The 72,089-nt window shown below is 39.5% G+C and overlaps 1 protein-coding gene across 1 annotated transcript; it reads right to left on the reverse strand.

Moving 5' to 3' along the window:
* Nucleotides 1-15,556: 15,556 nt before the first annotated feature.
* Nucleotides 15,557-34,999, reverse strand: POPDC3 (popeye domain containing 3). The gene is made up of 4 exons (XM_029224062.1): nt 34,872-34,999; nt 18,059-18,795; nt 17,026-17,134; nt 15,557-16,023 (listed from the first exon to the last, which is right to left on the reverse strand). The coding sequence occupies exons 2-4, from the start codon at nt 18,541-18,543 to the stop codon at nt 15,742-15,744; spliced, it is 876 nt and encodes a 291-aa protein (XP_029079895.1). The 5' UTR covers nt 18,544-18,795; nt 34,872-34,999; the 3' UTR covers nt 15,557-15,741.
* Nucleotides 35,000-72,089: the final 37,090 nt, after the last annotated feature.

Consider the following 72,089-nt stretch of genomic DNA (forward strand, 5'->3'; position numbering starts at 1 on the left):
CTGAGTGTATAGTCAAGATTTTTATTGAAAGTGAAGCCAGGGGAATGACTTTTAATCTGTATCTGATGAAAGCAAAACTTTCCATCATAGAGTTTCTACTGGCAAGTATCATTCTGTTATGTAATTAATCCTCAAAAAAGGCTGGTTTTGGAGGCCAACAATAGCCAGCCCAGTAATTGACATTGGCTAGAAACAAAAACCCGAAGCAATGCATTATAAAGATGGAAAAATAAAATAAAGTTGGGAATAATGGTGCTGCCATCTGGCATTAATTGATGCGCAAAAGCACTCAGAGTTCCCAGGAGAAAAGAATTATTTACATGCAAATTTTCATTATTACGACTACTTAAATTATTGTAATAAATTCATGAAAATAAGACACCTTGCTAGCTTAATGCATATATAAAACCTAATAAAATATTTATGGGCTACATACCAGCAGCTTTATCATTTGGCATAAAAAGTGATAAACAAGATGACATATTTCTTTAGTCCAAGATCAAACATATTTGGTAAAATTTAGGACCACATAAAATGATGATAATGATGTTTGGTTTGAAAACTGCAGAGACCCTCACACACTTTCATAGGAGAAAAAGAGGTCATGATGTGAAAAGATAGATTTTACAGTCATTGAGTCGCTTTAGCGTTTGGGAGGAATAGAACTACCTTGGTTAGCGCATTTTCCCACAGAACACCATTTTGGTTTATATGCCATATACAAAACTATTCGTATGCAGTTTTACTGTGTACTCCAACTTAGGGATTTCTTAATATTTTTTACATCAACTACACCACGTTAAATTATCCAAAGAAAAGTGTAATGAATATAAACTCAGAAAATGGCATCTAAAAGCAACAGAGCATTCCACCGTGAGTCAGGAAATCTTCCAGATGATGTCATATGACTATTTGATGAATAAATACAATTTCTAATACCTAGAAAATTGATGTTGAGTAGGAAAAAATCTAGTAGAAAATATTACTATTAATGGCCATTATAAGATGCCATATGATGAAATCATTAAAATGCCTTGGCATTTATTACTTACATAATTAATGGGTTAACATGTTGGCATGTGATTCCCACGTGTTTTAAAGGGATATTACAGAAGTGGATTCCCCAAAGCAGTTTGTCTCTATCTCTGTTACGGCTTTATTACTTGCTACCTTTTAAATAGTTATGTAAAAGCCTTACTTCTCCTTCTAGGTTGTAAGTTTATGGTGGGTAAGAAGTGTGTCTGATTTAACTTTCGTGTCTCCATGGTACCTAACACGTGATTAACATATATTTGGGACTCAGTAAATATTAGTTGATGGAATACTTGCATTTGCTTTTAAGTATTGTCCTCTGATAGAAGAAATATTAAATATTTTAAAAATGGTGTTTTACAACTTAAATTATTATGAATGGTGGATATAAAAGAAGAAATATATACCACCAACATATTAATAGAAATTGGGTTAGCATAGTGAAATCACTGTCTTCTTTTTTCTGTTCTAACTTGTTTATGATATGGTCATATTATCTTTCTAATAGAAGGAATAAATAATAACAAAATGATAATATTCTACTAGACTAAAAATCACTTTATTAGAATTATGGTGACCTCTCCACTATAATAGTGACCTTCCTCTCCCCTCCCCACCCTCATACTCCCCACCACCACCTTCCTTTCCCCCCACTTACCATCTAGGTGATTTATGATGGAACAGGAACAAGGTGGAAAAGATAGGTTTGGAAGGAGAGAGAAGAGGTGATGTTAACCCTGAGATGCTCATTCATTCATTTAGAAATACTGAGTGGTCTGAATGGTGGCAAATGCCTGGGGTCAGGAAGCAGCAGTGGGGGAGGAGTGCAGAGACCTCAATGCCACAGGCAACTGCAGGACACGGGGTGGGGGGGCCACCATCCCAGATGCCCAGAGACCAAGTGGCCAAACAACATTCAGTCAATCCAAGGAGGACTCACAGGACAGAGAGAGGCTGAAACACCTCTCCTGCTCTGCCGTGAGGCCTTGTAAATTTGTCCTGCACCTCCCAGAGCAAGGAGAGAAACACAGAAAGACTAATGGGTTCATTTTAAATGACTGTTTAAAACGGGAAGAAATTACTTTTAAGTGGTAGGATCAAGTGTATTCTGCCATCCCTGGGAAGAGGGGGTGAGAGCAGGATGAGATCAACTGACAGGTTAAAGGAAAGGTGTGTTTCGCATGTGTCTGATCAGTGTCTCCTCAATTTACACCTGCTATACATTTTATTCATTTCTTTTTCAAAAAAAATAACGAGCACTTGCTATATACAAATCACTAGACCAGGAGTGATTTTTTCACAGAAAAATATAATTATAATAAAAGTATGGAGACTGGCATTAGGTGAGGTCACTGGAGCTCCCGAACTATAAAGTTTTGAGAAAGATGAAATACAAGGACCAGTTATATTAGTTAATTTATCACTTTATTTTATTTTTTAAGGGTTTTTGTTTGTTTGTTTTAATTTATTTTGGCTGCGTCGGGTCTTAGTTGCGGCACGCGGGATCTCGTTGTATTTTGTGGGATCTTTTTAGTTGCGGCATGCAGACTTCTTAGGTGCGGCATGCGAGCATGTGAACTCTTAGTTGTGACATGCATGCGGGATCCAGTTCCCCAATGAGGGATCTAACCCGGGCCCCCTGCATTGGGAATGCAGAGTCCTACCCACTGGACCACCAGGGAAGTCCCTAATTTATCATTTTAAATGGAATTACTTAGAGGGAACACAGTAATCTGTTGCATGTTACCAGCACAAAATTCTCTAAGCTAAGTCAGCTTGCAGGTTTTCAACCCAAAGAATGATCTTGGAACCTGAAAACTAATCACTGTGCATTCTGAACAAGTGCTGTTTAACTCGCTTCAACAATATCGGGAAGAAAAACGGCTTTGAAAGTCATTTAAAGTAATAACAGCTCTGTATCATGCAGAAAAAAAAATGACGTAAAGAAAAAATGACATTATTACATGTCTTACATTTTATTTCATGATAAAACTGCCGATGGCATTGCATCACTGAAGTCAAATTGGGAGGGGGATTCAGTGTTGAAACTCAGATATGGATTCAAGAACAGGTGCAATTACTTTCCTTCTACTCAACAAATATTTACAAAGCAGCTGTCATATGCCAGGCACTGGTTCCCAAATGGTAAGCAAGATGTAGACTAGTAGGGGAGTTTAAAAACAGAATTCTTTTTCTCAGAAAAATAGACATTGTGCTTGTGCATTGGCTAAACTTTTATCTCAGATGAACCAAGTTATATCCCACTTCAGATATATTCCCTGTTCTTCAGAAACCACCAGTTACCTCACATCAAAAAATACCTTCTCTATCTTGGAAACCTTACCAGTTACTATGTGAAAAAGCTTCAGTTTACAAAGTTTCATTGTACATAAAATTTTATCCCATCTTAGAAAAGAGAGAGGGAGAGACCTTCAAGATGGCGGAGGAGTAAGACATGGAGATCACCTTCCTCCCCACAAATACACCAGAAATACATCTACATGGGGAACAACTCCTACAGAACACCTACTGAATGCTGGCAGAGGACCTCAGACCTCCCAAAAGACAAGAAATTCCCCACATACCTGGGTAGGGCAAAAGAGAAAAGAAAAAACAGAGACAAAAGAATAGGGATGGGACCTGTACCAGTAGGAGGGAGCTGTGAAGGAGGAAAAGTTTCCACACACTAGGAAGCCCCTTCACTAGCGGAGACAGGGGGAGGCAGGGGGGAAGCTTCAGAGCCACTGAGAATAGCGCAGCAACAGCAGTGCAGCGGAGAGATTCCTCCACAGAGGATCAGTGCCGACCAGCACTCACCAGGCCAAGAGGCTTGTCTGCTCACCCGCCAGGACAGGTGGGGGCAGGGAGCTGAGGCTCGGGCTTTGGAGGGCGGATCCCAGGGAGAGGACTGGGGGTGGCTGCGTGAACACAGCCTGAAGGGGGCTAGTGTGCCACAGCTAGCCAGAGGGAGCCCGGAAAAAGTCTGGACCTGCCTAAGAGTCAAGAGACCATTGTTTCGGGGTGCGCGAGGAGAGGGGATTCAGAACACCGCCTAAATGAGCTCCAGAGATGGGCGCGAGCCGCGGCTATCAGTGCGGAGCCCAGAGACGGGCATGAGACGCTAAGGCTGCTGCTGCAGCCAGCAAGAAACCTGTGTGCAAGCACAGGTCACTATCCACACCGCCCCTCCCAGGAGCCTGTGCAGCCCGCCACTGCCAGGGTCCTGTGATCCAGGGACAACTCACCCGGGAGAACGCACGCCTTAGGCTGTTGCAATCTCACACTGGCCTCTGCTGCCGCAGGCTCGCCCTGCATTCCGTACCCTTTCCTCCCCCCAGCCTGAGTGAGCCAGAGCCCCCTAATCAACTGCTTCTTTAACCCCGTCCTGTCTGAGCGAAGAACAGACGCCCTCAGGTGACCTACACGCAGAGGCGGGGCCAAGTCCAAAGCCGAACCCCAGGAGCTGTGCAAACAAAGAGGAGAAAGGGAAATCTCTCCCAGCAGCCTCAGAAGCAGCGGAGTAAATCTCCATAATCAACTTGATGTACCCTGCATCTGTGGAATACATGAATAGACAATGAATCATCCCAAAATCAAGGCGGTGGACTTTGGGAGCAACTGTAGACTTGGGGTTTGCTTTCTGCATCTAATTTGTTTCTGGTTTTATGTTTATCTTAGTTTAGTATTTAGAGTTTATTATCATTGGTAGATTTATTTACTGATTTGGTTGCTCTCTTCTGTTTTTTTTTGTATACAGATATATATATATTTCCTTTTCTCTTTTTGTGAGTGTGTATGTGTATGATTCTTTATGTGATTTAGTCTGTATAGCTTTGCTTTTACCATTTGTCCTAGGGTTCTGTCTCTCCTTTATTTTTTTGTTTGTTTGTTTTTTGTATAGTTTTTAGTGCTTGCTATCATTGGTGGATTTGTTTTTCGGTTTGGTTGCTCTCTTCTTTCTTTCTTATTTTTAATTTTTTAATTTTTAATAATTTTTTTATTTTTTATTTTAATAACTTTCCTTCCTTCCTTCCTTCCTCTGTTCCTTCCTCCCTTTTCTTCTGAGCCATGTGGCTGACAGGGTCTTGGTGTTCTCGCCGGGTGTCAGGCCTGTGCCTCTGAGGGGGGAGAGCCAAGTTCAAGACATTCGTCCACCAGAGACCTCCTGGATCCACGTAATATCAAAGGGCGAAAGCTCTCCCAGAGATCTCCATCTCAACGCTAAGACCCAGCTCCACTTAACAACCAGCAAACTACAGTGCTGGACACACTATACCAAACAACTAGCAAGACAGGAACAAAACCCCACTCATTAGCGGAGAGGCTGCCTAAAATCATAATAAGATCACAGACACCCCAAAACACACCATCGGATGCTGTCCCGCCCACCAGAAAGACAAATCGTATCAAGTATCTTTTCCAGCCACAGCGCTATGAGACTAGATATCAATTACAGGAAAAAAACTGTAAAAAATACAAACACATGGAGGCTAAACAATACACTACTAAATAACCAAGAGATCACTGAAGAAATCAAAGAGGAAATCAAAAAATACCTAGAAACAAATGACAATGAAAATACGACGACCCAAAACCTATGGGATGCAGCAAAAGCAGTTCTAAGAGGGAAGTTTATAGCAATACAATCCTACTTCAAGAAACAAGAAGAATCTCAAATAAACAACCTAAACTTACACCTAAAGCAATTAAAGAAAAAGAACAAAAAACTCCCAAAGTTAGCAGAAGGAAGAAATCATAAAGACCAGATCAGAAATAAATGAAAAAGAAATGAAGGAAACAACAGCAAAGATCAATAAAACTAAAAGCTGGTTCTTTGAGAAGATAAACAAAATTGATCAACAATTAGCCAGACTCATCAAGAAAAAAAGGGAGAAGACTCAAATTAATAGAATTAGAAATGAAAGAGAAGTAACAACTGACACTGGAGAAATACAAAGGATCATGAGAGATTACTACAAGCAACTATATGCCAATAAAATGGACAACCTGGAAGAAATGGACAACTTCTTAGAAAAGCACAACCTTCCAAAACTGAACCAGGAAGAAATAGAAAATATAAACAGACCAATCACAAGCACTGAAATTGAGACTCTGATTAAAAATCTTCCAACAAACAAAAGCCCAGGACCAGATGGCTTCACAGGCAAATTCTATCAAACATTTAGAGAAGAGCTAACACCTATCCTTCTCAAACTCTTCCAAAATATAGCAGAGGGAGGAACACTCCCAAACTCATTCTGCAAGGCCACCATCACCCTGATACCAAAACCAGACAAAGATGTCACAAAGAAAAAAAACTGCAGGCCAATATCTCTGATGAACATAGATGCAAAAATCCTTAAGAAAATACTAGCAAACAGAATCCAACAGCACATTAAAAGGATCATACACTGTGATCAAGTAGGGTTTATCCCAGCAATGCAAGGATTTTTCAATATATGCAAATCAATCAATGTGATACACCATATTAACAAATTGAAGGAGAAACCATATGATCATCTCAATAGATGCAGAAAAAGCTTTTGACAAAATTCAACACCCATTTATGATAAAAACCCTCCAGAAAGTAGGCACAGAGGGAACTTAACTCAACATAATAAAGGCCATATATGACAAACCCACAGCCAACATCATTCTCCATGGTGAAAAACTGAAACCATTTTCTCTAAGATCAGGAGCAACACAAGGTTGTCCAGTCTCACCACTATTATTCAACATCGTTTAGGAAGTTTTAGCCACAGCAATCAGAGAAGAAAAAGAAATAAAAGGAATCCAAATCAGAAGAGAAGAAGTAAAGCTGTCACTGTTTGCAGATGACATGATACTATACATAGAGAGTCCTAAAGATGCTAGCAGAAACGAATTTGGTAAAGTAGCAGGATACAAAATTAATGCACAGAAATCTCTTGCATTCCTATACACTAATGATGAAAAATCTGAAAGTGAAATTAAGGAAACACTCCCATTTACCATTGCAACAAAAAGAATAAAATACCTAGGAATAAACCTACCTAAGGAGACAAAAGACCTGTATGCAGAAAACTATAAGACACTGATGAAAGAAATTAAAGATGATACAAATAGATGGAGAGATATACCATGTTCTTGGATTGGAAGAATCAACATTGTGAAAATGACTATACTACCCAAAGCAATCTATAGATTCAATGCCATCCCTATCAAACCACCAATGGCATTTTTCACAGAACTAGAAGAAAAAATTTCACAATTTGTATGGAAACACAAAAGACCCCGAATAGCCAAAGCAATCTTGAGAATGAAAAATGGAGCTAGAGGAATCAGGCTCCTGGACTTCAGACTATACTACAAAGCTACAGTAATCAATACAGTATGGTACTGGCACAAAAACAGAAATATAGATCAATGGAACAGGAAAGAAAGCCCAGAGATAAACCGACGCACATATGGTCACCTTATTTTTGATAAAGGAGGCAAGAATATACAATGGAGAAAAGACAGTCTCTTCAATAATTGGTGCTGGGAAAACTGAACAGCTACATGTAAAAGAATGAAATTAGAACACTCCCTAACACCGTACACAAAAATAAACTCAAAATGGATTAAAGAATTAAATGTAAGACCAGACACTATAAAACCCTTATAGGAAAACATAGACAGAACACTCTGTGACATAAATCACAGCAAGATCCTTTTTGACCCACCTCCTAGAGAAATGGAAATAACAACAAAAATAAATAAATGGGACCTAATGAAACTAAAAACTTTTGCACAGCAAAGGAAAACATAAACAAAATGAAATGACAACCCTCAGAATGGGAGAAAATATTTGCAAATGAAGCAACTGACAAAGGATTAATCTCCAAAACTTACAAGCAGCTCACGCAGTTCAATATCAAAAAAACAACCCAATCCAAAATGGGCAGAGAAGCTAAATAGATATTTCTCCAAAGAAGATATACAGATTGCCAACAAACACATGAAAGGATGCTCAACATCACTAATCATTAGAGAAATGCAAATCAAAACTACAATGAGGTATCACCTCTCACCAGTCAGAATGGTCATCATCAAAAAATCTACAAACAAGAAATGCTGGAGAGGGTGTGGAGAAAAGGGAACCCTCTTGCACTGTTGGTGGGAATGTAAATTGATACACCGTGTTCTCCATAGTGTTCTCCACTATGGAGAACAGTATGGAGGTTCCTTAAAAAACTAAAAATGGGACTACCATATGACCCAGCAATCCCACTACTGGATATATACCCTGAGAAAACCATAATTCAAAAAGAGTCTTGTACCACAATGTTCATTGCAGCTCTATTTACAATAGCCAGGACATGGAAGCAACCTAAGTGTCCATCGACAGATGAATGGATAAAGAAGATGTGGTACCTATATACAATGGAATATTACTCAGCCATAAAAAGAAATGAAATTGAGTTATTTGTAGTGAGGTGGATGGACCTAGAGTCTGTCATACAGAGTGAAGTAAGTTAGGAAGAGAAAAACAAATACTGTATGCTAACACATATATATGGAGTCTAAAATAAAAAAAAAAAGGTTCTGAAGAACCTCGGGGCAGGACAGGAATAAAGACACAGACGTATAGAATGGACTTGAGGATATGGGGAGGGGTAAGGGTAAGCTGGGACAAAGTGAGAGAGTGGCATGGACATATATACGCTACCAAACGTAAAATAGATAGCTAGTGGGAAGCAGCCGCATAGCACAGGGAGATCAGCTCGGTGCTCTGTGACCACCTAGAGGGGAGGGATAGGGAGGGTGGGAGGGAGACGTAAGAGGGAGGTGATATGGGGATATATGTATACATATAGCTGATTCACTTTGTTGTAAAGCAGAAACTAACACACCATTGTAAAGCAATTATACTCCAATAAAGACGTTAAAAAAAAGAAAAAAAGAAAAGAGAGAAACAGCACTACAAGGAGCACTGAATTAGTTCACCTAGAATGTAAGTGGGGGAGGTGGCCTGTGATAAGATTTCTGGAGATATGAAAATATCTCAAATGAAATTGGACAGATCCAGAATTTAAAGAATTTAAACTGCATCAAAGAAGCTTGGCCATGCTTTCTTATTATATAAACTTATAGCCATTTTAATAGACTTACATTTAATTGCACATTTCAGTTGTAAAGCACATTTGAGCTCTAGGTAGTTGCTGATGATTTGGAAGAAGAAATGTTCGTGTTTGGAAGATGTTCCCCCACTGACAAACCCAGCAAATGTGCAATTAGCATTTTGACTTTGAGTTTTCTTTCAGTTCAGACTGGGGGCATTTTACTTCTCTTTGAGTCACTTGGTAGCACCATGGTCAATATAGCATGAAAAACACAAGGACACTGATTTGGAGGAACTGGCTTGAGTTGAGTGTCACCATTCACTGTGATTCAACCTCTCTAATCTTTTTGAGCCTACTTTTAAAATTCTTTTCCATTATGGTTTATTACAGGATATTGAATATAGCTACCTGTGCTATACAGTAGGATCTTGTTGTTTATTTATTTATTTATATATAATAGTTTGTATCTGCTAATCTCAAGCTCCTAATTTATCTCTCCCCTACCCCCCTTCCCCTCTGGTAACCATAAGTTGTTTTCTATGTCTGTGAGTCTGTTTCTGTTTCATAAATAAGTTCATTGGTATCATATTTTAGATTACACATATAAGTGATACCATGTGGTATTTTTCTTTTTGACTTACTTCACTTAGTATGATAATCTCTAGGTCTGTCTATGTTGCTGCAAATGGCATTATGTCATTCTTTATATGGCTGAGTAATATTCCATTGTATAAATGTATATACCACATTTTCTTTATCCAGTCATCTGTTGATGGACATTTAGGTTGCTTCCATGTCTTGACTATTGTGAATAGTGCTGCTATGAACATTGGGATGCATGTATCTTTTCAAATTAGTTTTCTCCAGATATATACCCAGGAGTGGGATTACTGGATCATATGGCAACTCTTTTTAGTTTTTTAAGAAACCTCCCTACTGTTCTTAGTAGTGGCTGTACCAATTTACATTCCCACCAACAGTGTAGGAGGGTTCCCTTCTCTCCACACCCTCTCCAGCATTTATTATTTGTAGACTTTTTGATGATGGCCATTCTGATCAGTGTGAGGTGATACCTCATTGTGGTTTTGATTTGCATTTATCTAATAATTAGCAATGTTGAGTATCTTTTCATGTATCTTTTATTGGCCATCTGTATATCTTCTTCGGAGAAATGTCTGTTTTTTTGATTGTGTTGTTTGTTTTTTTGTTACTGAGTTGTATGGGCTGTTTGTATATTTTGGAAATTCCGCCCTTGTCGGTCACATCATTTGAAAATACTTTTCCCTATTCTGTAGGTTGTCTTTTTGTTTTGTTTATGATTTCCTTTGCTCTGCAAAAGCTTATAAGTTTGATTACAACCTCTCTAATCTTTATCCATAAAATGGAATTCTTCCAAGGAACAAGCAGATGAAATCATGTGTAGACACATGCTTTGTAAACTATAAAGTATTAAATATACGTAAGATATTGTTTTGTAATTATATAACTTGGGAGATAAGTTTAGACTGAGTAAGAGTGGTAATCTCAAGTTAGATGACTCATAAAACATCTGGTGTTAAATCAAGTGAAGCTAAAAATCCTACTGTAAAATTACATAGAAACAAATATTTTTGGAATCCTATAAATAAAATTTAATTACATTTATTGAGATCAGCAAAGCTTGAATTGAAAGGGAGTAAAGGGAAGAATTATAGTTCAAGACACAAATGATCTGTTCTAAGGGATTGACATTCCCTGTCAATCTTGAATAGCTAGCAGGTTTTAAAACTAGTCAAATTTAGCATAATAATAAAACTTCATTATGTTGAAACCGTGCTAATATTGTATGCAAATGTACAATCCAGCATGAAAATGACGGAAATACTCATAGTGAGATGACTAAGAGCTAAAGGAACTAATTTTCATTCTTGCCACATCTTTTCATTACTGTAAGATTTTTGATCTTGAAATAATACATAGTTTTATCAAATTAAACCTGTATTATAATAGATGCATATGATACTGATATTTGTTATTGATTATGTATGTGTGAACTTTTAGTAGAACGAAGAAAAATAGTGGAATTAGGCCCATTGATTTCTCAAATTTGTATAAAAACTGTCTTTTACTAAAAAATAATATTAATTTGGGAATACCATTTCTGAAGATTAATTTCTTCTGTAACCGTATGCAACATAATGGAATGTGGAACCTAGTTTGAAAGTGCAATCCAATGCCACATATATATTTACGCCCTTGGTCAAACCAGGGGACTCAAGTACATAATGTTGTATAATATATTGCTCTTATAGTAATACATACTCTCTGCCTAGTACTGTCTGTTTTTCTTATGGCTCTTGCCAGCTTAGTTGAGGGATTTCGCTTTGTAACTGCTCTGTCAGATCAATTGTGTCCTTCTGGTTCTGTGCAGTGTAACAGTATGACATCCAGAGCTTATTCAGATGAGCAGAGAGCAAATGAACTTCCTTCTGCTCCTCTGTTGAAGGGAAGAGAAATTTCTTCGACCTGTAAATGTTGAGAGCGTCGTACTATCCTTTACAGTAGATGAATCTCAGCACCGTGAGTTCCTAAGGGTGCAGAGTCCAGGGCGAATCACACTGGTCCCTTTTTATATTTGCACAAAGGTCGGATCAGGTTCAAAGGACTAGCTCCCCTCCACATCCTGCCCCGAGGGGATAGGAAGCTTCCAAACATCCAGGTGAAATAAAGGTGTGTAAGAGGAGCCTGCAGCCTCTGGGAACTGGCCTTGGTGACTGGGGTGGGAGTGTTTATGGGTTCATTTTAAGACAAAGCCCCTCCCTTTCCTCCTCAGGCTACTTCTCAGCTCTTCCTGACGGCGAAATTTAGGACAGAAAAATCACAAAGCGATCACCCCAATTCCTTCAAGTCATAGGGATCATTCTTGGCCAGCACCAGCTGCGTGGGCCTGCGACTTACACAGTCACAGAGAGCCCCAGGCTTACAAGAGCCCCATGCTTGGCATAAATGCTCTACTGTCTCGGTCTTGAAATTCTTAATACTCTGTGGACAAGGCGCTCCATTTATTTTTGCATATACAGATTTTGTATATGAAGCCACAAAGCATTTTTAACACAAGAAAACAACTGGTTCCTCATCTTACTGCTCTCTTACCACAGATAGATGAATCAAAGGAATTTAGGGCTGGAAACAATTAGGGTAAGATTAAATTGAGCCCAATTTTTAATAGAGATTAAATTTAAATGCACTGTGATATTGCACTTCTGGGGTACTCTTTCAGGATTATCAGTGCTTTCTTCTTTCCATCTGGGTTGATTAGAGTATTTTGAGATAGTAAAATGTGGTTTGCTAGACATTTCAAAGCAAACATACAGAGTAGATACATAGAGGTCACTACAGGGTTTTTTATTTTTATTTTGTTAAGTGAGAAAAGCTGGGTGCAACCAAGGTGTTGGATAGTAACCGATCTGTTAATACTGAGGGACGGTGCCAGGCCTACACAAAAGTGTGAAGATGGAGAGGTTTCACAGCATCTCTTAGCTTCTCTTTATCCTGTTATGTTTGTACTCCTTCCTCCTTATCCTAAAAATGGTTCGATTTCTGGAAAACTTGTATTTATATTCTTCTCCTCCCTCTGCCACATGATTTGAGCCAAAAGTCTATATCCCATTTCTGTCTGGCTTTGTTCTCAGTTGACTTTCATGGTTAGAAAGCTATCTGATAATTAAACCTTGTTGTATTGTTAGCCGGAAGTAACTTAAGGTATGACTGCTACTTGGGGTACTCTGTGTTTTGATATCTCATACCACACAAAGTCTTACAGATGCAAAGAAATGAATTTCTCCCAGAGTCATTGTGAAGCCACTGACAAGCCCGTGGGTGCTTTCTGAAGGCCTCCAATGGCACCAGGCAGACAGCCGCCATTGTGTCTGCTCGTAAGTGCTGCCCATGATGGCCATGTGTGGCTGCGAGACAGAAGAACCTCCTGACTATTCGTTTAGTTCATGCTGAGTTTGAATAGCTCAGTAGCTCGTCTAGACTAATGATTCAGACCTTGTCACACTGTCCCTCTTACGGCAGATGCTAACATACAAAGTAATGGACTTTACATAACCCCACCCCTTCTTCCCCATCCTCCTTGCTGACTCTGCTTCCTAGGCCACTGAGAAAATAGAAGTAATTATGAGAGAACTTTCACAAGCTCCCGTCACATCTCTCATTTGCCAGCAACTACACTCCCATATACTCTGCCTTCTCTCCCTAACTAATGATTGTCTATTGACCTTGAGTCATCTGCTCAAGGTCATCACTCCAGCAATTCACCCTTCCCTTCTGGATCATTCCCATCAGTATACAAATATGCTGGTATTTCTCTTATCTAAAAAAAAAAAAACACCCAGCAAAAACATCCTCTCTCTTGATCCCACTTCCTGCTCAGGCTACCAACCATATCTGTTTCCCTTCACATCAAAACTTGATAAACATACTTACACTTGCTCTTCCAGCATCTTGCCTCACATTTCCCCTCAACCTCCTTCAGTCGAGTTTTTGTCCCCAGTCACTCCACTAAAACCTCTCCTGTCAAGTTCACCAGTGACCTCCATGCTGCTCAACCCAATGGTTTATTCTCAGACTTCCCATCACCTGACTGTCAGCTACATTTGAAGCAGCTCATCGCTCGCTTCTTGAAATGCTTTCTTCCCTTGGCTTCCAGGACTGCACACTCGTGGTTTTTTTCCTACGTCACTAGCTGCTCTTTCTTGCACCCTCTGCTGACTCTTTCCCACCTCCCTGTCCTCTTAACAAGGGACTGTCCCAAGGAAAGGTCCTCGGGCCATTTTTTCTTTTGAATCTACATTCACTCCCTTGGCCATTTCAACTAGTCTCATCGCCTTAAATATCACCTATAGGTGAAATACCCCCAAATCTTTATCTCCAGCCCAGACCTTTCTCTTGAACTCTAGACTCCTCCAACTATTTCCTCTACTTCAGAGTTGAATAAGCATCTCACACTGAACCCTGATCTCCCCTTCCAGGTCCACTCCTGTCCCCATCTCCCCCAGTCTATTCTCAGCAGACTAGCCAACGTGATTCTATTAAAACGTAGGGCAGATTACATCACTCTTCTATTTAAAACTCTCCAATGGCTTCTGGTCATTCTCAGAATAAAAGTCAAAGTTCTTGTCATGCTTATTAGGCCCCCATATTACCTCTTTGCCCTCTCTCCCGTGTGCTCATTCGGCTCTAATCATGCCGGCCTCCCAGCCGCTCCTGCTTTTGCCTAAAGACCTCATTTGCTCTCCTTCGGCCCAGATGGCTCCTTCCCCAGATAGCTGCATGCATCGTTCCTTTGCTTCTTTCAGGCCTTTGCTCAAACATTACCTTTCTCTCTCGGGCCTTCCTTGACCACTGTTAAAATTGCAATGCCCCTTTCTAGCCACCTTCCCTGATTTAGCTTTCTCCATGGTACTCTCTCTTTCTACCTCTAGGTGTTTCTGATTTATTTTATTATCTGTCTCCCTCACCTCCAGAATGTGAGCTCTATGAGGGATAGGATTTCTGTTACCTGAAATATTCCCAGTGCCCAGGTCAGCATTTGGAGCCACAGTAGGTGCTCAGTATACACTTGTTAAATGTAGGATGCTATTATCTTTCTACCAAAGAACATGGCCTGCTATATCTTTCTACCAAAGAACATGGCCTGCACGTGAGCTTCAGAAAACCAGTTTTTTCCAGGTAGGGATCAGATCTGTCTCTTTACAAAGCTGAAGGAATGGCTGGAAGGCAGACACCCATGCTTGCGGCGTGCTTGCGGTGGGTGGAGCTTTCAGTAGGAGGCCCTCACTGTCTAGCCAAACCACCCCCTCTTGCCCTTTCAGCCGAACGTGGAAAATTGAGATGCTGTGCTACATTTTTACTATTTATTCACAAGTATTCTTTTTACTCAGTAATTAGTATGCAGCTTTATTTTTCATGAAATGCCTCTTTTAAAATATGTTATTGTAATGATTAGGACTATTACTGTAATGTACTGTAATCATTACTGTAATGATTAAGCCGATGAATTATTTGTAGCAATAAAATAGTCTTCAAGATTGGCATACTGTTACCTCTTGCATTTATTCTGCTTTCTAGTCATAGTAAATAACTTCACATTTAAAATGAGTGATTGCTGCCCACCACAATAACACATGTTGCTTCCATCAGAGGTTGTAGCAAAAAGTGTATTCTGGAAACACTGGTGTGGACAGTAGCTACCCACTCTCCTGCTGAGAGTACTTACTGGCTGCTTCTTGAGAAGCAACACCTAACTAACTCAGTGGGGCAAGGCAGAAGATTTGAATAAGTCTGAGGACATATTTGAGAACGCAAAATTTCATTCTCCCAGTGTTGATGCAGAAAAGGACAAACTGCCCATAGTTACTCACCGCCCCCCCCATATATTCCAATGAGAAATACAGAAAAAAAGCTTGTAAAATTTCTTCACAATGCACACATTGAGATGAATGAAACAGCTGGCAGTGGCATCTCGCCTCTGAGTTGGATTTATAAAAATATTAGTGAGCTCAATTTTCTGTATTTTGCTATTTCATTCGGGGAGTGATGAAGAGAGTCTTTTATCATTATAAAACTCCAGGCTTCGGTGTCATTTATCACAACGTCGTCTGGAATTCTGAAAATGTTCTGTCAGGGTTGATCTGGACATTTCAGGACTTGACATTTGATAGAAGTTGGGTAACCGAATATCGTAATGGTATCTTTTTCCTATATATACCCTGTCATTCAAGGCATAGAGTTTATCTGCAATGTCACTGCCAATTAAAATTGAAAACAGGCGGGAGATGTAACGATGCTGAGCCAAGAGCAAGTATAATTTCTTTCTCCTCCAGGACACATATCGACAATCAGTTTCTGCTGTGAGCGTTACCTAAACAAACATAAGACCACACATAATCAGAGATTAGGAAGCAAGAAACATTCTGCCATGTGGTTTTTTTTTTTGGCCCCAAATTTTAAATGAATTTCTCGTGCTGATTTTAACTTTAAAAAAGCCTACCAACCCACAATATATTGTTAAAATAGAAACTACAAAACTTATTACTATCTATGTAATTTATAACATGAATAATCACAGTGTTGTGCCCATCTCCAGTTTATCTGTTTTCTAAGTTTGGGTATCTAGATTTTGCATTTCAGTGAAGTGAGAGTTACTTGATATTAAAACATAATAAAGTTGGCTAATGTTAGAGAAATATTTCCAAGTCAATCCTGAAGACTGTAAACATTTAACCCTAATGCAGTTTCTGCAGTACCGAATAGAATTAACCTACTCTGCATGTGTATATGAATTTGTATTACAAAGACTCACACATGGATACACACACATGTATGTTACATGTATCAACCAGAGGAAGTATACCATAATAGACAGAACCTACTGAAAGGATTATCTTTCAAAACTACCCGATATGGCAGCAGACTAGTGACAGTAAGTTTAGCATTTTGTTGCTAGAAAACAACTGAAATTCATCAGTATTTTGAATTTTAAAAGTCACTTGTTTTGTCATAAGGGCAGATTTTTTGTTCTTGGTGTTTTTCTAAACTGTGACAGGTGGCAGTGTTTAGAGTCAAATATCAATTAATTATATTTGAATTCCCATATACTCAGTTAAGCAAAGAAAAATTTAAGAATATTTATCACAGACTCCTTTCTGTCATAGGTAATACCCAATCTTCTCCTTGTTGCCGGACCTATAAAGTGACATTAATCAGCAAGACTCAAGCAGAACTGGGAAGACATGCGTGATACTAAGTACATTCCAAAGTTAAATATAAATTATTCCTATGTCATCTGCTGCTCTGTTTGCTTGTTTGCCTGTTTTTAAACAGGAAGAGGCAGTGTTCACAGTGTGGCCTAGTTATTCTTTACCTGAAAAATGCCCTCCTCTGTGGGTTTCAGTGAGTCCCATTCAGGAGAATCCAGGAACTGGAAGGGGAAGATGTAATGCAGAAATTCGCCATCAACTGTCACTCTGATCCTACAAAGGACATCAGTTATGAGGGAAGGAGAAAGAGAGCACTAAGTTGGGGACGAGGATACGGAACAGTATTTCCGATCTCTTATGTTTCTTATGGCTTTTAAAATCTTTAAGGGCAAAATATTAAATTCATACATTACAATAAGTGACAAAAATCCCCTTTAAGATTTATGTACCGCTGTTCCTCCCATGGTTAGGATTCTGGAACAGTGGGTAAGATTCATCAGAAAATTCATCAAACTGTACATTGATGATATGCACCCATTTCTGTGTATATAATATCTTGCAATTAAAAGTTTCAATGCACTCAGTCAGATTTTAAATTAAGCAGAAGAACACTGAAGAACGTAAAGAAGTACCACTGGAAATACCTCTGTAAACTAAATATTTAACCTTTTAAAAAACACGAATAATCACGTTAGTATTTCTTCCTCCAAACTTCTGTTTTCAAATTTTATATATAGTGCACGTCCCCTTCTAGCAAGTGGGCAATTGCTAGAATTTACTGAAAAAAATGATCATTATAAAATTTAAGTGTTCTTTATTATTTAAAAGAATGCCCTAGCAGAATCTGTTCAAAATACTTTGCGTGCTAACATAAGTATTCTATGAATTTAAGCTGGCATCATCCTCTTGACTCTCATGATTAGCTTGGAAACAAGTAGCATATCCAGACAAACCAATTCATACATTTGATTTCTGTGAAGAAATATTAAGACTCTAAATTATAACCTGCTTCAAGTAAATAATACCCTGTACTCTAAATGCCTATGTCCATGACTCATGTGTCAAGGGCTTTCTCATGCCTCAGCGTGCTAAATGCGGCCCAGGACTATGCTGTGTTGAGATGGAAAATGCAGCAGAAAGAAACACAAGCTAGTAAGGAATAAAGAGGAAAGACATGCAAGCGTCAAGAGTACAAACCTTCCTGAAACAAGCAGGGAGAGTTTGTCAATGGAGGTTTTCCCCTGCATGGCATAACAGTGCTCCTTTTCCAAAGTAACCACTTCTGAGCTCATAGCAATAGTTCTGAAGTCAGGCAAAGAGGTCCCCAGAGGCTGGAAGAGGGAGCTGTACAACAGCTGAAATTCTCGCGCAAAGGTTATGCTGCGAACTTGATAGGCGATGTGAACAAACCGCATGAAGCAGATGACAAACAATATAAAATTCCAGGAAAATATGTCAGCTGCACAGACATCTACCCAAGCCCAGATAGCAGAACAGAGAAAACCCAACCCCAGCAAACTGAAGACGTAAAGGAGCCCGAAGAATCCACTGCCACCCATGAAACCTACTACAAATAAAATACTGGCAAGATGATAGATGGCTCCTTCGGCCTCTTGCTTCCAGATGGTGCAGACTGGGTGTTCGTCTATTAGGTTCTTCCATAAACTTGAATTTCTCTCCATGGCTGTACTACCGTCTGGTTCACTTCTCAGTTGATGTTAAATGATATCGAAGCAAGTAATTAAGTCCTTTGCTTTTCCATCATCAGTGTTTTGCTCAGTCTTCACAAAACAAGAGAAAGCCCGGACACTGGAGTTGGGGTGATTAAGGGTTTGGTGTGTATGGATCTTGAAAAACTAAGAATCCCATGCTAGCATCCTTAAGTTCATCTGGGCTCCTGATTTAGATCTAGCCCAGAAATATTTTGTGGTTTCCTGTGTGAGAAAAAAACAGAAAGGATTCTAATTAAACAAGGAGAATTGAGAAGTATATTCAGTGAGCCATCAGCATTACTTATTCAAGTTGACATCCTATTTTCTATGAAGTTAAAACGTTTTCAGCACAAATACTGAAAGTGTTAAATTTCTAGGATATATAAATGCATATTTCAGAGTTAGGCTTATTAATAATAATAAATTATTTACAGAAATTTTAGTATTTGTTACAACTAACTAACTACATATTTTTCAAGAAAGCTAATGAGTGCTATAATCAGCTGGTCCCTAGAAGAGTAATTCAGTATACCGCAGAATCTCTTGGGACAGTGACTAAATATGCAGCTTCATAGACTGCTTCTGGATATACTGAGTCAGAATCTCTGAGGGTGGAGCCTAAGTGTTGGTATTTTGAACAAGCTCCCCACATGATTTTGATGCATCGATCCGTGGCCTTCCATGGCCCACCCTTTTAGAGATACTGTTTGACAATATGTTATTCACTCTTTATGGGTGAAGAATTCGAAGCTCAGAAAGGCCAAGTAATTTATCCAAGGCCACACAGTGGTTGGTGGCAGAGCAGAACTTCAGGACTTGAGCCTGTATGCTAAATCCAATCATGTGGTCTCCCATGAGAGATATTTTAAATTAGGCATTGTAAGGAGCCCTAATAAATCAATAAACATAAGAAACACACAGTTAGGAGTCAGAGTTTAAGGGCACATAGTAGACTGTGAAAATGTTTAATTAATTAGATCTAAATTATTTGAGAAATAAAAATTCAGTTCTCTTTCACTGTATTAGAGGCTATTTCAGGTTAAAGGTTGCATCCATATAACTAAATAAATAATAGTAAAATTCCTGCTACTTACACATTTATTTACCAGATGGTCAAAAATGTTAGCGACTTGTTCCTCTGCACATATATTCTCTACCCTTTCAGCCATATGGTATAAATGCTAATATGTGATCTGACTCAGGAGAGATTTAACCATGATGACAGAGCTGTAGGATATGTATCATTTATCACCAGGTTTCTTAACAATAAATGGTTTCAGTGTGAGGCATTCATTAGATTGACTTTTTTGAAACCAAAACAACATTCAAGAACCTTGAACTTGTGTGCTATATTTAGTGTTTTTATCTTGAGATGGATTTTTCCAGAATACCTGTTAATAAAATATCAGATATCATAGATCTTGTCTCATAGAAAAAAAGTACACAAACAGAGGTGAAAATGACTTAGCTGAAGTGAAAAAAGGAATAGTGTTGCTACCAACAGAACTAGAAATGAAAATAAAGAAGCTGCTGCTGAAGTTCCTGGTTTTCCATCTTGGACAGTGATTCTCTTCTCAGCAAGTAATGACATTAAGAACATCACCAGGGCTTCCCTGGTGGCGCAGTGGTTGAGAGTCCGCCTGCCGATGCAGGGGACACGGGTTCGTGCCCCGGTCCGGGAAGATCCCACATGCCGCAGAGCGGCTGGGCCCGTGAGCCATGGCCGCTGAGCCTGCGCGTCCGGAGCCTGTGCTCCGCAACGGGAGAGGCCACAAGTGTGAGAGGCCCGCATACCGCCAAAAAAAAAAAAGAGCATCACCAGGTGAATCATGAAAAAAAGAAACAACAACACAGACCTATAACTTACAACCATATTGTTATTTCTACTTATGCTGCTTTCAAATACATATTACACAGTCTGCATCCCTCTAATGATCACTCCACACATCTCTCTGTGAGAGATGAGATTCAAGGCAGACTGGCATGCTGAATATGTTTCATTTCTCCTCTTTAAACAAAACACAAAATTATATATTACTGCACATTCAAAACAAAGAAACGTTTTTAAAAAATACAATGAGTAGTGACAACTGTGAAACGCAGACTGCAAATGTCAGTCCCCCTGCTGTTTAACTTTTAAAACTTGGGTATTTTAAATTAATCAGTTCCTTAAGATGCCAGGCACAGCCATGAAGCCAATATTAAAAAGCACCACCAGTAGAGCTCTGAACTTGGGTTTGAACTTCCTGAAAAATTTATAATCCTCAACAAATTGTTAAAATGATGCTAACAGGGAGAGGCCATGTAAAATGTTTGTGGCAATTCAGAAGGGAGCTTATGGGAATCTTGTCCCCTTAAACTCTTGACTTGGGGGATATACTGGGCCACCTACATTCCTGGAGTGTGACCCATTATGATTATATGAGGAACCGTGTTTCCGGCCCTTCCCAGTCGGCTTCTGTTTCAGTAAGCTGCTCCCAAGCCATCTTCCTATCCTTGACACCGTCTCACTCAACAGGGAGTGCTGACTTGCCCTGATTAAATTACTCCACACCCAGCCTTTCTCTGCTTGGTGTGTTTTTATTCAGTCACCAAAACAGATGTACTTTATTAGAAGAGGAAGAACTGACAGGGGCAGGTGATGAGCCTGAGTGCTCCTCTGACATGTGCCAGCAGCACTATATGAATGCCGTACATGGTTCATCAACCAGCTGGCTGCTTGAAAAGCCTGTAGGCCTTAAGTCATGTTTTTGGGTAAATAAATGCTGAAACGCCAAAGGAGCACAATGGATTTCTTAAGCAATAAAGTGGGTGTTCCCTGCAAAAGAAGGTAACACATGGGGATACAAGTGACGGAGACAAAATAAAGGGCAAATAAACAAAATATTTCCAAGTTTGCTCTTTAAATTGTAAGACCCTGAGTTCTAGGGAATAAGGAAATGTAAAGGCAGGCACGAAGACGCTCAGTGAAATGTGATCTAAACTGGGTGGCAAACTGATGAAGATCAGCTCAGGAATGGCAGTTATCGGTTCAGAACGTGGCCATTTATTACCTCGCTGCATCACACTTACTGCCGTGAGGGAGGCAGTATCTCAGGCATCACGCTCAGCCTACAGATGAGCAAGGGGGGGCACCGGACAGGTTAGGTAACTTGCTTCAGGGAAAGGAGGCAGTAAGTCACAGGGTGGAAGTTCCAGTCCTCCACTCAGCTTCATGCCCTCCCCAGCAGGCAATGTGTCTTTCAAGGTTGTGAATCTGATGTAATGTGTTGGGAGACCGGTGGGATATTCTGCCAGGACAGCTTGGCAATAAAATAATAATCCCAACAGTGGATATTTGAGACCTGCTATATCTGCTTGTACTGCTCAATCCATAATGCTTAGAATACTGCCAGGGACACAGACATAGAAAGGCACTCATGAAGTAATCTGCTGTATTATTATTCAACATTGACTCACTTCCTCTTCTAGATTCCAGAGCTCTTAAGGGGCAGAGACAAATGTTTTTGTACTTCTGACCCTTGGCACTCAGTGAATGTGGATTGAAAACACTGGTATAGAGGTACAAGCCCACTCTGCCTTTTCCATTCCCACTCTCTATCCAATTCAACCCATGTTCTAACATCTTCTGTCACGTAAGGGAACAGAAGTGGAGGAGACCTTGACTGAGGGATTGGGACATCACTCATTTAAGATGTCTGGCACAACTCCAAATTCATAGGGGAATCCTTCTGTCTTTTTAGAACGTTCAGTTCCTTAAGAGCAGTTGAATTCCTGATCTGATTAAAACAACTCTAGTAGCATGTGGTATTGTGTTAGTTTGGGTTGCTAGGCAACGAAGAAGATCAAAATCCCATGAATATTCTACTCATTAATTGGAATCATATCCCAACTTTGGTGTGTGTTCCATATAGGAAATAATCATGAACTTAAAGCTAGTTTTTGCCCCCCAATATATATGATCATGCCCTAATCGCTGGAAGCTGTGAATGTAATCTTATTTGGAAAAAAGGTCTTTGTAGATATAACTAAGTTAAGGATCTCCGGATGAGAAGACCATCCTAGATTACTCGGATGGGCCAAATCCAATGGCAATTGTTCTTATAAGAGACACACAGAGGATGCAGATAGAAGAGGAGGATAGAAGAGGAGGAAGCAATGTGACCACAGAGGCAGAGACTGGAGTGATGCAGCCATAAATCAAGGAATGCTGACAGCCACCAGAAACTGGAAGAGGCAAGGAACAGAATCTCCCTTAGAGCTTCTGGAAGGAGTACACCTACCAATACCATGATTTCAGACTTCTGGCCTCCAGAACTACGAGAGAATAAATTTATGTTGTTTTGAAAAAAAAAAAAGCTAGTTTTCTCTGCTTTTTTTTTTTTTTTGCAGTACACGGGCCTCTCACTGCTGTGGCCTCTCCCGTTGCGGAGCACAGGCTCCGGACGCACAGGCTCAGCGGCCATGGCTCACAGGCCCATCCGCTCCGCGGCATGTGGGATCCTCCCGGACCGGGGCACAAACCCATGTCCCCTGCATCGGCAGGCGGACTTTCAACCACTGCGCCACCAGGGAAGCCCTCTCTGCTTATCTTTAAGGAGCTGCACTTATTCAGCAACTATGTGCCAGACATATTTGAAGAATTATCTCATTTAACCTGCACAACCCCATGAGGAAAGTACTATTATCTCCATCTCACAGATGAGAAAACTCAGGGAAGGCAAATAATCTGTTCAAGGTTACCACACTACTCATATTGGAACTAAGATTCCATCCAGGTCTGCCTGACTCTGAAACTCACAGTTTAAACTGCATCATTCTGCTTCCACAGTACCAGGATTTAGAAAATGTAGGCTTTAGTTTTCTCCCTGCTATGTAGATGAACCTAGACATATTTATTCATCAGTAAAGCAGAGGTAATATCACCTATTCTGTCCACTTTAAAGGGTGCTGGAAGATTCAGATGAGAAAATCTTTATTAAAAATTCTTAGCAAATTTTTAAATAACATAGAAATGCCATTGCTGTATTTGTTGCTTGTATGTTATAGAGCTGAGCCATTTGGAGAATATAGTTTTCAAAAGTTTTCTTTCCCTCAGAGGATTACAGTTGAAGACGAGCCATCCTTATACTGTAAATTCTAAATTTACTCATTTCTGCAGGAGTGATCTCTATCATTCTCCCCTATCTTGTGTCCTGGCCACCTACTGCTGGCAGGTATAGACCCAGAACCAACCCATCCTTAAGTCTTCACTTTCCAGTGGCCAAGAAGCCAGTCTCTGGAAGCCAACAACAATCTTGTTCCTTAGATTAGTGTTTAGTGCTTCCCAGCAGGTGTGCCCAGATCACTTCCATCAGAATCACCTGGCCACAGCCAACATCATCTTCAATGGTGAAAAACTGAAACCATTTCCACTAAGATCAAGACAAGGTTGCCTACTCTTACCACTATTATTCAACATAGTTTTGGAAGTTTTAGCCACAGCAATCACAGAAGAAAAAGAAATAAAAGGAATCCAAATCGGAAAAGAAGAAGTACAGCTGTCACTGTTTGCAGATGACATGATACTATACATACAGAATCCTAAAGATGCTACCAGAAAACTACCAGAGCTAATCAACGAATTTGGTAAAGTAGCAGGATACAAAATTAATGCACAGAAATCTCTTGCATTCCTATGCACTAATGATGAAAAATCTGAAAGTGAAATTAAGAAAACACTCCCATTTACCACTACAACAAACAGAATAAAATACCTAGGAATTAACCTACCTAAGGAGACAAAAGACCTGTATGCAGAAAATTATAAGACACTGATGAAAGAAATCAAAGATGATACAAGTAGATGGAGAGATATACCATGTTCTTGGATTGGAAGAATCAACATTGTGAAAACGACTATACTACCCAAAGCAATCTACAGATTCAACGCAATCCCTATCAAACTACCACTGGCATTTTTAACAGAACTAGAACAAAAAATTTCACAATTTGTATGGAAACACAAAAGACCCCGAATAGCCAAAGCAATCTTGAGAAAGAAAAACGGAGCTGGAGGAATCAGGCTCCCTGACTTCAGACTATACTACAAAGCTACAGTAATCAAGACAGTATGGTACTGGCACAAAAACAGAAATATAGATCAATGGTATAGGATAGAAAGCCCAGAGATAAACCCACACACATATGGTCAACTTATCTTTGATAAAGGAGGCAAGAATATAGAGTGGAGAAAAGACAGCCTCTTCAATAAGTGGTGCTGGGAAAACTGGACAGCTACATGTAAAAGAATGAAATTAGAACACTCCCTAACAACATACACAAAAATAAACTCAAAATGGATTAAAGACCTAAATGTAAGGCCAGACACTATCAAACTCTTAGAGGAAAACATAGGCAGAACACTCTATGACATAAATCACAGCAAGATCCTTTTTGACCCACCTCCTAGAGAAATGGAAATAACAACAAAAATAAATAAATGGGACCTAATGAAACTTAAAAGCTTTTGCACATCAAAGGAAACCATAAACAAGACGAAAAGACAACCCTCAGAATGGGAGAAAATATTTGCAAATGAAGCAACTGACAAAGGATTAATCTCCAAAATCTACAAGCAGCTCATGCAGCTCAATATCTAAAAAACAAACAACCCAATTCAAAAATGGGCAGAAGACCTAAATAGACATTTCTCCACAGAACATATACAGATTGCCAACAAACACATGAAAGACTGCTCAACATCATTAATCATTAGAGAAATGCAAATCAAAACTACAATGCGATATCATCTCACACTGGTCAGAATGGCCATCATCAAAAAATCTACAAAAAATAAATGCTGGAGAGGTTGTGGAGAAAAGGGAACTCTCATACACTGTTGATGGGAATGTAAATTGATACAGCCACTATGGAGAACATTATGGAGGTTCCTTAAAAAACTAAAAATAGAACTACCATATGACCCAGCAATCCCACTACTGGGCATATACCCTGAGAAAACCATAATTCAAAAAGAGACAATAGCCAGGATATGGAAGCTACCTAAGTGTTCATTGACAGATGAATGGATAAAGAAGATGTGGCACATATATACAATGGAATATCACTCAGCCATAAAAAGAAAAGAAATTGAGTTATTTGTAGTGAGGTGGATGGACCTAGAGTCTGTCATACAGAGTGAAGTAAGTCAGAAAGAGAAAAATAAATACCGTATGCTAACACATATATATGGAATCTAAAAAAAAAAAAAAAAAAGGTCATGAATAACCTAGGGACAGTACAGGAATAAAGACGCAGACCCAGTAGAGAATGGACTTGAGGACATGGGGAAGGGGAAGGGTAATCTGGGACAACGTGAGAGAGTGGCATGACTTACATACACTACCAAATGTAAAATAGATAGCTAGTGGGAATCAGCCGCATAGCACAGGGAGATCAGCTCGGTGCTTTGTGACCACCTAGAGGGGTGGGATAGGGAGGGTGGGAGGGAGACGCAAGAGGGAAGAGATATGGGGATATATGTATATGTATAGTTGATTCACTTTGTTATACAGCAGAAACTCACACCATTGTAAAGCAATTATACTCCAATAAAAACGTTAAAAAAATTTTAAAAAAACTTTATAATCTTAAAAAAAAAAAAAAAAAGAATCACCTCGGTGGCTTGTTAAAATGCTCCTTCCCTGGCCCCACCCCAGAACTACTGAGCCAGGAAGGGACCCAGAAAGATGCATTTGTGATAGGCTCCCAGTTGATTCTTATGCACACTAAAGTTTGAGAGCCATTATTTTATCTTGTTCCTGAAGGATCTTTGAATTATCCTTGCTTGCAGAGCCTCAGCTGTGTCCATTCCTGGCTGACCACTGGCTGTCCTCCCATGCTGGTTACTCCATGTAATGTTCCCTGATCCCTAGTTGTCTGTCCACGGCTGTAGTGCTGGTGTCCGTGCACCATTCTGCTATCTAGTCTGTCCAGTTGGCATTACAACTTAAGAGAAGAGTCCTAGTCTTAGCTGTGCCCCTAAACAGCGTGTGATTTTAAGCTTCCCAGACCTGTTTCCTCATTGATAAAATGAAAGAGTTGGACAAATAATGTACGGTTCCTTTTAGCTCTAAAATAACACAACTCTCCATGATATGAAATAGAACATTATTCCTAGCATAGGTCAAAATGTAGAGCTGAGGGGCAGAACTGAATTATGACTGCAGATCTTAACACCAGGTTTATGACTGGGGCCCAACTCTAGAGATTGTTTAATTATTTAAGAACTGTGGTAGGGCCCAGGCACTGGAATTTTTTCACAAATTTCCCAGGGATTTTGTTATGCAACCAGGGTTACAAACTTTTAGGGGGATAGGGTTGAGAGACACCAGAACATTCTGTAGAGTAAAGGGTCTGAATTTTAATCCTTATTATTTTTTAAAAATTTATTTTATTTATGGCTGTGTTGGGTCTTTGTTGCTGCGCACAGGCTTTCTCTAGTTGCGGTGAGCGAGGGCCACTCTTCGTTGCGGTGCACAGGCTTCTCACTGCAGTGGCTTCTTTTGTTGTGGAGCACGGGCTCCAGAGCGCAGGCTTAGTAGTCATGGCACAAGGGCTTAGTTGCTCTGCGGCATGTGGGATCTTCCCAGACCAGGGCTTGAACCCGTGTCCCCTGCATTGGCAGGCAGATTCTTAACCACTGAGCCACCAGGGAAGCCCTAATGCTTCTTTTTAAAGGGCTGGAAAGGCCCATTTTCTCCTGTGTCTTCATTTCCATGCTTTGCTCAGGTCAGGAGGCGTTTTTCTTCCTCACCACTCATCTCCAAGGGGGCTCAAGGTTTATGGATATTCTGCAGCAGCCTTTCCTTAACATGGTGGCTGAAGTGCACCTTCTAGGTGCTGAGTTTTTATGGCCTTTATTATCGGTCTACATGGCTTCCACTATATATTATATTGCCCATTATATATATTTTCCTTTTTAAAGTGTCATAATTTGCTTATTCTCTCAGTTGGGGTATATATTTAAGTATTTTTTATATAGCAGTGATAACAATGCTCAGGGAGAAAAGCAGTGTGTAGAATAGTTTTGGAACAAGCAGGTTAATAAGCCAGGAAGTCCAAGTGAGATTTGATCAATACCTGAATCAATGGCTTAGGTGTTGGACTAAAAAGAAAGGAAAGCATATATTAGACCATGAGGAAGAAATGAAAGGAAGATGTGTCTCTACTGAGACAGAGGAACAGAAAAAGGATGAAGATACTTTCATCTTCCTTTCATCCTTTTCTTTCCCGAAGCTCGGAAAGAAATCAGAGGAAAGGGGGACTCATTTTGAGTCATGTTTAACCTGATGCAGTTGGTCTAGCAACAGAGTTCACAACAGAAGATAAGGGGCAGGATGGAGGGGTATGTAACAGTTGTCTTGTAATAACACAGGACAATCCTGAGTAAGGACTGGAGCTGGCAAGACTATCTAGAAAGTGAGTACAAAGAGAAATGAGAGTTGAAATTAAATGCCCATGATCAGAGGCCTTAGAATTCTAGGGGTGTGCTGGCTACTGCAGGAGCCAGGAGCCACCTGTGGCTGTCGAGCCCCTGAAATATGGCTGGTCTGAAGTAAGATGTGCTGTGCACAAGGGATTGCGAAGACTTAGTACACAGATAAGGAATAAGTCGTGAATAATTTTTATATTGGTTACATGTTGAAATGATAATGTTTTGGAAATACTGGGTTAAATAAAACATGTTATTAAAGCTGATTTCACCCATTTCTTCTTATTTTTTCATGTTGCTACTAGAAAATTTTAAATTACATATGTGGCTTGCATGATATTTCTCTTGGACAGTGCTGGTCTAGAGCCTCTCAAGCAATAAAAGAGAGGAAATGAAAAGACTTGACGTGATGCTGTGCAAACAGTGCATATGTATAGCATATAAATGTATAAATATGGAAGAATTATCTAAGATTAAGAGCAAAGAGTTGATATCAATGTAAATGATATTGGCTACAATATTCATATGCTACAGTCAGATGTTATCCAAGGCATAGATGTGTCACCATCTGGTTTCTGCCTAAAAAGATGGCCAGCCCCACTACAGCTCTTGGCCTCTTTATCCTACGAAGGAAGGCACTACTTTTTCCTTTTCCCTTAGGAGAATTCTACTTTTCTAAGCAATTATATTACATGGTCTTGTTTTATCATTTCATCTTCTGATGATACCTCATGGTATACACTGGAAATCTCAGACAGACAATCTTATAAATTTTATGCTGGAGATTGGATTGTGGCCTTCTGGATTCCAGAAGGTCCACACCAGCCTTTGTTTGCACATAATGCCTAAGTCTCTTCATGTACCACTAGGCTTCTAGGCTGGAGTATGCCTTTGACTCTTCATACCATGCGCACAGGCTACGAAGGGCTTCTCTGATTCTCTTGTCTCAGCTAAGGTCACATTTGATTATCTTCAGCCATGTTTGCTTTCTCACTTTATCACATACGGTGGTAGGGAGAATTCTAAGCTTCCTGCCCTGCTTGTGTGCACGCCCTATAATCCCCTTCCCTTGAGTCTGGGCAAAACCTGTGAATGGCATGGGACAGATGCTCCCTTGATTAGTTAATATTATATGGCCAATGGTGCTGGAGTAGTCACCGCTGTGATTATGTTAAGTTATATAAGACTCCACTGTAGGACTCGAGAGGGATTGGAAATTAGACAAACATATTCTTACTGGCCTAGAAAAAAGCAGACACCATGCTGTGACATGCCTATGGGGGCCACAAGGCAAGGAACTGCAGGCAGTATCTGTGAGCTGAAAGAAGTACCCAACCAACAGATACCAGGATAATGGGGACCTCAGTCCTACAACCACAAGGAGCTGAATTCTGCCAGCACCCTAAGAAGCTTGGAAGAGGACCCTGGACTCCAAATGAGGGGTGCAGTGTGGCTGACACCTGGATTGCAAGCTTGTGAGGCCCTGAGCTGAGGATCCAGTTTAGCTGTGCCTGTGGACTTCTGACTCATAAAAAGTGTGAGATAATAAATTTATGTTGTTTTAAGCCACTAAGTTTGTGGTAATTTGTTACAAAGCAATAGAAAATGAATACACACACAGTATACACCAATACTAACTATACATGAGGCTTTTCATTAATCTAATAATCTACATTCTATGATGGACTTGGAATATAGGTCTGTGGAGCAGAAGACACTCAATCCTTGCTAGATTTAAATTAGGAAAATCAGGTGGTAACAGGTCTTCAGTCATATCTGGAAAACAAGAGGGCAGCAACGAAGACCCAACGCAGCCAAAAAAAGAGAAAAAAAAGAAATTACAATTTTTGGAGCAACAGAAGGATAGGTTGAGCCCTATGTTGAATCACGCAGTGCCCTATAATTCTTAATTTGAAGACACAGCAGTAAACCTCTCCTTCTCAAGCTCATCATTTGATTGCTTTAAACAAACAACCCCCATACTCTGCTTCAAGTTCTTCTGACTTCTCCATGTCCTGGAAATGGTTAAAGGCACAAGCAGGAAGCCATTCACTTTTGATCACCTGCTATCATGTCAAGCAGTAAGTTCACCTAAGATTCCTGATGAAAGATGCAAGAGAAGCTGGAATCATGAATGCATTAACAGTCTTTTGATATGAATCCAAGGTAGACACCTTCACTTACCTCTCCTCCAAGTGTCCTATATGCAGCAAATGAACTCACTTTTTCTATGTTTATTTACTTCAGGTTCTCATTTTCCTTCCTGGCAAACACACCTGTTAAGTTCATGTGTGCTAGCTAATTGGCTATAATCTTTCCTTTGTCATTTTTTCGGGCTTAATGAGCACGTGGATCACACACCAGGGTCAACGATGTTTGAAACCACCAAACCAGCCACTACTGGTGCTATCAGGAGCACTTCTGCAGGGAATGACCATTTCAAGTGTTCGTATATAGACAGGAGCTTTCTCTTTGGCTGTGAGAAAGATTGTTCACTGGTCCTCCATCCACGTGCTGAACGATCTTTCCATTTCTTTGATTTCTTTCAGCCTCGTTGTTATTGACTTTGTAGTACTTGAGCTTATTCCAGCCATAGATGTTTCTTTTTTGTGCATTTCCTGTCATGATCTGCAATGTGGATTATTCCCTTATTCCTGCTGCTCAGGAAATACTACATATTCTCTTGATTCTTTCAAAATATTTGATTATCTCAAGCTTCTCTTCAATATTGAAGCTTTCATTTTGCATGCACTATTTTTCTTTTTTGAATCAAGATGCTTAAACATTCTTGGGATGTTGAATGAGTGTGTTTTTATGTAGAAAAATTCCTAAGTGCAAAAGAATAGCAAAACACAATCTTGCAGGATACCACATGGTGAACCAAGGTAGCTGGTAGACGTTGAGGTCTCTGTGTGTTGGCATTTTGTGTATTCCTACAGGGCTCAGTTAGCTGGTTGCAGTTTACTGTGTTCACCTGGTGTTTCTGGCTGAGTAAATCATGTATAAGCAAGTGCAAAATTTGTGTTATGCTCAAATTGTTCCCTAATATTTCAATTGCATTGGAATGACGCTGGTTTTCAAAACAAGCATTATAGTATAATTGACTGCATCATGAACTTTCAAATGGCCGGGAAAATATTACTAATTAACATACGCAGTAATTCAATAAATTCCTGCCCTCATGGGGCTTGCATTTTAGTGAAATTCAAATGTTGACATAATTAAAACCCAGCTTCAAATTATGAGATCTAAAATCATCTAATAGTACATCTTATATGCAAAAAACTTACGCTACTTAAAACTCATTTAAAGTCAGTTGTTGCATATTGAATTTTAAAATAAATGCTACATTTTAAAAGACAGTCTAAAGTCTTGAAAATCAAAATGCAAACAAACTTGCTTTTTAGAACTTCCATCAAAGACCAAAAGCAAACAGACAAATAAACCCCCAAACATTATATGTGTCATTGGAGTACCACATTACACAGTAATGTGTCTGTATCCTTCTAGTTGTATAAATGCAAAGAAAGACATATGGAATGATCTTCACTTAATCTTAAGGGTGGTTATTCTTGTATGGTGGGACACTACTTTTTTCTTTGCACATATCTGTATTGTTTGCTTACTTTAGTTTTTATCTATTTATTTTTTTGCTTGCGTTGGGCCTTCATTGCTGCGCGAGGGCTTTCTCTAGTTGTGGTGAGCAGCGTGGCCTATTCTTCCTTGCAGTGCATGGGCTTCTCATTGCGGTGGCTTCTCGTTGCAGAGCACGGGCTCTGGGTGTGCAGGCTTCAGTAGTTGTGGCACGCAGACTCTAGGGCACAGGGCTTCAGTAGTTGAAGCACGTGGGCTCAGTAGTTGTGGCTTGTGGGCTCTAGAGTGCAGGCTTAGTAGTTGTGGTGCATGGGCTTAGTTGCTCCGCAGCATGTGGGATCTTCCTGGACGAGGGATCGAACCCATGTCCCCTGCACTGGCAGGTGGATTCTTAACCACTGCACCACCAGAGAAGTACCTGCTTCCTTTATAATAATCTTACAAAACCAAAAGGTGGTTTTATATTAATTCGAGAATTTTTAAATACAAAAATTTCAGAGAATAAAAATCCATGAATCCAACAACCAGAATTAACAAATATCATGTAATAGTTTTGGATCCTTTTAAAATAAAAAAAATTTTCACAAAAAATTGAAGATCACCACAGATTGCTCTCCAGTATCATTCCCCACCCATCCATTCACTCTATATAATTGTATTTTTCTTTCCTGTCCATATAGAATAATTTTTAAAATTCCAATTAAAAATGAAATGCTAGATTAGAAATATATCTTATAAGGTGGGTTTTTTTTCAGATTCACTCTTAAATTTTTGTTCTGATGAATAATTTTAAACATATTCCAAAACAGAGAAAATAATATATAATGAATTCCTATATACCCATTACCAAGATTCAACAATTGTCAAGATTTTGCCACATGGAGTTTCTGAAATCAAAAGCAAAAAATTGTGACCTACTGTTCAACCTACAGTTTGTTCAGTCAATAAACAAACACCTACTAAGGAAGACAGGGAGAACTAAGATGAGCTGTGCTCTTATTATGTGCCAGACACTGGCTCTTGCCTATGCTGACCCACTTAGGAGTCACAACAACTCTGCAACCCAAATAGTATTATCAGCATTGTTCAGAATGGAAAATGAGGCTCAGAGAGATGAAAGTTCTATAGGCTCAGCTGCTATAGACCATTTTCTAGACCATAAATCCCTCCTCCTCTGCCAATTTCAGAGTGCGTGTGTGACAGTCACTAGAGGTTATTCTGCTGAAAAGCACAAAATGAGAAGATCTCACTTTGGGTCTGTATGAATTGATCCCTGAATTCTCTGGGCTGGAGGAGGATCCAGCATTGTTACAGGAACTTTAAGTCAGCAACTTTTGGTTATTTATTTAATTTATAAAATAACCAGTTGTAAATTTCACTTTAAGACATTTTTGTCTAACTACTTAGATAAAAGAGAGAAGTATTTTCCCCTTTTCTTTAAAAAAAAATCACATTAATGACTCAATATACTCTTGTAAATTCTTACTTATTCTCTATAGCTCATAATCCCAGCTGACCAACACCCATAATTACAAAAAGAGATTTCAATCGCAATTTGCAGGCTTGCAAATCTATCCTGGATATTTTCCAAAACTGTTTCAAAACTTCTTGCCTGTCATGTCACTATGTGTTGTTATGCTCACATACTACAGCAAATGCTTCATAACCATTCTTGATCTTTCCTGGGGACTGTTTAAAAATAAGCAGACGTGAATGCTCCAGTGTGTCAACCCTATTAGTCAGTCTTGTGATAAGAAGCATGGGATTTGGGCTTCCCATGACACATTTTTATTTAATAACATAGAATATCACCATTTAGAAACCCAGGATGCACAATGATTCAGCTATTTTGAGAGACTGATGAGATTAAAGAAACTCAATTATCAAATGTCTCCCAGTTTATATGTATAAAATTTTAGAACAGATAACATCTTACTCTAGATTTCACTTAATATTTGTATCCCAAACTCTTCAAAAGACAAACCCAGTCTCCCAGAGAAGGAAAGAGGCTTAAAGATCATCTGGGATCAGCCAGACCTCTTCATTTTGCAAATGTGGAAGGAGATCCAATTTTTGTATTGTTTATATTTTGTTTCAGGTAGTTCTTGTTTGGTTTTCTCTTGCCATAAAGAACAATGCCAAGTTCCTGTACTGTCACACCAGGGATATGTTCATGCAACAGTCCTTGGTATTAAAAATGACAGAAAAGAAAATAGCCACCAAACTTTAGTATGAACAGAGACCAATAATTTTTTTAAGGCTGCCATAAAACTCAATTGCAGTGTGCAAGCTTGCAAATTGAAAATAACCACAAAAGTTGGAGTGAAACGTCAGGAAGGAAGGCTGTCACATTCTAGAAGTTTAGAAAATCAAATTCGGTTATGTAGAAAAGTGGGTTTCTAATTCTACCTTTCCATTTATTTACATATAGAACTTTTTGCAAAATATCTCCTGACTAAAACAATTTTTTTTTTGGCCATAGTCCTATTACTGTATTTGATTCTGTGCCTTTAATCTTTTCTTAAAATACAGACCCTCAAAATGTATCATACCTCTGTAACCGACCTTGGTGAGGAGGTAATTTAGTGGTTTTCAAACGTCTTTTTCTTTCCTTCCTTCCCTTTTTTTTTTCAGGGGCATTCCCCAAATAGAGTAAACAGGTCAGCGTGACCTTGGATGAGGTCGCTTTCTCGGTCCCCAACTCAGCGTGAAACCCTGCCCCTAGTCAGACCCTTTGCAGAAGGAAACTTCCCGCCGCTGCCCGACTTCCCCAAGGCCAACCTAAAGATATCAGGGCCCCCAGAAGCAGCTTTTCTCCCTCGAAAATCCGGCCTTTTGGGGGGACTCCAAGGTGCCCGGGGCAAGAGTGGGACCAACAGCAGAGGTGGGAGGAAGATTCACCTCTATGCGCGGACGAGCCGAGCGCCCAGGGCCCGCGCGCCGACCCGCAGCAGCGATCCCCCCACGCCCGCCAAGCTCGAGCGGCGGCGCGCGGACCCGGGGCTAGCCGCTGGCTCGAGCGGGGCTGGAGCCCGGCGGCGGAGCGGCGCGCGCAGTAGCACCGGCGGCGAAGCACCGGCGCTGCCGGGGGTCTGCGGCGAGCGGCCCCCACGCGGGGGCGGGGCCAGCACAGAGGCCTCGCCCGGCGAGCGGCCCCGGCGTTGACAGGTGTGAGGGTGCGGACGGGGGCGGGAGAGTGGCGGCCGAGGCGCCCCAGCTCCCTCCTTACCTGGCCTTCCCAGGCCCTGCGCTGAGCTCCGGCCTCGCGCCCGGAGAAGTTTCCCAGCCGAGCGCGCCGGGCCCTGGCAGCCGGCGCGAAGCCCCCGGCGCCCGGCTCGCGCTCTCCTGGCCGACCACGGGCAGGCGCCCGCATCCGCGCCCGGGCGCTCGGTGACCGCAGCCCGGCTCCGGAGCGGCGCGGCGGTGCAGGCGGGGACTGGTCACGGGCGCGCGCCCCGGGGGCAGCGGGGGTGGCGGCGGCCGCGGGCGCGCGGGGCCCGGGCAGCCCCAGCCTCCTGCGAGTCGCCGGACTGCTGATCAACTTAGCGATCGCGGCGGACCAAAGTTTGCGAAGATGGGTTTCCCGAAGTGAACACCAATCACAGTTATAAAATGAACCTTGTATTATTCGCTGTTATCCTAGGCAGTGAGACATGGGGTTGACTCCTGGGATGGAAAGCAACTGTACGTCTGCCCTCTCAGTACCTCACACCCAACCCCACCGCCCCGCACTGTAAACAAAAAGTGGTGAAATTACCTGAGAGGGGATGGGAATATTTGGGTGTATAGGACAGAGAATGTTTAATATCTTGATTCAAATCAATGAACGTCTGAATAAAGAAAATGTATAAAGAGCATGGACGATCATAGAAGGAAAAAAAATTAAACACAGATGATAAAAAATTTCAAATCAGTGATGAGCCAGTGCATGCAACTTAAGGCAAAAATCAAATGCATCTTTTCCTCCTATGAAGTTAGTGAAGTTTTCTTTGGTCAAACCCTATGGTGGTTGGTGAGGGAACAGTGAAATACAACTTACTCAAGGGTTTCCATCTCCTCCCCTCTCTCAGCACCCTCATTCGTGTTATATAACTGTGTTGGTGACAGTGATTCCGGGAACAAAATATTTACTGAGTAATCAGTGTCTCTTTTGGTCTCCAGAATAACAGTTAAAGTAATATAAATGGTAAAATTAACTTCCTTTAATTGTTACTGGGACTGAGGGACAAAAATTAACCATGTTCCTACAGCCCGTATGCGGCTAGAAGCCGCTTGTCTTCCAGGCGTTTGCTCTTACTCTTCATTCTAGGGATTGACTCAGAGATGTTGGAAATCCAGTTTAAACTGGATATGGCTGGGGAAGTGAGAAGGTCATGAGCTTTGACATCAGATGTATTCTGGGTTTAGATTTTACTTCTTATTTAGTGTTGTACATTACAATGTTTTTAAGGATTATATTCATGATCATTTTAAATTTAAAACCTCAGAAGCAGCAAAGATATGCTTGTGTGATAGATTGTAAGGTGGCTTCATGATTCCCACTGCCTCCTGGGTTTCATGCCTTTGTTGGATCCCCTCCCCTTGAGTACATTTGGGCCCTGTGACTTGCATGTAAACAATAAATACAGCACAGGTGATGGATGCCACTCCTGTAACTACATTACTCTACAGAAGACTTGGTCTTGGTAGCACACTCTCTCTAGAGACTGTCCATTTTGGCTTGATGAAGTAAGCGTCCATGCCGGGGAAGTCCACGGGGCATGGGGCTGTGGGTGGCCTCTAGGACCAGCCTCTCGCCAACAGCCAGCAAGGAGCCAGGGCCCTCGGGTTCTACAAGCACAGGGAAATGAATTCTGTCGACCATCTAAGTGACCTTAGAAATGTTCTTCCCCAGTCAAGCCTCCAGATGAGAATGCAGAGCAGGGGACACCTTAATTTTGGCTTAGTGAAACGCTAAGCAGAGGACCCAGTTAAGCCATGCCTGGACTCCTGACCCAGCAAAATTGTGAGGTAGTAATTGTGTGTTATTTTAAGCCATTAAGTTTGTAGTAACTAATACAACTTGTATGTGTGGTTCAGGTATTCAACATATTAGTACGTACAGTGTAGTTCCTTCTTTGATAAACTTTGTGTTAAATATTGCTGTCCTGATGCCTTCTGGTTTTTCTCTTTTACTCCTTCACATACATGTCCCTGCCTTGATCTTCACTGCAAAGTCTTCATGAGACAAAAACTAATGAAGTGGTGCCCTATGCATCAGCCACAGGTCGAGGGCTCTCTGGGACTTCCAACCGCATTACTGCATTTTTTTTTTTTTTTGTGGTACGCGGGCCTCTCACTGTTGTGGCCTCTCCCGTTGCGGAGCACAGGCTCCGGACGTGCAGGCTCAGCGGCCATGGCTCACGGTCCCAGCCGTGAGCAACATGTTTTCCCTCCACATGCAGAGCAACTAAGCCCTGAATGGTCAGGAGCATTATTCCTAATAGCCAAGAAGTGGAAACAACCCAAATGTCTGTCAGCTGATGAATGGGTAAACAAAATCTGGTAAATCCATACAGTGGAATATTGTTCAGCCATAAAAAGGAATGAAGTGCTGATACATGGAATAACATGGATGAAACTTGAAACCATTATGCTAAGAAGCCAAACACAAAAGGCCACATATTTGCCTTTCCTTTTTGGAGCAATGAAATGATCTGGAATTAGATAATGGTGATTCAACATTGTGAATATGGTAAAAAAAAACCCACTGACCTGTACGTTTTAGGAGGGTAAATGTTATGGTATGTGAACTATATCACAATAAAAAAGTAAAAATAAGTTAAAAAAAGAAAAAGTACATTACACAGTTTTAGGTCAAAGCACTTCTTAGAGTTGTCTAGACTCTACCTCCTTACTCTTCCTGCAATCTTCTCATGGAAAATCTTTGCGCTTCTCTTTTCTGTGCATGTGGCAGAATCAAAGCGGTCAGAACTGCTTCCAGAACTGAAAATGCCAGTGTTTTCTGGTGGATAGGATCCCAGCAGGCCTTAGGGCAGCAGGACCTGGGCTGGTGATTTGGCAGGGGAATTAGGAAACCTCTTGAGGTGCAGTCCAGCAGAGTACCTGTCTTGGCTAGATCTCCATCAGCACCCAGGAAAAACCTGTCATCTCTGTTGCTGTCTGCAATAAGTGCTATGTGGTGTGTCTAGGTTGTTCTTTAGTTTGTTTTTGGCTTTTTTCCTCTGCTTTCCCAAAGCTTTGTGGGTTGTCTCCATTTGAACATGCTCTTAGAGTCAGTCCCTTGAGAGATTGGAGAGCTCCCAGGTTTTAGGTGAAGGTCACATCTTGGGGAAGAAGTTTGCACATTTATCCACCCAGAAGACCTTAGTCTTTGTTTAACAGCAGGAATAGCTGCTTGGAGTAGATTGGGGGATCTCTGAGGCATTCAAAATCCTTATGAGTTTAGCGAACACTGATATTAGGAGAGCCTCTGGTTAGTTTAGAATTTCACTGCTTCTGAACATCCACCTTGAGATATTTCCCGAAAGATGGACCATGAACTTCTGTGTGAGGCCCAGACAGTTTTCAAAGTTTCAGTCCTCATCCCAGGATATATCCTTATATTACGTAGGGCAGAAGGCAGAAGATTTAGGTTAGGATAGAGTACTGAATGTTTTGGAAACAATAATACCTTAATTTTTACATCATCAAAAGTATAGCATCATTGTTCTTAAATAAATTTTGTTCTGAACAAGACCTAAATTCAAGAAATTCAGTATGTAGCTAAACAACAGTTATTTTTCAAATGGTAAATAAAGCTGATTGATATAAAAATTACAGTTAGATCTAGGCAATATCGTTATGGAGCTGATTAAAGAAAGGTAAACACTGATGTATAAACAAATGAGCAATAACTGACTATGAAATATTCCCATTCCACCTGATCAAATAAAAAAGTATTTGTAGTCAATTATATCTCAATAAAAAATTAATTGTAAAGTAAATAAAAATGGGGAAGATTACAAATGAAGAATAACCAATAATAAAGAAATTTATTTAAATATTCACTCATCAAAGATGCAATTCAAATATGCAAGTGTACAATTAAACTCTTTTTATAATATCAAGACCATTCAAAGAGAATATTCTTCTGTGCATCCTATAAAGAGGGTGTTGCCACATGAGTAGTTGTAACTGGAACACAAATCTTAATGTCTGGTCCATGTAAGCAGTTGTTCTCTCTTAGGAAATGGGATGGAGAGCTAACTGTTATCTAACAGCTACTTCTCTACTTTGTGTAAAAGAGGTTCTTAGAAAAAATATGAAGGTCAGCATTTGAGATCCAAGTCAGCATTTGTGAAGAGGCCTCACTCTGCTCCGTCAGAAAAACTCAGCCACAGCCAAGCTTTGAGGCCAAGAACCAAATGAGTGGGGTGACCCTGCCATTTATGGGACCTGGGAGGGGCTGAGGTTTTCTTGGCTTGGTTCATGGTAGGGGGCAGAGACCAGAGTTACCCTTTTCTCTCTCTGCTCCTCAAATCACTTCACTGGTTGCAAATTCATTCATTCAACAGATATTTATGAAGTGCCACCATGTGCCAGGCACAGTTAGTTCCGGGCACAAATGGGTGCAAAGCCTTCATTATGGCTCTATGGTACATAGCCATATGTACCGGGAAAATATACTCAGGAAAAAAGTAGATTACCCTTTAAATGTATTCTGCCTACATCTCATATTTTTAAATATGGGATTCAAGTGACTTGATATAGTTGCTTTAATGTATGGGATTAGTGAATAGGACATGTCTCATTTTCTGCCTAATAGGTAATAGTTGGAATTGAGGCACAATGCAAAGAGAAAAATATATTATGTAAAAGTATCTCACAATAGTAAGCCCTATGTTAGGGCTTGTTTTTGCTAAGATTTTAGTTAAGAAAGCACATTTTAAAATTCAGTAGCCTAAAAGGATTTTTATTTATTTATTTTCTTAATATTTATGTATGTATGTATTTATTATTGAGATAACATTGGTTTATAACATTATTTAAGTTTCACGTGTACGACATTATATTTCTACTTCTGCATACTCTACAGCTTGCTCATCACCATAGCTGACCCCCTTTACCCATTTCACCCTCCCCCTACCTCTTCCCCTCTGGTAACCATTACTCTGTTCCTTAGAGGATTTTTAAATCACAAATTATCTCTGGGTTCCAGAAGGGAGAATTAGTGTTCAGAGTTAGGAGAAAAATGGAAAGTTGCTGAAAAGTAGAAACACAAACCAACTAAAGTGAAGAGAAAACAAGAGGATAGAAGTGTGGATTCCTCTGTAAGGACTTTGCATTTTGTATTGACTATTTTTTAATATTATACTACATTCTAAACACAATTCTATTAAGAAATTGTAGGTGAGAACTTTATTGTTTAGATGTGTTGGTCTTTTAAAATTATGTCTTTCATAAAGCTTAGTAGAATGTTTATATCAGTATCATCTTTAATAAGTTAGAAGACTGAAAATTACAGAACTAAAAAGGTTAGTAGACCTTTACAGAAGGTCATCAAAATGAAGTGTGGCTTAAGCACAAACTCTAAGCAGTTCTAAAAGTAGACAGATAATTTTACCATTAGCCTGGTGATGAGGTGTGGTAGGCCATTGTTGAATTTTCAGATTAACAGAGCCCACAGGGGCCTTATAAATCTAGAGGCTTATCATTCATGTTAATTTTTGTAAGTTCTTCTTAGGTTTTAATATTAACCATACCTCTGGGACTGTAATCAAGATGATAAGATGATCTAGCTGAGGGACTTCCCTGGTGGTCCAGTTGTTAAGACTCCACGCTCCCAATGCAGGGGGGCCGGGTTTGTTCCCTGGTCAGGGAACTAGATCCTGCATGCTGCAACTAAAAGCCCACATGCCGCAACTAAAGACCCCTCGTGTCGCAACGAAGATCCTGCATGCCACAACTAAGACCCGGCACAACTAACTAACTAAATATTTAAAAAAGAAAAGATGATCTAGCTGATTTTGATGTTCCTGAATCATTAGATTTTTTAGCTTTTTTTTTTTTTTTTTTTAAAGAAAGCGAAAATAAAATATCTGACTCTTTAAAAGTACCATACTGGGGACTTCCCTGGTGGCGCAGTAGTTAAGAATCCACCTGCCAATGCAGGGGACACGGGTTTAAGCCCTGGTCCGGGAAGATCCCACATGCCGTGGAGCAACTAAGCCCATGCGCCGCAACTACTGAGCCTGCGCTCTAGAGCCCACGAGCCACAACTACTGAGTCCGCATGCCACAACTACTGAAGTCCGTGCACCTAGAGCCCATGCTTCACAACAAGAGAAGGCACCGCAATAAGAAGCCCACACATCTCAATGAAGAGTAGCCCCTGCTCGCCGCAACTAGAGAAAGCCCACGCACAGCAACGAAGACCCAACGCAGCCAAATAAATAAAATAAATATATAAATAAATTTTAAAATTTATAAAAAAAAAAGTGCCATACTGGATTGGACCTGGAGGAAGTGTCAAGTAATTCCTGTCCGGATTGCTTTCAATAAGTGAGATGATGCAAATTAAGTCCTTAGCACAGCATTTGGCACATAAGCTATCTCATTATTATTGTTACTATTATCCATATCATAGACTATTATATAGCTGAGTTTTATAAGGAAAAGATATACTATATAGTAAATACATGATCTTTTAAACATTTATTATTTATTTATGGCTGTGTCGGGTCTTAGTTGCGGCACGCAGGATCTTCATTGAGGCATGCGGGATCTTTCGTTGTGGCACGTGGGCTTCTCTAATTCTGGTGTGCAGGTTTTCTCTTCTCTAGTTGTGGCACGCAGACTCCAGGGTGCGTGGGCTCTGTAGTTTGCAGCACGCAGGCTCTCTAGTTGAGGCACGCGAGCTCAGTAGTTGTGGCCCGCAGGTCCAGCTGCCCTGCGGCATGTGGGATCCTAGTTCCCTGACCAGGGATCGAACCCGCGTCCCCTGCACCGTAAGGTGGATTCTTTACCACTGGACCACCAGGGAAATCCCTTCTTTTTTTTAAATTGAAGTATAGTTGATTTACAATGTTGTGTTAGTTTCTGGTGTACAGCAAAGTGATTCAGTTATACATACATATACATATTCTTTTTAATATTCTTTTCCATTATGGTGTATTACAGGATACTGAATATAGTTCCCCGTGCTATACAGCAGGACCTCGTTGTTTATCTGATCTTCTCTATATTGTTTATCTTATTTTATACACTTTTCGGTTTTTTCCTTTTCTGTATTAACTATATTGTATGTATAATCAGGAAAAAAAGCAATTACCAGAAAAAGAACCCTTTAGAAAGAGCAAGGCCACAAGAAAGGATCTGACTTTATTGTGGACCAGGGATTTGAGTAATTGTTCTCTTTCACAGGCCTGTTTATACAGAGGTATGGGCTGGTCTGGTGACCACAGGTATATGGCACCGGCCATCAGGAACATTCCCCTGATCACACCCTATTACACCCCAGCCCCCGGGCCCTGTGCGCTTCCTCTAGGCCAGGGGTAGGCATGGGTACTCACTGTTGGCCGTGGAGCCGGTGCCCTTGGGGCCGCCTCTCCAGCAAAAGTGCCTGTGGAGCCGTCACTTTTCCCGTGAATCTGGTGTCTGGGCCTCATTTCCCCATCGTTAAATGAGAAGACAGTAACGTCGGGTTCCTCTTTAGAGAAGCATTCTAGGAATCAGCTGAGTAGTATCTGTAACTAGCTGGTGGGCAAAATCTCTCTAGCTTTGCTCCATTTATTAGTGATGTCCGGGGTGGTTTCCTAGAACTGTGGATGGAAAGGACTCTTGGGAGGCCCCCATCCAGCCCCCCTTCAAGGAAGGCTGCAACCAAGCCACGCAGACTGCCAGGATGCTTCTTCCCTGGCTTCCCTGCATAATTTATTTATGGCTCTAAAACCCAGCAGAGTCAGTAATGTCCTATCTCTCTTTATATCTTTCCACTCTTAAACTGCATCCCTATTGGGACTATTTTCAAACGGGTTCCTTAGTCTTTGGACTTCCTCCAACTTCTCTGCATTCAATGCAAGAAGCTCTAAACTCAACCTTTCCTCTAATAGATGCTAAGCAGTCTTGCTTGAGCAGAGTAAAGGACAATTTGTATCCTTCAATGTCGTACAAAAGTTATTCTCGGCAGAGGGAGCATGTGGAGGGAAATTAGGGGCTTCGGTGAGCTGAGATCAAAATTCTGCTCCACAGCCCACCTGCCAGAGACCACAGGCGAGTCAGTTATTTGCTTTGCCTCAGTCCTTAGAAGGCGAGAAAGGAATACATACTAATACTTCATAAGGCCACTGTGAAGAGTAAATGAGGTAGTATATGTAAAGTGCTAGGTTTATGTTGTGCATGTTTTTTTCATACAAAACTGGCTTAAGTACAAGTCAGTTTCTTCATCTGGTGTTTAGCAGAAGAAATGTCATCTGCTCCAAAGCTGGAGAAAAAAGTGACAATAGTGGGGCTTCCCTGGTGGCGCAGTGGTTGAGAGTCCGCCTGCCGATGCAGGGGACACGGGTTCGTGCCCCGGTCTGGGAAGATCCCACATGCCATGGAGCGGCTGGGCCCGTGAGCCATGGCCGCTGAGCCTGTGCGTCCGGAGCCTGTGCTCCGCAACGGGAGAGGCCACAACAGTGAGAGGCCCGCGTACCGCAAAAAAAAAAAAAAAAAGAAAGAAAGAAAATAAAAAGTAACTATAGTGGATTTACTGACAAACAGAACTATTCTGTGCTCTAAGAGATGTTCAAGAGTAATTTTAACTATGTTCAATATTTGCCTTAAATGCTGATTTTAAAGCCAAGCTCTATGATAAGATCCAACTTCCTTGAGTAAGCGTTTACCTTACAATTTTATAGTTCTCAGCAGTTTACACTGCAGTTCCGACAACTCACTTTTTAAAGCTTAGTGATTTTGGAATCATTGGCCCAAAGATAGATAACCTAACACTCATAGTCCTCACGAAGGGATAGCTTAATTTTGAAATATCTCCTTTAATTCCCAGAAATCCCTGTGAAATAAGAGAAAAAAACATACATGAGCAGTGTTTGAAGTAGTCAGTGCATAAGAGATAAAAGGTATATCCCCAGCTTTGTAGGACAGAGTAAAAACTCTGTTGCAAATGAGACAAAATCCCACAGATTCAACAACAAATAAATGAAGAAAAAACCCCCAAACCTTAGCATGTTTCCCATATGTCCATCAAGATATATGCTTTTAATATAATAAATGAGACACTGTTCTAAGCAAATTGCATGTATTAGATATTTAACCCTCCTATGAATTTATGGACAAGTATTGTTTCCATCCTCACTTTCTAGGTAAGGAAGCTCAGGCATGGAGAGATTAAGTAATTTTTGCAGGTTTTACGGCACACGTGGCAGAGCTGGATTCAAATGCAGGCAGGGGGTTCCAAGAGGCCACACCTTCTGCCCCTGTACCACCTGCTTCTCTTGAGTGTCGCTGGCTGGGAACTGCTGACACAGCCCAGTCTTTATCCCTAATGGGGAAGCAGTTGTAGTACAGGACTTAAATGCACATATTTTGGTGTCTAAAAGATTCCTCTTTTAATCCTTGCTTCACCACTTAGTGGAGAAGCAGGAAGGGAAGTGATTGCCTTCCCTGCTCCCTCCATCTCAAACCCTCGCTGGTAAAGAAACTGAGATCTAAAGGATTTTGATATTTAAAATAGAAATCAGGTTCTATACCCAAACACTGAGTTGTTTTACCAACCTCTGAGTCAGCTTGCCATAGTCAAATCATCATGCAATCAGAAAGCTTCCTATATATCAGCTGTCTCAGATGCACTAAGTGGTGTTTGGTTGTCTTGTTGTTTTTAATAATCTGCTAAGTATACATAGATAAGGCAGTGTGAATTACGGAGGAAGTTAGTGTATTAACACTTTGAGTTAACATTAATTCAAGTAAGATAAATTGTTACTATTTTTCTCTGATTTGGTTCCTAAGCTTCATTATCACTTGAAGTGTAAGTATTACATTGATTTAATAGTTAAGCAGCTAGTAGGTATGGTTACCACTTGTTGAATACTTACTTTGCGCTGGGAGTTTTACTTAAATTATGTCATTCAATTTCTCAGTGAGGTTGGTAAGTATCTTTACCCCTCATTGTTGATGGGACATTGAGGTATAAAGCAGTCTCCAGCAATTAGCTTCAGTTCCTATTATAACCTAGAGTGATGGAGGCAGTGTTAAAACTGAATCATTCTGATGCCCTCGTGTGCATATTTACCACAATTTTCTACTGCTTCCCAAAGAATAAAGGCAAGGCTATGTTTATAGCTTCTGACTTGCTACACTACAGCTTTAAAGGTCAGTATCTATGGAATGTGTATTCTTTTTTAACATCTTTATTGGAGTATAATTGCTTTACAATGTTTTGTTAGTTTCTGCTGTATAACAAAGTGAATCAGCTCTACATATACATATATCCCAATATCTCCTCCCTCTTGCGTCTCCCTCCCACCCTCCCTATCCCACCCCCTAGGTGGTCACAAAGCACTGAGCTGATCTCCCTGTGCTATGCAGCTGCTTCCCACTAGCTATCTATTTTACATTTGGTAGTGTGTACATGTCCATGCCACTCTCTCACTTCGTCCCAGCTTACCCTTCCCTCTCTCTATGTCCTCAAGTCCATTCTCTACATCTGCGTCTTTATTCCTGTCCTGCCCCTAGGTTCTTAAGAACCAGTTTTTTTTTTTGATTCCATATATATGTGTTAGCATACGGTATTTGTTTTTCTCTTTCTGACTTACTTCACTCTGTATGACAGACTCTAGGTCCATCCACCTCACTACAAATAACTCAATTTCGTTTCTTTTTATGGCTGAGTAATATTCCATTGTATATATGTGTCACATCTTCTTTATCCATTCATCTGTCGATGGACACATAGGTTGCTTCCATGTCCTGGCTATTGTAAATAGTGTTGCAATGAACATTATGGTACATGACTCTTTTTGAATTATGGTTTTCTCAGGGTATATGCCCAATAGTGGGATTGCTCGGTCATAGTTCTATTTTTAGTTTTTTAAGGAACCTCCATACTGTTCTCTATAGCGGCTGTATCAATTTACATTCCCCCCTGCAGAGCAAGAGGGTTCCCTTTTCGCCACACCCTCTCCAGCATTTATTGTTAGTAGATTTTTTGATGATGGCTATTCTGACCAATGTGAGGTGGTACCTCATTGTAGTTTTCATTTGCATTTCTCTAATGATTAGTGATGTTGAGCATCCTTTCATGTGTTTGTTGGCAATCAGTATATCTTCTTTGGAGAAATGTCTATTTTGGTCTTCTGCCCTTTTTTTTTTTTTCTGCCCATTTTTGAATTGGGTTGTTTGGCTTTTTTGATTTGAGCTGCATGAGCTGCTTGTATATTTTGGAGATTAAACCTTTGTCAGTTGTTTCATTTGCAAATATTTTCTTCCATTCTGAGGGCCTTCTTTTCGTCTTTTTTATGGTTTCCTAGGCTGTGCAAAAGCTTTTAAGTTTCATTAGGTCCCATTTGTTTCTTTTTGTTTTTATTTCCATTTCTCTAGGAGGTGGGTCAAAATGGATCTTGCTGTGATTTATGTCATAGTGTGTTCTGCCTATGTTTTCCTCTAAGAGTTTTATAGTGTCTGGCCTTACATTTAGGTCTTTAATCCATTTTGAGTTTATTTTTGTGTATGGTGTTAGGGAATGTTCTAATTTCATTCCTTTACATGTAGCTGTCCACTTTACCCAGCACCACTTATTGAAGAGGCTGTCTTTTCTCCATTGTATATTCTTGCCTCCATTATCAAAAATAAGGTGATCAAAGATAATATATGTGTGTGGGTTTATCTGGGCTTTCTATCCTATACCATTGATCTATATTTCTCTTTTTGTGCCAGTACTATACTGTCTTGATTACTGTACCTTTGTAGTATTGTCTGAAGTCCAGGAGCCTGATTCCTCCAGCTCCATTTTTCATTCTCAAGATTGCTTTGGCTATTCGGGGTCTTTTGTGTTTCCATACAAATTGTGAAATTTTTTGTTCTAGTTCTGTGAAAACTGCCATTGGTAGTTTGATAGGGATTGCATTGAATCTGTAGATTGCTTTGGGTAGTATAGTCATTTTCACAATGTTGATTCTTCCAATCCAAGAACATGGTATATCTCTCCATCTGTTTGTATCGTGTTTAATTTCTTTCATCAGTGTCTTATAGTTTTCTGCATACAGGTCTTTTGTCTCCTTAGGTAGGTTTATTCCTAGATATTTTATTCTTTTTGTTGCAATGGTAAATGGGAGTGTTTTCTTGATTTCACTTTCAGATTTTTCATCATTAGTGTATAGGAATGCAAGAGATTTCTGTGCATTAATTTTGTATCCTGCTACTTTACCAAATTCATTGATTAGCTCTAGTAGTTTTCTGGTAGCATCTTTAGGATTCTCTCTGTATAGTATCATGTCATCTGCAAACAGTGACAGCTTTACTTCTTCTTTTCCGAATTGGATTCCTTTTATTTCCTTTTCTTCTCTGATTGCTGTGGCTAAAGCTTCCAAAACTATGTTGAATGATAGTGGTGAGAGTGGGCAACCTTGTCTTGTTCCTGATCTTAGTGGAAATGCTTTCTGTTTTTCACCATTGAGGACGTTGTTGGCTGTGGGTTTGTCATATATGGCCTTTATTATGTTGAGGAGAGTTCCCTCTGTGCCTACTTTCTGGAGGGTTTTTATCATAAATGGGTGTTGAATTTTGTCGAAAGCTTTCTCTGCATCTATTGAGATGATCATATGGTTCTTCTCCTTCAATTTGTTAACATGGTGTATCACATTGATTGATTTGCGTATATTGAAGAATCCTTGCATTCCTGGAATAAACCCCACTTGATCATGGTGTATGATCCATTTCATGTGCTGTTGGATTCTGTTTGCTAGTATTTTGTTGAGGAATTTTGCATCTATGTTCATCAGTGATATTGGCCTGTAGTTTTCTTTCTTTGTGACATCCTTGTCTGGTTTTGGTGTCTGGGTGATGGTGGCCTCGTAGAATGAGTTTGGGAGTGTTCCTCCCTCTGCTATATTTTGGAAAAGTTTGAGAAGGATAGGTGTTAGCTCTTCTCTAAATGTTTGACAGAATTCGCCTGCGAATCCATCTGGTCCTGGGCTTTTGGTTGTTGGAAGATTTTAATCACAGTTTCAATTTCAGTGCTTGTGATTGGTCTGTTCATATTTTCTATTTCTTCCTGATTCAGTCTTGGCAGGTTGTGCATTTCTAAGAATTTGTCCATTTCTTCCAGGTTGTCCGTTTTATTGGCATACAGTTGCTTGTAGTAATCTCTCATGGTCCATTGTATTTCTGCAGTGTCAGCTGTAACTTCTCCTTTTTCATTTCTAATTCTTTGATTTGAGTCTTCTCCCTTTTTTTCTTGGTGAGTCTGGCTAATGTTTTATCAATATTGTTTATCTTCCTAAGGACCAGCTTTTAGTTTTATTGGTCTTTACTATTGTTTCCTTCACTTCTTTTTCATTTACTTCTGATCTGGTTTTATGATTTCTCTCCTTCTGCTAACTTTGGGTTTTTTGTTCTTCTTTCTCTAATTGCTTAAGGTGTAAGTTTAGGTTGTTTATTTGAGATTTTTCTTGTTTATTGAGGTAGGATTGTATTGCTATAAACTTCCCTCTTAGAACTGCTTCTGATGCATCCGATAGGTTTTGGGTCATCATGTTTTCATTGTAATTTTTTGTAAGTATTTTTTGATTCCCTCTTTGATTTCTTCAGTGATCTCTTGGTTATTTAACAGTGTATTGTTTAGCCTCCATGTGTTTGTATTTTTTACAGTTTTTTTCCTGTAATTGATATCTAGTTTCATAATGTTGTGGTCAGAAAAGACACTTGATACGATTTCAATTTCTGAAGTTTACCAAGGCTTGATTCTGACCTAAGATATAATCTATCCTGGAGAATGTTCCATGAGCAAATGTGAAGAAAGTGTATTCTGTTGTTTTTGGATGGAATGTCCTATAAATATCAGTTAGGTCATGTGTCATTTAAAGCTTGCGTTTCCTTATTTATTTTCATTTTGGATGATCTGTCCATTGGTGAAAGTGGGGTGTTAAAGTCCCCTACTCTGATTGTGTTACTGTCGATTTCCCCTTTTATGGCTGTTAGCATTTGCCTTATGTATTGAGGTGCTCCTATGTTGGGTGCATTAATATTTACAATTGTTATATCTTCTTCTTGGATTGATCCCTTGATCATTATGTAGTGTCCTTCTTTGTCTCTTGTAATAGCCTTTATTTTAAAGTCTATTTTGTCTGATATGAGAATTGCTACTCCAGCTTTCTTTTGATTTCCATTTGCATGGAATATCTTTTTCCATCCCCTCACTTTCAGTCTGTATGTGTTCCTAAGTCTGAAGTGGGTTTCTTGTAGACAGCATATATATGGGTCTTCCTTCTGTATCCATTCAGCCTGTCTATATCTTTTGGTTGGAGCATTTAATCCATTTACATTTAAGGTAATTATCAATATGTATGTTCCTATTACCATTTTCTTAATTGTTTTTGGTTTGTTATTGTAGGTCTTTTACTTCTCTTGTGTTTTCTGCCTAGAGAAGTTCCTTTAGCATTTGTTGTAAAGCTGGCTTGGTGGTGCTGAATTCTCTTAGCTTTTGCTTGTCTGTAAAGTTTGTAATTTCTCCATCATATCTGAATGAGATCCTTGCTGGGTAGAGTAATCTTGGTTGCAGGTTTTTTCCCTTTCATCACCTTAAATATGTCCTGCCACTCCCTTGTGGCTTGCAGAGTTTTTGCTGAAAGATCAGCTGTTAACCTTATGGGAATTCCCTTGTATGTTATTTGTTGCCTTTCCCTTGCTCCTTTTAATATGTTTTCTTTGTATTTAATCTTTGATAGTTTGATTAATATGTATCTTGGCGTGTTTCTCCTTGGATTTATCCTGTATGGGACTCTCTGTGCTTCCTGGATTGGATTGACTATTTCCTTTCCCATATTAGGGAAGTTTTCAACTATAATCTCTTCAAATATTTTCTCAGTCCCTTTCTTTTTTCTTCTTCTTCTGGGACTCCTATAATTCGTATGTTGGTGTTTTTAATGTTGTCCAAGAGGCCTCTGAGATTGTCCTCAATTCTTTTCATTCTTTTTCCTTTATTCTACTCTGTGGTAGTTACTTCCACTATTTTATCTTCCAGGTCACTTATCTGTTCTTCTGCCTCAGTTATTCTGCTATTGATTCCTTCTATAGAATTTTTAATTTCATTTATTGTCTTGTTCATCATTGTTTGTTTGCTCTTTAGTTCTTCTAGGTCCTTGTTAAATGTTTCTTATATTTTCTCTATTCTATTTCCAAGATTTTGGATCATCTTTACTATCATTACTCTGAATTCTTTTTCAGGTAGACTGCCTATTTCCTGTTCATTTGTTTAGTCTGGTGGTTTTTTACTTTACTCCTTCATCTGCTTTGTATTTCTCTGTCTTCTCATTTTGCTTAACTTACTGTGCTTGGGATCTCCTTTTCACCAGCTGCAGGTTTGTAGTTCCCGTTGTTTTTGGTGTCTGCCCGCAGTGGGTACAGTTGGTTCAGTAGGTTGTGTGTGCTCCCTGGTGGAGGGGACTGGTGCCTGTGTTCTGATGGATGAGGCTGGATCTTGTCTTTCTGGTGGGCAGGACCGTGTCCGGTGGTGTGTTTTGGGGGTGTCAGTGACCTTATTATGATTTTAGGCAGCCTCTCTGCTAATGCGTGGTGTTGTGTTCTTGTCTTGCTAGTTGTTTGGCATGGGGTGTCCAGCCCTGGAGCTGCTGGTTGTTGAGTGGAGCTGGGTTTTAGCATTGAGATGGAGATCTCTGGGAGAACTCTCGCCGATTGATACTACGTGGGGCTGGGACGTCTCTGGTGGTCCAATGTCCTGAGCTTGGCTCTCCCACCTCAGAGGCTCAGGCCTGACACCCGGCCGGAGCACTAAGGCCCTGTCAGCCAGACGGCTGGAGGATGGACAAGTCAGAAAGGAATCAGGTTTTCGGCTCTTGGATAGTGGCTGACTTGGGATTGGGGCTCCACAGCTCTGCCTCAGTGGTTGGCCTGGAATATGTATTTAATAACCACTTTTTTACAAAATGTGCACAGTTGTTGATCCCCTGCATCTCAAAATTTATCTCTAATCTGGTAATTCCATACTCTTATCCTCACTAAAAAATCTTCAAACTGAAAAAACAAAATGTCTCTCTCAAAAACTGTTATGCAGAAAGGAAGGAAAATCAACTGATGCTTTGTTCAAATGTGGACAAAATATTAGCTGTGATTAACTCAACCACTGGCTCTGAGTTGTTTCACAGTAGCAAGGACAAAAATTCTTGGCTCTGTTAGTGACATTCGGATGAAACATCAAGTTTTATAGAAATGATCCCCATATCGCTGCTTTTTTCTGGCACATTAATACAACTAATTCATCAGCAGAATGAGCAAGCCATTCTTGAAACAGACCAGAGCTTCCTTTGATGAAACAGAGCCATCACAAGCTGTTCTCCGGAACCTGGGAAAGGATTGTATTAGTCTGTGTTGTACATGTTTTGCTTTTGAATTCATTTGGCCACCAGTGAACATAATAGCTGTTCAAGGCAATAGGAAACCTAGTTACAGAACATTAGTGCCAGGTTCTTGCTGGTTTATTTTTCAAATATGCTATTTCTAAATTACCTAATTAACACACATTTACATACCATTTCAGGCCATATGAATTTCTTCATTGTGTGACCTGTTCACTAACCAAAATGGATGATTGAGAGAAGTAAGCACAAATGAGCCAATCCACAGTGGAAATGGGAATCAAAGCAACTGATCTGAACTTGGGAGGCTCCTATTTCCCCTCCATCTCAAAGGCACATACACACATGGGTCAGATCTGGTTGCCATGTGTGTAGACAGTGAACAGCAATTGTCTACCAGTACTGAGCTGACAAAGGAGACCCAGAGAGCAAAGGTGGTTGGTAAGGAGTGGTAAGAGTGCTGTCCCTCCCTCCAGTTTTTCAAGAAACACCAATTCCCTCTTGAGCAAAACAACAACAACAACAAGATAAACCAACCCCCCCACCCACCAGAACTTGTCACCATGTATATAGCTCTATGACACATTTCCTTTTAGGAATATCTCCTACAGCTAGGTAATAAAATATATATGGTGCATGATTTCCCTGATGAACTGGGCTTATTAGTTTAAAGAGTAAATTGATCTTTGGGACTATGTTGGAGAGGTCCTTTCTGGAAGCTGTAATAACATTTCTGAGCTATAAGGATTGGTTCCTATGGACTAGGGTTGACTAAATTGTACACTTGTGTTCTAGGAGGGATGGGAGAACTTGGCCAGAGTCACAACAGGAGGGTATGAGAAGCTGAGCTATTACAGTTGCAGGAAGGAAAGAGGTGGACCTAGGGACTTAAATATACTCAAATGTAAAATTGTCTTTCAGAGGGTCCTAGGTGTAAAATGCTTGAATTAATCCTACTTAAACGATGTAGAAAAACAAACATCTACCAGACAAAGGAAAAGTCATGAAAATTCATCTAAACAGCTAAAAAACAGAATGTGTAGACTCCCTCTCAATTGTGGCTGTTTTTAATCCACCCATGATGGCTGGCTATTCAGTTCCTTTGGCATTCATTCCAAAAACCTCTTTTGTTTCTTGATCCACAGAGAGAAGTCAATTTGCAATGACAAACTGACATGTTAAATGTTAAACACGAATCTCAAATTTAACTGAAATTATTTCATGCCGCCATGAAGCATAATAATCCATTATTTTGTTTTGTCTTGACTATGGAAGGGCAAAAGAAGCAGAACTTTAAATTAAAAAATATAAAAGCTCTTAAGCTCCTTTTACCTTGTCAAAGGCATAGGGAGGATGGAGGTTGAGTATTTCCATTTAGTGTCTGAGCTACTTGAGAAGATAAATTGGGTGAGACCACACAGAAAAATCCTCATTATTTTGTGCCCTTTGGACATGCTGTGGCTCCCTCCTAGGAGCTCACACCATGCCCCTTCTGAATTAACTGAAGTGACTGAGTTTATGCCAAAATATGCTCTGAGTAACATGTCCCCACAGAGACGGCTGTGCTGTGACTGGCAGCAAGCCAGGGTTTTGTCCTCCTTTGGCTCTAGCCTCTCCACCCCAGGCTGGGGAGGCCCAACTAGTGAGTGAAGAAACAAAGAAACACTCCGTTTGCTTGTGGAAGTGGAGTGAGCCAGGGAAGGAGCCTCCTCCTCCACTCAAAGAAGGCTCTTTCAAAAGATGAGAACTACCTGCTTTCTACCTGGGACAGAGCATCTGGTGCAATTAAACATTCAATTTATAAGGCTTTTACTTTCATCACTTTTAAGCCTCACCATAAGCTAGTGAGAGAGGTAGGAGTGGGTGAAATGCAATACATAACCCTGAAATTTGTTGAGTCTGAACCATGGACTAGGTACTCTGCTGGGATCATGCACACAAAGTAAATATAATGAGGTCCCTGTTCTGAAGGGAGCGACATGCATTCTAGTGGGAAATTGAGACTGCAAATTGTACATGAAATTGTTGTCAGTATTGGTATCCTAGGAAGAGGCTGTTTTGAACTCAAGGATTCAGTCTTGGCAAGAAGATTGCAGGGGTGGGTGGAGGGGTGTTTGTGATATTTCATACCAGTAAAATGATTTGCTATATGCTTTAGTAATCAGTATACATAATTTTTTTCTTCCTATCCATTTCATTCTAAAAAGTATTTGAGGGCTTCCCTGGTGGCGCAGTGGTTGAGAGTCCGCCTGCCGATGCAGGGGACATGGTTTCGTGCCCTGGTCCGGGAAGATCCCACATGCCGCGGAGCGGCTGGGCCCGTGAGCCATGGTCGCTGAGCCTGCACGTCCAGAACCTGTGCTCTGCAACGGGAGAGGCCACAACAGTGAGAGGCCCGCATATGGCAAAAAAAAAAAAAAAAAAAAAAAGTATTTGAAGAGTTCCTCCGAGATGACAGCATAAGAAGGCCCTGAACTCACCTCCCATGGACACACTGATTTTACATGTACATATGGAGCAGTTTCTCCTGAAGAAAAACTGAGGGCTGATTGAACAGCTTCTGCACAACTGACAATAGAGGTACCACACAGAGACAGGTAGGAGAGATGGAGACACGGTATCAATGGGACCTGTAGTAGGGACGTCACTGAGGTGCCCATGTGCCCTGGGGAAGAGCAAAAAAAAAACAAAAAAAAACCCAGCAGTTTAAAGGGCATTTAGACTGTACATGAGAGAAATCCACTTACAAACCCTAGAGCATCTGCCGAATGGGCAGGGAACTTCTGGGACTCTCTCCAGGGTAGGAGGTACCAGAGATTGCCATTTTTGGCAATCCCCCTCCACCTTGATAGTGTACAAGGGAACGTGGTCCACTCATCTAGCTGGCATACCAAGGCTGCCTGGTGCACCCCAGGTCCTTGGCCTACACCTCCAGCCATCCCTTCAAGGTGGCTCCAGCTTAGCACACCCTGGGCACCCCACCCACACCTGCCCCAGGAAAAAAGTGCAAAAACCACAAACACATGGAAGCTAAACAACATGTTACTAAACAACCAGTGGGTCACTGAAGAAATCAAAGAGGAAATAAAAAGATACCTGGAGACAGATGAAAATGGAAACACAACAATCCAAAATCTATGAGATGCAGCAAAAGCAGCTGAAAGAGGGAAGTTTATAGTGATACAAGCCTACCTCAGGAAACAAGAAAAGTCTCAAATAAACAACCTAACCTTACACCTAAAGGAACTAGAAAAACAAGAACAAACGAAACCGAAAGTTAATAGAAGGAGAGAAATCACAAAGATCAGAATAGAAATAAAAGAAATAGAGACTGAAAAACAATAGAAAAGATCAACGAAACTAAGAACTGGTTCTTTGAAAAGATAAACAAAATTGTTAAACATTTAGCCAGACTCATCAAGGAAAAAAAACAAAGAAGGCCCAAATAAATAAAATCAGAAAAGAAAGAGAAGTTACAACTGACACCATGTAAATACAAAGGATCATAAGAGATTACTATGAACAATTATACGCCAAAAGACAACCTAGAAGAAATGAATAAATTCCTAGACATGTACAATCACTTAACAGTGAGTCAAGAAGAAATAGAAAATATGAACAGACCGATTACCAATAATGATAGTGAATCAATAATCAAAAAACTCCCAACAAGCACAAGTCCAGGACCAGAGAGCTTCACAGGTGAATTCTACCAAACATTTAAAGAAGTGTTAATACCTATCCTTCTCAAACTATTCCAAAAATTGTAGAGGAAAGAATACTCGTTCTACAAGGCTAACATTACCCTGGTATCAAAACCAGACAGGACACAACAAAAAAAAAAAAAAGAAAAAGAAAATTATCAGCCAGTATCACTGATGAACATAGATGTGAAGATCCTCAAACATTAGCAAACCAGTTCAACAATACATTAAAAGGTTCATACACTATGATCAAGTGGGATTTATCTCAGGAATTCAAGGAAGTTTCAACATTTTCAAGTCCGTAAATGTGATACATCATATTAATAAACCAAAAATAAAAATCATATAGTCATCTTAATAGATACAAAAAAGCATTTGACAAAATTCAGTATCCATTTAAAGTAAAAACTCTCAACAAGGTAGATATAGAAGGAACATACCTCAACATATTAAATGCCATACAGGCATACCTTGTTTTATTGTATTTTGTTTCATTGTGCTTCAGAGATATTGCGTTTTTCACAAATTGAAGGTTTGTGGCAACCTGGTGTCAAGTAAGTTTATCTGTGCCATTTTCCAATAGCATTTGCTCACTTCATGTCTCTGTTTCACATTTTGGTAATTCTCACAATATTTCAAACTTTTTCATTATTATATTCGTTATGGTAACCTGTGATCAGTGATCTTTGATGTTACTATTACAAAAAGATTGTAACTTGCTGAAGGCTCAGATGATGGTTAGCCTTCTTTAGCAATAAAGTATTTTAAAATTAAGGTACGTACACTTTTTCAGACATAGTGCTATTACACACTTAATAGAGTACAGTATAGTATAAACAGAAATTTTATAAGCACTGGGAAACAAAAAAATTGTATGAGTCACTTTATTGTGATATTTGCTTTACTGCAGTGGTTTGGAACTGAACCTACAATATCTTTGAGGTATGCCTATGTATGACAAGCTCACAGCTAACATCATACTCAATGGTTCAGAGTTGAAATCTTTTCCTCTAGGATCAGGAGCAAGACAAGGATGCCCACTCTCACCACTTCTATTCAACATAGTATTGGTAGTCCTAGGCACAACAATCACACAAGAAAAAGAAATGAAATGCATCCAAATTGGAAGGAAAGAAGTAAAACTGTAACTCTTTGCAGACGACATTATGCTATATATAGAAAACCCTAAAGCAGCAACCACAAAACTATTAGAATAAATGAATTTAGTAAAGTTACAGGATACAAAATTAATATACAGAAATTTGTTGCAGTTAATAATGAACAATCACAAAGAGAAATTAATAAAATAACCCTATTTACAATTGCATCAAAAAGAATAAAATACCTAGTAATAAACTTAACCAAAGAGATGAAAGACCTGTACTCTGAAAACTGTAAGACATTGATGAAAGAAATTGAAGACAACACAAATAGATGGAAAGATATACCATGCTCATGAACTGGAAGAAATAATATTGTTTAAATGTCCATACTACCCAAAGCAATCTACAGATTCAATATAATCCCTTTCAAAATACCCATGGCGTTTGTCAGAGAACTAGAGTAAATAATACTAAAATCTGTGTGGAACCATAAAAGATGCCAAAGCAATCTTGAGAAAGAAGGAAAGCTGGAGGCGTCATACTCCTTTATTTCAATCTAAACTACAAAGCTATAGTAATCAACACAGCATGGTACTGCCACACAAACAGCACATAGATCAATGGAACAGAATAGAGAGCCCAGAAATAAACCCATGCTTATATGGTCAATTAATCCACAACAAAGGAGGTAAGAATAAACAATGGAGGATAAGACAGCTTCTTCAATAAACGGTGTTGGGAAAACTGGGCAACTACATGCAAAAGAATCAAACTAGACCACTTTCCTACACCATATAAAAAAATAAACTAAAAATGGATTATAGACTTAAATGGAAGACCTGAAATCATAAAAATCCTAGAAGAAAACATAGGCAGTATGCTCTTTGACATAGGTCTTAGCAATGTTTTAAAATATCTGTCTCCTTAGGCAAGAGCAACAGAAGCAAAAATAAACAAATGGCACTGCATCAAACTGAAAAGCTTTTGCACAGCAAAGGAAACCATCAACAAAACAAAAAGGCAACCTACTGAATGGGAGAAGATATTTGCAAATAATATGCCCTGTAAGGATTTCGTATTCAAAATATATAAAGAAGTCATACAGTTCAATATAAAAACCCAAATAATCCAATTTAAAAATGGGCAGAAGAGGACTTCCCTGGTGGCACAGTGGTTGAGAGTCTGCCTGCCAATGCAGGGGACACGGGTTCGTGCCCCGGTCCGGGAGGATCCCACATGCCGCAGAGCGGCTGGGCCCGTGAGCCATGGTCGCTGAGCCTGCACGTCTAGAGCCTGTGCTCCGCAATGGGAGAGGCCACAAGAGTGAGAGGCCCGCGTACCGCAAAAAAAAAAAAAAAAAAAAAGGGCAGAAGAGCTGAATAGACATTTTTCTAAAGAAGACATACAGATGGCCAACAGGCACATGAAAAGATGCTCAACATCACTAATCATAAGAAAAATGCAAATCAAAACCACAATGAGGTATCACCTCACACCTAATAGAATAGCTATTATCAAAAGAAAAGAAATCACAAATGTTGGCAAGATTGTGGAGAAAAGGGCACCCTCATGCATTGTTGGAGGGATATAAGTAGGTACAGCCACTATGAAAGGCAGTGTGGAGGTTTCTCAAAAAATTAAAAATAGAACTACCATATGATCCTGAAGTTTCAGTTCTGGGTATTTATCTGAAGAAAATGAAAACAGTGATTTGAAAAGTTATATGCACCCCCAATGTTCACTGCAGCATTATTTATTATATACAGTAGCCAAGATGTGAAAGAAACCTAGGTGTCCATAGATAGATGAATAAATAAAGAAGATGTGAGATATATATATATATATATATATATATATATATACACACAATGGAATATTACTCAGCCATAAAAAGAATGAAATCCTGCCATTGCAACAACATGGATAGACCTGGAGGATATTATGCTAAGTGAAATAAGTCAGAAAGAGAAAAACAAATACCATATGATTTCACTAATATATGGGGGAAGAACACAAAACAAACAAACAGAAAACATAAATAGACTCATAGATACAGGTAACAGGCTGGTGGTTTCCAGATTGAAGGGGGTAGAGGGTTGGGCAAAATAGATGAAGAGGATGAGAGGTACAGACTTCCAGCTATAAAATAAATAAGACCTGGGGATATAATATACAGCATAGGAAATACAGTCAATAATACTGTACTAACTTTGTATGGTGACAGATGATAACTAGACTTATCATGGTGATCATTTTGTAATGCATGAAAATATCGAATCACTATGCTATACACCTGAAACTAACATAATATTGTAAGTCATTTATACTTCAATAAAAAAATAAATAAAAATAAAAAGTACTTGAAGTGTCTGCAAAGATAAAAGATAGATATGAGAAGTATCTAAATTATCTAAGAAGTTGTATTAAATTTATGTTGGCAATGCTGAATTCACTTTTTAATTTTTTAATTAACTATGGAATACATCAAAAATATTTATAAAATATTTGTTATCCCTGAGAACTTAAAAAATCCTGTTATGAAATATACACAAAAATTAAGAGAAAGATGTGATGAAATCCTATACCTACCACCCAGCTCCATCAATTATCAACACATGGTCAGTCTTGTTTCATGTAATCCTTATGTACACCATTATTTCAAAGGAAGTTAGAGTTCATATCATTTCATCCATAAATATTTAAAAATGTACTTCTAAAAGATAAGGACTTGTTTTAAACTTAATACCAAGGTCATATCTAAAATTAATAATATTTCTTTAGTATCATTAAGTATTTACCTAGAGCCCTTTATAACAAATATAGTTGCTGCTGTGGTTATCTATTGCTGTGCAACAAACTACCCCAAAACCTAGAGGCTTTAAAGGAGAACCCATTATTCTCTCTCATGTAGGAAGGTTTTTAGTCATTAAGTCAATTCCTTTGGGAGGGTTCAGATATTTCATTTCTTCTTGAGTTAGTTTTGGTAAGTTTTAATTTTCTAGGAATTTGTCTATTTCATCTAAGTTTTAAAATTAACTCTCATAGAATTGTTCATATCTTTTTATAATGTCTGTAGTATCTGTAGTTATGTTTACTTTTTCATTTCTAATATTGTTTATTTGTACCTCTTCTCTGTTTTTCTTTATTAGTCTCATTAGAGGCCTGTCAATTTTATTAATCATCTCAAAGGACCAAATTTTGTTAATTTTCACTATTGTAAGTTTGTTTCCTGATTTTTAATTTCTGCTTTTATCTTTATTATTTCTTATCTCCATCTTTCTTTGGATTTTATTTTGCTGTTCTTTTCCTAATTTCTTAAACTGGAATTCTTTGTTCAATAACGTGTAGCCTTTTTTCACTCCTAATCTGTGCAACAAAAGCTGTATATCTCTCTAATTATTGTTTTAGCTGCATGCCAAAAGCTTTGATATGTAGAATTTTCATTATTGTTTAGTTCTAAATTTCTGATTTCTTAATTTCTGTTATAATTTCTTCTTTGAATAATTGATTATTTAGAAGTATAGTTCTTTATTTTCAACTATGGGATATTTCTGGTTATTATTTTGTTGTTGGTTTCTAAGCTATGTGGTCTGTCTAATACCATTCCTTTGAAATTTGTTGAGATTTATGGACTAGTATGGGGTTATTTTTTATTACACTTTTTTTTCTTCTTTCACGCATTGGCAATTGTCTTTGCCGTCCCCTGGGAGACAGGGGTTATTTTAGTTCATCCTTCCATTGAGGGTGTACACTTTGGGTCCTAGCTCTATTGTCTGTTCAGGCCCTGGGTTTTATCTCCTCTACCCCAGCCCCAGAAGGCTGTGCATATCAAAGCTCCTGTTCATCCAATTCAGTGCCTGCCCTCAAGATGGAAGCAACATCAGTGTTCTCTCCTCCCTGCATGCTCTGCTTTTTTTTTTTTTTTTTTTAATTGAAGCATGGTTGATTTACAATGTTGTGTTAATTTCTGCTGTACAGCAAAGTGAGTCAGTTATACATATATATACATTCTTCTTTATATTCTTTTCCATTATGGTTTATCACAGGACATTAAATATAGTTCGCTGTACTACACAGTAGGACCTTGTTGTCCATCTATTCTATTCCCTTTTAGTTTTTGACCTGAGTATTCCTTACAGTCTATTCTAACCAGTTTGTCAATGCATTTAAGAAGATTTTTAAAAAATAAATATTATCCATCACTTTTCATTGGTTGTGAACCTAGTCTGCATACATCCATCAGCAGACACCTATACTGACATCTTATTTGACTACTGTTGAATTCCTGTAACATGTAGTAAGTAACATGTTCAAAGAGGTCAAGGCTTGGACATTTCTTGACGCAATCACTAGAAATACTGTTAGGGAAAAATTTAACAGGATATGTAGAGCGAATGTTCACAAGTATTAACCAAACATCGAATAAAAAAATACACACTGAAAAGAGAAAAATGATATATTTTTAAGTTCCATTCAGAGTCCTCAAAACTACAGCCAATAAATCTGAATAATTCTGAAATGACCCTCATATGTTTGCTAAAAAGATACATAGGAGTGTTCATAGCAGCATCTCTCCTGTCAAAAATTGAAGAAAAAACAGCAAATACCTATCAATGGTAGGATAGATAAATAAGTTGTGGAATGCTTTATAGCAATGAGAATGAACAAACTACAGCCAAACTACTATACGAATTTCATAAATATAGTGTTGAGTGAGAGAAGCTCAATACAATAATATATAAATTTGTATGATTCTATTTATATAAAGTTCAAAAACAGACCAAACGAATTTATTGAGTTATAATTCAAGGTGGTTGTTACCTTTGAGAGAAAATTAGTGAAAGGGATGGGCACACGAGGACTTCTGAAGATCTAGTCGTGTTCAATTTCTTAATCTGAAAGCTTGTTACATAGGTGTGCTCATTTTGTGAAAATTAGTTGAAATGTACACTTTTAATGTATGCATTTTCTGTATATATACATCAATAAAATTTTACATTACGAAAAATCCAAAATGAGAGATAAAAGCCATGAATTTATTTAAGAAATGAAATATCCACCTGATGCTGCTCTTGATTTTTTACAAAAGGATTGTGCTAGTAAAGTGTTAACATAATGACATTGTAGCTGTTTAATGACTTCTGGAAAGCTGGGGACCTTGATCTTGAGAAGTAAGAATAGGAAAAATGGAGATATTTTTCTTCTAAGTGTAGGAAAACACTGCTTTCCCCAGACCGAGTTATACTGTAGAATTGTGCAGAGCTTTTCCTTTTTTTTTTTCCGTTAAAAATTTTTTTTATTGAAGTATAGTTAATCTTCAATGTTGTGTTAGTTTCAGGTGTACAGCAAAGTGATTCAGTTATTTATACATATATATATATATATATATATAAATACACACACATATCCATGTTCTTTTTCAGATTCTTTTCCATTATAGGTTATTACAAGATATTGACTATAGTTCCCTGTGCTATACAGTTTTAGAGTGGTTATGTTTACTGATCACCTGCAAAATTCTTGGAAATTTAAAAATCTGTTCTTGTGAGCTAGTACAGAAAGGCTCCAGCACAGAAATCCCTTTTCTACCCCTGAGCAGCTTTGTGTGACCTTAAAGAAATTACTTTACTTATGGAGCTTTAGTTTTCTCATCTCAAATATAGTGAGAACATATTAGGTTATTGAAAGGATAAAATATTTATGACCATGCCCAACAGATGGTTAGATCTCTTAGATGGTTAGATGGTTAGGGCTCTTCTTAGTACATCAGAGATCTGAGCCATGTATTAATCTTCTTCTTTGACAGTTGTCCTCATTCTACTCTAAGCCTGTTTCTTCAAGTGTAGAAAGAGAATACATGCCTACCACTCTGACACCTGGTAAGTAATCTTTTGATTATTAATAATATTATTAGAATATTGTCAAATAGCAAGTTTGGTTCTAGTTGTCTTTCTTAATTTCTGCAGTGACTTATCATCTGAGTGCAGTTATTTCTGTGGGAACCCTAAATTATTCCTCTGTGTCTACCACAAAGAAAAATCTAAGTGGCTTCCATTTTCTGCCCTTGCCCTCTCTGTAAGATCTTCTTTGCCACCAGTAAAGCATCATTATCTTACTAAGAAATGCAGTGGGACATTTCATTCTAGATCTATGGTTTGCCTTGAGCTAGAGAAATATTCCAAGTTCTCTAAGGAAGAATTTCAGCTCAGCTTACTTGCCAAAACTTGTCAGTAGATTCGTGGATTCTTTACGAGCAGAATCTTGGTTCCTCACTTTACTTTGTGCCCTAAATTTAAACATAGATTATCACTTATTCTGTTTGTCAGGATTCCTACATTTTTCATGTTACCCTCATTTTCTGCATTGTAGTTTTCCATTCTGAGATGGAGATAAATCATATTGTCCCAGCCTGTTTGTAGTGTATTGATCATCCAGTTCTCTTAAATGGGCTTTTCACATGGTTGCCCATTTTACATCTGTTCATTCCTTTCTTTTTTTTCGTTTTAATTTTTTTAACATCTTTATTGGAGTATAACTGCTTTACAATGGTTTAGTTTCTGCTTTATAACAAAGTGAATCAGTTATACATATACATATATCCCCATATCTCTTCCCTCTTGCATCTCCCTTCCTCCCGCCCTCCCTATCCCACCCCTCTAGGTCGTCACAAAGCACTGAGCTGATCTCCCTGTGCTATGCGGCTGATTCCCACTAGCTATCTATTTTACATTTGGTAGTGTATATATGTCCATGCCACTCTCTCACTTTGTCCCATCTTACCCTTCCCCCTCCCCATATCCTCAAGCCCTTTCTCTAGTAGGTCTGTGTCTTTATTCCCGTCTTGCCCCGAGGTTCTTCATGACCATTTTGTTTGTTTTTTAGATTCCATATATATGTGTTAGCATACGGTATTTGTCTTTCTCTTTCTGACTTACTTCACTCTGTATGTCAGACTCTAGGTCCATCCACCTCACTACAAATAACTCAATTTCGTTTCTTTTTATGGCTGAGTAATATTCCATTGTATATATGTGCCACATCTTTATCCATTCATCTGTCGATGGACACTTAGGTAGCTTCCATGTCCTGGCTATTGTAAATAGAGCTGCAATGAACATTGTGGTACATGACTCTTTTTGAATTATGGTTTTGTCAGGGTATATGACCAGTAGTGGGATTGCTGGGTCATATGGTAGTTTTATTTTTCGTTTTTTAAGGAACCTCCATACTGTTCTCCATAGTGGCTGTATCAATTTACATTCCTACCAACAGTGCAAGAGGGTTCCCTTTTCTCCACACCCTCTCCAGGATTTATTGTTTCTAGATTTTTTGATGATGGCCATTCTGACCAGTGTGAGATGATATCTCATTGTAGTTTTGATTTGCATTTCTCTAATGATTAATGATGTTGAGCAATCTTTCATGTGCTTCTTGGCCATCTGCATGTCTTCTTTGGAGAAATGTCTATTTAGGTCTTCTGCCTATTTTTGGATTGGGTTGTTTGTTTCTTTTTGATATTGAGCTGCATGAGCTGCTTGTAAATTTTGGAGATTAATCCTTTGTCAGTTGCTTCATTTGCAAATATTTTCTCCCATTCTGAGGGTTGTCTTTTCATCTTGTTTATGGTTTCCTTTGCTGTGCAAAAGCTTTGAAGTTTCATTAGGTCCCATTTGATTCTTTTTGTTTTTATTTCCATTTCTCTAGGAGGTGGGTCAGAAAGGATCTTGCTGTGATTTATGTCATAGAGTGTTCTGCCTATGTTTTTCTTTAAGAGTTTGATAGTGTCTGGCCTTACATTTAGGTCTTTAATCCATTTTGAGTTTATTTTTGTGTATGGTGTTAGGGAGTGTTCTAATTTCATTCTTTTACATGTACCTGTCCAGTTTTCCCAGCACCACTTATTAAAGAGGCTGTCTTTTCTCCACTCTATATTCTTGCCTCCTTTATCAAAGATAAGGTGACCGTATGTGTGTGGGTTTATCTCTGGGCTTTCTATCCTATACCATTGATCTATATTTCTGTTTTTGTGCCAGTGCCATACTGTCATGATTACTGTAGCTTTGTAGTATAGTCTGAAGTCCAGGAGCCTGATTCCTCCAGCTCCGTTTTTCTTTCTTAAGATTGCTTTGGCTATTCGGGGTCTTTTGTGTTTCCATACAAATTGTGAAATTTTTTGTTCTAGTTCTGTTAAAAATGCCAGTGGTAGTTTGATAGGGATTGCATTGAATCTGTAGATTGCTTTGGGTAGTATAGTCATTTTCACAATGTTGATTCTTCCAATCCAAGAACATGGTATATCTCTCCATCTATTTGTATCATCTTTAATTTCTTTCATCAGGTCTTTTGTCTCCTTAGGTAGGTTTGTTCCTAGGTAGTTTATTCTTTTTGTTGCAATGGTAAATGGGAGTGTTTTCTTAATTTGACTTTCAGATTCTTCATCATTAGTGTATAGGAATGCAAGAGATTTCTGTGCATTAATTTTGTATCCTGCTACTTTACCAAATTCATTGATTACGTTCATTCCTTTCTCATACAAGATGCACAGCCTACTTTTATTTCTATTTCTTTATAAAATCTGATGTAAAATAGTGTATTTTTCCCTAGTACATTTCCATTGGTTGAAGATTTATCAGAAATTATTTGACTCCATAAGTTCTATTTACATTATTTCTTTGAATTTCATGGTATTTTCACCTCCCAAACCCCTAAAGGAAAGCAGCGCCAGGAATGACCTCTCAAACTGATTTTCTCAAGTCTTCCTTCTTAGAGCTTAGGCAGGTCTCACATTTCTTCAGGGCAGAGATTACCTGTTTTATTTATCATCTAATCCATAGGTAAACCTAGTGATTCTTTTGCTATGGCAGGATATAGAGAGGAATTTATTTGCAAGGCAAATAAGAAAATACTGAACTTTTATACTCTTAAGACCGGACGTTGGAAGAAACTTATTCTTCAAAAATATATATCTTTTCTGAAGACTCAGCTATTCCTGAAGTGAACATAAATTATAATTTTTACTTTAAAAGTAGAGTGAAGATAAAAAAAAATTACTAAAGTCTTGTATATACATTCTGCTACTGCCAATTACATTACTTTAGTCGTATTATAGTAACCATGACATCATCGGTATAATCTAGTATTCCTTTGCATTTGGGGTTATGTTTTGACAGTGACCTTTATCTGCATTTTTTAAAAGATAGATAAAAAATTGCTGCATTTTCCCCCACAAGCATTTGAAGGCGATTACAGGTATATTTCAACACATATTGGTATATATGTTGTCATTGAAGTAGACGGTGAAATTAGAAAACTAACTTTCAAGTGCTCCCAAACAGTATATCTGTGTTTCACATGGCTGGGATTCTTAATTTTCTCTGCTCTTTCTCTTTCCCTGGTTCTCCAACTTTCCTCTTAAATGTCAGTGTTCCCAGGGTTCCATCTTTGGTCCTTTTTCTTCTCATGTTATACACTCTGCCGTGCCTACAATCATCACCACCACCCACACTCCTCAACTCCCACATTTCCATCTCCATCTCACTTCTAAGCCTCCCTTTCTCTATCTTCAACTGCTGGCTAGCCCTGGAAGATGTTTCCCCTTGGATCTCAGTATCCAGGAATGGGTGGTTCTCGGAAGCCACCGACTTGCTTTTAGCTTAGGGTCTCAATGAAACGTGTGCTCGATTGTGTTTCTCTCTGTTTTGCCACTAGGAAGCTCAGGGCAGATCTGGTGGACTATCCGTAGTTGTTGTTTAGGGTCTGCCTTTTACTTTTTGTGTATTAACCTCACCTCTGTCTTAATTCTCTTCACCTCAATTTTTCACCTAGTTATTTTTATCCTGCTATAATGTATGTATTTATGTAGCCTTGGTTTGGAATAGTCAAGGTAAAGTAATATGATGTGATTATATATATAAATATATCCTTTCTGAATATCTCCACCTTGATGGTCCATGTGGGTATAACAATGTCAACATGTTAGAAATATATACTCCTCCTAACATTCTCTGTCATGAACTAATCCAACTAGTTTCCCAAACTAGCAGTAATCCCAACTTAATTTTTTTTTTTGCGGTACGTGGGCCTCTCACTGTTGTGACCTCTCCTGTTGTGGAGCACAGGCTCCAGACGTGCAGGCTCAGCGGCCATGGCCCACGGGCGCAGCCACTCCGCGGCATGTGGGATCTTCCCGGACCGGGGCACGAACCCATGTCCCCTGCATCGGCAGGTGGACTCTCAACCACTGCGCCACCATGGAAGCCCCCAACTTAATCTTTGACTCTTTCTCTCTTTCCCATCATCACCTCCAGTTAGTCACCAAAGGCTCCCAATTTATCAAGAGATTTCCTCTTCATCCCCACAGTCACTGTCCGACTGGACTATTGCAATGGTTTCTTGCCACTCCAGTTTGTTCTGTGTTCTGCTCCCAGAACAACCTTCCTAAAATATATATCAGATCCTATTAGCGCCCTATTTAAAACCCTTCACTGTCTCCCCATGGCCCATAAGATAAATTCCAAACCACTTTGTATGATGAACAAGGCCCTTCATGATTTGAACAGTGAACTCTTTCCTCTCCATAGTGGGAGCTTATTCTCCTTTCTAGAGGTCCACCACTCTCTGTGCCACCATTTGATCCATGTTGGATTCCCCTGGAAGCAGACTCTGAGACACATAGAATTGGAGTGCAGGAGTTTGATCAGGCCATGGTCTTGGGATTACCAAGATAAGAAGGGAGAAAAGCAGAAAGGGGCTGAGAGACAAGTCGGGCTGTGACAAGTGATATGTTGGAGCCAGCTTGCATGGAAATTGGCAGATGCTGTAAATCAGGGCTTTCCCTCCTCCCCCCAGAGAACCCGCTTACCAGCTCACCTCTGGTTGCAGTGCAGTTGCAAAAGGCCTCGGCTGAACCCACAAAGTGTTTGAAAGCTGGGAAGGCCCTTCAGGGTTGTTCTAAACTTGAGGTGAGGGAGCTGGGCATCTATACCCCTCTGTTATCAGTCACTGGATGTGGACTTTCTCTGGAAGGGGACATGACCTTGGGCAAACTCTCTTCAGCTGAGGCAGTTCCGAAAGAGGGCTGACAGCTGAAGGCTGTCTGTAGGCACGTCCCCGGCATCTGGAGCAGCAAGTCCTTCAAGAGAAGCTTGCCACAAGTTCCCTACGGCCTCCGCATTTGCAGCTCTCTGAGCACCACTGCCTCTGCTGGGTGGGGAGGCAAGTGGCAGAGCGAGGCCCACGTTTAAGATTGGCCTTTGGCTCTCATAGCCTGGCAGCTGTAACAGGTAGAGGAGTCTTTTGACAAAGTCGATGGAGCCCCTGGTTTTCTCTCCAACCCTTGAATTAGGAATTTAAGAATTATGGATTGTCTCCTTCCTTTATTAAGCTATCCACCCCCCAAAGTCCTTTAGTTCATCAGCTTCTTCATGTTCTTTTATGGCAGTGGTTCTCAACTGGGGACAGGTTTGCCATCCAAAATTATACCACAAAGTTGGTCCGGTGAGGACACTGCCACTGGCACCCTGAACATTGACCTGTATACCTTGTGTCTTGGACAGGATGCTCCATCCCTGGTGCTGAGTAGCTGCAGCCCCTTAGCACTGGGTGCTGCTGACACTGCTGCTGGTTTTCAAGAAAATCTCCTTGCTTGTCCTGCTCCTCTCTGTCCCCTGTTTCAAGGTCTGGAGCCGGTATATCGAACCTCTGAGGCCTGAGACGTTAACTGCAAATGATGCTGTGACAGTGGGTATCTGGAACCTTCGGCTTGGATGGTGGGAGGTGGCCTTTACCTGTGGTCAAAACTCACCAGGAGGGCAATTTCCCAGACAGAGAAAGTGTGTAGATGCTGGAGAGCAAAATCCCGACTTTTAGGTGAAAAAGGTGTTAATTCCTCCTGACATTTGCATCTATTTCAGGCCATTTTATCATAAACATCTCCAACAGCAAAACACTTGGATGTGTATAGCTCTCTGTATTTTTCCAGTGCATTACCTCAGGTTAATTTGTAGGTTTCTGACCCTGCCATAACTGCTGTTTACTTGATTACACACACACACACTCATACCTTGGTATGATAGCCTGATTATTATAATTACTTTCTCAGTATAAAAATAGGTGTATGTCCTCTGAAGATCTTACCTTTGTTATTCAAATTCATTTCATCATGTGTTAGCAGTGCCAGAATAAACAATGCTGGAAACAATTTCCTAATGAAGTAAAGCTAGACAGCGTGACTTTTCATTTTTGTCTTTGGTTAATTGTTTGCTCGTCTCCTCTTTTATGCAAGATAAATCCACAGGTAAAGCTGTATCAAGGCAGAAAAACAAAGTCTCTTTTTTAAGAGTTCTTAGTTCTAGTGTGACTTTTTTTTTTTTTCTTATTGTCACTTGATGGATCTTTTCGTTCACCTTTTCTGACAACATCCAAGATGAAAAGTTCTGTGCTTCATAGATGAGCTGATGATCCCCTGACAGGGCTCTGCAAAAGTTTCTGGTTAGCCTGTCGCATAAAATACCAGTATTGTCTGGAAGACTCAGAGATCGCCAGTGCAGTAGGGCAATTTCTTAAAATAAATTTAATGAGACATTCTAAAGGAAGGATCCAGAGGCAGGTCCATTTTGACTTTCACATAAAGACTAGGGGCAGCCAATTTGCCTGTCACTGTTGGAGATGTTTAGGGATGTTGGTAAGAGCTCATTTTACAAGTTAGCATACCCAAACATAGGACTGCTTTTTCATTGTTGCTTAAGGTGTCTCTTCATACTGTCATCTATCATCATTCCGGGTTTATAGGTGGAGAAACTGACTAGGAAAAGCAGACCACAGACTCAGAATTAAAAGTCAAATATGAAAACAAATGATCAAATAAAAACCCAAGGCTTTTCCAGTGCAGGAAGGAAGGAGGGGAATCCTTCCCAGTCAGAGGTGAGCTGTCATAATCCCCAGTTTCTTAACTCTTCAGAATGGTACACTTTTTTTGTCTCTTTTTTTTTAAAATAAACTTTTAATTTTAGAATAGTTTTAAATTTACAGAAAAATTGGAAAGACAGTACAGAGAGTTCCTATTTGCCCCACCCCTGGTTTCCCCTGTTGTTAACATATTAGTATGGTACATTTGTCACAGTTAATGAGCCAATACTGATATATTATTATTAACTAAAGTCCATATAGTTTATTCAGATTTCCTTAGTTTTTTAAAAAATATAATTGATGTATACGATTATATTAGTTTCAGGCATACAACATAATGATTTGATATTTGATATACTGCAAAACAGTCACAATAAGTTTAGTTAACATCCATCACCATACATTTTTTTCTTGTGGCGAGAACGTTTAAGATCTACTTTTTAGCAGCTGTCAAATATACAGTACAGTATTATTCACTATAGTCACAACACTGTACACTACATCCCCATGACTTATTATTTTATAACCAGATGGTTGTGCCTTTAGACCCCCTTCACCCATTTCACCATTCCCCCCCGCTGCCCCTTGCAACCACCAATCTATTCTCTGTATCTCTGAACTTGTTTGTTTTTTCCAGATTCCACGAGGGAGATCATTTGGTGTTTGTCTCTGTCTATTTCACTTAGCATAATGCCCTCAAGGTCCATCCATATTGTCACAAATGGTAGGATTTCCTTCTTTTTTAATGGCTGAATAATATTCCATTGTGTGTGTGTATTATATTTTCTTTATCCATTTATCCATCAGTTGACACTTAGGGTGTTTCCACGTCTTGGCTATTTTAAATACTGCTGCAGTGAATATGGGGGCATGTATATCTTTTCCAGTTAGTATTTTCATTTTCTTCACATAAATATGCAAAAGTGGAATTTCTGGATCATATAGTAGTTCTGTTTTGAATTTTTAGCTTGATTTAGTCCTACTGGTTTATTTTTGCTTTTGTTATCTTTGCTTTTGGTTTCAAATCCAAAAAAAATCATTGCCAAGACTGATGTCAAGTAGCTTACTGCCTATGTTTTCTGGTTTCAGGTCTTAATTTTTGTGTACAGTATAAGATAGTGGTCCAGTTTCATTCTTTTGTGTGTGCCTGTCCAGTTTTCCAACACCATTGTATATTCTTGGCTCCTTTGTCATAAATTAATTGACCATGTATGCATGAGTTTATTTCTGGGCTTTTTATTCTGTTCTACTCATCTATGTGTCTGTTATTTTATGCTAATACTGTAATGTTTTGATTACTATAGCATTGTAATATAGTTTGAAATCAGGGAGTATGATGCCTCCAGCTTTGTTTTTCTTTCTCAAGATTGCTTTGACTATTCAGAGTTTTTTGTGGTTCATTACAAATTTTAGGATTGTTTATATTTCTGTGAAAAATGCCATTGGAATTTTGGCAGGAATTGCATTGAATCTGTAGATTGCTTTGGGTAGTATGGACATTTTAACAACTTAATTCTTCCAATTATGCTTTTTGTATTATGTATGAAACAAATCATCACACTCTAATTCATGTACATTGTCTCCCATGAAGAAATGTAAAGCAGGGTCAGAGGATAGAGTGACAGGGGCCATTCTAGGTAGGGTGATCAGGAAAGGGCTCTCTGAGGAAGTGAGGTGAGACCTCTATGAAGATCTGGGAGAGAAAATACCAAGCAGAGGGAAGAGAGGGCAGAGGCAGTTTATTTCTGAATGTAGCATATGTGATTCTTAGCAACTATGGTCCAGTCAGGTTTGGATTATGGATTCTCCAAATAATTGAACATAACATATAATCAGACTATAGCCGCACGTGCCCACGCGCACTCGTGCGCACACACACGTGCATGCAGGCACACTCTTCTGTCAAGATGCCAACAAGTAACACGAATTAGCTAAATGGTTCTCAAACTCTAATATAAGTGAGAGTCACCTGGGAATCCAGGTGAAAATGAAAAGTGAACACTGCAGGACGGCTGGCAGGCTGCCAGGCATTCGGTTCGCTCTTACTTTTCCTTGTAGTCATCAGGCTTCAACTTACTCTGAGCTTAGTTTTAACTTTTTCAGTAAAGGATAGTTTGCTGCTGTGGATCCAGGAAGCAGAGGGTTATCACGAAAAGAGCAAAGGGTCACTTCCAGCTGGAAAGAGCAGATGAAGTCATTGGAACAATTTTTCCACTGAAGAAGACTACAAAATCTGGATGAAACTTTTTAAAAATGTTAAAGCATCATAGAGATAAATGATTGTAAGGATTTACTAGGCCAGATTTTTGGAGAAGAAAGTGGAGCCTCTTCAACTCTCAGTGTTCTGTCCTCAGTCTGGAAGAAACCACTAAAAGTGATCTTATGACAGCAGCGAGATGGTGGGAAGGAGTATCAAAAATTTGAGTCTAGTACCTACCAGCATTAGAAGCTGCTGACCCCCTCCCCCAGGCCCCGGGTTGGGACTGCAAAGGGCTACACCATGGAAGTGCAGCTATACATGGCAGTCCATAGACTACTAGCAGCCTCGGGGGCTGGCAGAAGTGCTTTCTGGAGGAACAAAACATCACTGTACATCCAAAGTAGTTCTGTAACTATTTTTTTTAACACAGTGCCCTGCAAGACACAAAACAAACCAAAATCATGGTCAATCCAACCATCTGGACATGTTTATACTGATGATACTTGAGTGCATCTAATCAGAATTCAGCAGCTGACTGTTAATAGAGTAGGAACTACTAAGATTACTACATTGTATTACAAGTCAAAACAGGAACTGGTCAAACAAATAAATTTTGTCCAATGGACGGTAACTTGACAATGAAAAAGAACTACTTTTTCATGCAAAAACATGGATGACGCTCAGAAAGATTAAGCTGAGCAAGAGAAGGCAGTCAGGTACTGTACCTACGTGTGGTGCCATTTATACGACATTCTAGATAATGCAAAAATAACCTATAGTGGCAGAAATCAGATTACTGGTCACCTGGCGCCGGGGGAAGGGGGGACTAAATGCAAAAATAACCTATAGTGGCAGAAATCAGATTACTGGTCACCTGGCGCCAGGGGAAAGGGGGGACTAAATGCAAAAGGGCATGAGGAATATTTTGGGGTGATGGAAATGTTTTATATCTTGATTGTGGTGA

This window comes from Monodon monoceros, unplaced genomic scaffold (assembly GCF_005190385.1).
Source record: "Monodon monoceros isolate NGI ecotype Baffin Bay Population unplaced genomic scaffold, NGI_Narwhal_1 Super_Scaffold_15, whole genome shotgun sequence".
In the NCBI taxonomy this organism is placed as follows: Eukaryota; Metazoa; Chordata; class Mammalia; order Artiodactyla; family Monodontidae; genus Monodon; species Monodon monoceros.

Coding starts and splice junctions, on each gene's coding strand:
- POPDC3 (XM_029224062.1), bottom strand. CDS start 18,543: ATGGAGAGAAATTCAAGTTTATGGAAGAACCTAATAGACGAACACCCA. Junction 17,135..18,058: donor TCCCTGCTTGTTTCAGGAAG/GTTTGTACTCTT, acceptor TGTCCTTTGTAG/GATCAGAGTGACAGTTGATG. Junction 16,024..17,025: donor CAGAGGAGGGCATTTTTCAG/GTAAAGAATAAC, acceptor ATGTTTGTTTAG/GTAACGCTCACAGCAGAAAC.